Genomic DNA, 72,089 nt, shown 5'->3' with positions numbered 1-72,089 from the left:
CCCCACATCCTCCCCGCCCACCCCCACACCCCATCCTCCCGCCCAACCCCCCACCCCCATCCTCCCCGCCCCACCCCCACCCCCCCCATCCTCCCCGACGTCCTCCCCGCCCCCCCCACCCCTCCTCCTCCCTCACCCCCCACCCCCCTACTCCCCCCAACCCCACCGCCCCGATCCCCCCGCCTCCACCCCCCCCCCCATCCTCCCCGCCTCCACCGGGCCACCCCCCCCCCATCCTTCCCCGCCCCACCCCACCCCATCCTGGCCGCCCCACCACCACCCCCCTCCTCCGCCGCCCCCCCCTACCCCCCCTCCTCCCCGCCCCACACCCCATCCCCGCAAAGGAGGGAGGGAGCGGGGCAGACACAGGCAAAGCCTAAGCAAGTACAACGCGGCCGCTGCCCAGGGCCTGCACCGCTGCCCTCTGGCTCTGAGGGCAGCCCATAGCAAAACTTCACATGTTACATCCCAGGCTATGATTCTCTGCTAAAACTTTAGTAAAATGTAAGAAATTGAAAAACCTCTTTTCTAATAATGGCTACTGTTATCTCTCTCTTACCCCTGACCTAGCTTTCCAAATTCAATTTAAGTAAAACAGTAACCTCTGAAGGGAGAGAGGTTACAGAGGGCCTATGAATTTAAGAGTAATTAAAAGCTAGGGATGTAAAACCACACATTACCCTTTAAAGGAGAACTTTAAACCTAATTAAATGATATTTGTTAAATTAGAAGGTAAAAATGTCGTGTCCTTCTCAGAAAGTGAAGAAAAGTTGTAAGTGTCGTGAAAACTCATGCATGAATGACTGTCTTAACCCACTGATTACAGATAGTCTTTGATTTGTACTTGTTAAAAGAGTCCTAAATTGAGTTCCCCAGCTAGTGAGTCACTGTTTTCAAGACTGTTTGCCAGATTAAAGTCCATAAAGTTGGTCAGCTTGAAAACTCAATTACAAGATTTAATCTATTCTGCCTGTGGCTTTAGGCACATGGTTAAAGTATATTATTTAAGTCTCTGCTTCTAGAGATGCTTTCAGATTTTCTTTTTAAACTTCTTGTTACTTATTTCAGCTTGCCATCTTAATAATTAATGCAGTCAATTGCTAAGTTATGACCCTGATATCATCAGGATTCCTTTAAGTAAAAGGCAATTCGAAGCGGTATTGCACTCCCCCTTACTTAATGCTTTAACACTGTTTACTGATGGGTCTGGTAAATATGGAAAAGCGGCAGTCTAGTAGAGCCCACATAATTCAATCACTTGATATGAGTTTACTAGCACTCAGAGAGCTAAGGTTACTCTGTTTATTTATTAAAGAACTTTTACAACCTTAAGCTCGCTCTGGACTTTCCAGCCTTATGTTGCAAATATAACCATCAATTAATGGGGTCAAGACTTACAGCATGGGATATGAGACGTACAAATGAAAACTGATAATCCAGGATTTAAAATATTGAAGAACATGAGATATCATGGTGGAAAAGGTTTGGGGAGGTTTCTACAATGAAATCCTAACCCAATATCAGTAACTGGAAAAACAGATAGAAAAGCGCTAGGAGGTCAGGATTTCTGATGTGGGTCATTGATATTTCTCCTCCGCCCACTGCCTTACCATTAGAATGGCTCAGTGACAAACCCTTATGGGTGGATCAATGGCCCCTAACACAGGAGAAGCTAGATCAACTTCATCTGTTGGTAAAAGAGCAATTGAATGCAGGACATATAGAAAAGTCAGTTAGCCCCTGGAATTCACCAGTATTTGTTATCCCAAAAAGGTCCAAAAACAATAATGATCTCTGGGGTTTCAGCTCAACGCTCAGAGCTAATTGCAGTCATTCAGGTTTTACAGCTCACAGCTTAAGATCCTATCAACATTGTCTGTGATTCAGCTTATGTTGTAAATGTAGCCAGTCACATAGAAATTGCTACAGTTAAAAGTACACTAGACCCAGAACTGCTTCATTTGTTTCACTTATTCTCATATGCTGCATGCTACATGTCAAACAGGTGAGGCAGCTGGTCATGTACAGTGACATTGTCTGTCATCATTTGCTCATATGGGGATACCTAACCAATTAAAAACTGACAATGGACCTACTTATACTAGACATGCTTTTCAAAATTTCTCACGCTTTGGGCTATAACCCATAAAACAGGAATTCCTTATAATCCTAGAGGACAAGGCATTATAGAACAGGCACATCAAACATTACAACGCATGTTGAAAGGACAAAAAGGGGGTATAGAAGGCCAACTACCACCTCAATCAAAACTACATTTAGCCTTATTTACTTTAAATTTTTTGACTCCTGGTACGGATCTTGGTAAGACTCCAGCAGAAAGACATTGGCAAGTGTTAGAGGAAAAGAGGAAAGTTTATTAGAAAGTGTTATGGAAATCCCTGGAAGAAGGACAATGGAAAGGTCCAGTGGATTTACTGACGTGGGGAAGAGGGTATGCTTGTGTTTTTACAGGAGATGAACAAGCTGTGTGGGTGCCCTCAAGGTGCATGCGACCATGGAATGGGAAACTGGAGGAACCCAGGGTGGCCAACCATGGGCCAGGTCCCTCCGGTACAAGCCATGAGTCAGCTGAGCCTGAGTGCAGAGATGGAGAGAAGGCCGACCGGAGTCATGACACAGTTCTAATATTACATTTGTAAAGAATATCACCACTTAATTTACAATTTGTGTTTTTAATTCTTATGTCTTTTTAGCAGCTAAGAAGGACCAGCTCCAGTTAAACAATACCCAATTGACCTGTAAATCTTGTCAGTTATATCACTGCATTAATCATAGCACATTGTAAACACATAATATCTCTACTTTGATGATTTTGGGTCTCATCCCTGGGCTATGGATTCCTGTTAATCTGGCTGCCACACCTGCTTTGCATTTTATGAAACTTCTTCTAACTCAGCTTACTTATCATGTCCGTAGAGCCTTAGGCATGATAATTTTTGCTATTGTTTTCTTGGTCACACTAATAACTTCTGTTGTGATATCTTCTGTAGCTTTGCATAGTTCTGTTCAAACAGCTCAGTACGTGGAGAACTGGACACGTACAGCTAACCAAGCATGGCTACTTCAGAATAAAATTAACCCTGAGTCACAAACTGAAGTGCCAACGTTGAAATCCACAGTTCTATGGTTAGGGGAACAAGTACAAAGCTTGCAAATGCAGCAGCAATTGCGTTGTCATTTTAATCACACTCATATTTGTGTAACCACCTTAGAATATAAGCAAAGTGAGTATCTGCGGGACCTTGTGAAAGCCCATTTGCAGGGAGCTTTCACATCCAACATCACCTTTGATATTGGTGAATTACAAAACAAAATTCTTGATTTAAATAGGCAAACTCAAGAGTTTCAGCCTTCTTTAGAAGACTGGACCGAATTCCAGCAAGGCCTGGAGAGCCTCAACCCTTGGACCTATCTAAAGCACCACATTAACATCTTATATGTAGTTCTTGGTATAATGTTGTTTTGTCTCTGTCTTCTTTTCACAGTCTGTAAAATCAGATAGACCACCAATCAGACAATGAGAGCTGCCCAGCCTGGCCTTACATTCTTCCAGTTAATTCATAAACAGAAAGGGGGATATTTAGGGAGCCAAAGGCCTGTGGGACTTGACCAACTCAGCATTCCACTGGAGGCTATATGATCAAACAGCAAACTGTTTATCATGAATGCAGGATGTGAGCAAACTCACCACTGCTCCTGCTGACAGAAGGTTTGCTGGAGGCAATCACTCCCTGGCGCCAAGTTTATCTACATCTAGAGCCTGTTGATCCAGGAATGCAGTCTTGCAAGCCTACTCTGGACTGAGCAGCTGACCCCTTCTTCCACCCCCTTTCTCACTATCTCTTTTGCCTAATAAATACAGAGGGCTGTGTAAAGCTCAGGGTCCTTATCCACTAGAGGCAAGATGCCCCCAACCCCTCCTTCCAAATATACTCTTTCGTCTCCTGTCTTTTATTCCCACATTTGCCCCCCTTTGTTCAGTCCCCCTAGGTCCATGTGGGTTACATAGTGGCACCCCGAGCAGCCACAGAATCGGGTGCTCAACATTATTTAACTAGACTTGTTAAGGATATCTGTTTTCCATTCAGAAAACTAGAGTTTTGATTTGTTTATCAATTGTGATTTTGTTTTAAAATATGTTACTTTCTCGTTTTAGACTTATTATTTTGTTTTCTCTAGAATTTTTCCCCTAACTCTTTGAGACTGATGCTTACTTTTTGTTTGTATATAAAGGAATGCATTGAAGGATTTTGAACTATCTCTTAAGTTCAAATATGTTCAAATCCCATCCATTTTGATGTGTGGCAGTCTTGTTTTCTAAGGAGTTTACCTTTGTGTTTTAAATTTCTGGTTCAATAATTAAGAGTCTTTAAAAAAAAACCACAATAAGATACCATCTCACATCAGTCAGAATGGTGATTATTAAAAAGTCAAGAAAAAACAGATGCTGGTGAGGCTGCGGAGAAACGGGAACTCTTTTACACTGTTGGTGGAAATGTAAATTAGTTCATCCATTGTGGTAGACAGTGTGGTGATTCCTCAAAGACCAGAACCAGAAATACCGTTTGACCCAGCAATCCCATTACTGGGTATATACCCAAAGGAATATAAATAATTCTATTATAAAGATACATACATGTATATGATCATTGCAGCACTATTTACAATAGCAAATACATGAAATCAACCAAAATGCCCATCAATGATAGACTGGATAAAGAAAATGTAGCACATATATACCATGGAATACTATGCAGCCATAAAAAAAAAGAACAAGATCATGTCCTTTGCAGGGACATGGATGGAGCTGGATGCCATTATTCTCAGCAAACTAATGTAGGAACAGGAAACCAAACACTGCATATTCTCACTTATAAGTGGGAGCTGAACAATGTGAATACATAGACACAGGGTAGGGAAAAACACACACTGGGACCTGTTTGTGGGGGTCGGGGGAGGGAGAGCATCAGGAAAAATAGCTAATGCATGCTGAGCTTAATACCTAGGTGATGGGTTGATAGGTGCAGTAAATCACCATGGGACACATTTACCTATGTAACAAACCTGCACATCGAGACATTGGTCAATGGGTACAAAGGTACAATTAGACAGGAGAAAAATTCTGGTGTTACATTGCACAGCAAAGTGACTACAAATATTGTAATGTATACTTCAAAATATCTAAAAGAGAGGATTTTAAATGTTCTCACCACAAAGAAATGATATTTAAGATTATAGATATGCTAATTACCTGATTTGATCATTTCACAATGTGTCCAAGTATTGAAACATCACCTTGTACCCCACAAATATATATAATTACTATTTGTCAATTAAAAATAAAATGTAAAAAAAAATTAACATCAATAGCAATAAAACACATCAACATCATATATTTTCTGATATGATGCATTGAGAAGATACAACATGTCCTCTGTAGTATTATCATCAAAAATGCATAACCTTAATCTAATCATAAGATTCAACCAATCCAAACTGAGGAACACTCAACAATAAAAGTAGTAAGTGGAATTCAAATTTGGCTCCCAAGTTTCCCTTTCCCCAGTGTTAACCCCTCTTTTTTAGTGTGGTTGTAACCTTTAAATATGACGGGATAATCAATGTCTTGATTAGGTAACATTTTATGGCAAAGGTGATGAAATAGTAACTGTTATAATAATGTTACATTATATAAGAATCTCCCATAGCAGACTAGAGATTTATCTGCTGGCTTCCAAGAAGTAAGCTGCTATATTGTGAGAGGTACACATGACTAGGACCTGAGGGAAGCATCTAAAAACAGAGCAAACCCTTGACAATAGCAAAAAAAAAAAAAAAAAAAAAAAAAAAATTGGAAGATTGCAATCCTCAAACTGTTAGAACTATATTCTGCCAACAACCAGCGAATTTGGAAGGGGATCGCAAGCCTCAGATAAGATCACAGCCTCAGGTGACATTTTGATTTCAGCCCACTGATACCTTGAGCAGAGAACTCAGCTAATGCATACCTGGACTTTTGAGCCATGAAAGTTGTGAGGCAATAAATTTGTGTTGTTTTCAGCCTCTAAATTTTTGGTAGTTTTATGCAGCAATAGAAAATAATACAATAACTGACATGCACTCTCCAAAACTTTCAAGGTCATGAAAGACAAGAAAAGATTGAAGGCCTGTCGCAGATTAAAAGAGAACAAAGAGAAGTGACAACTAAAGGCAATGTGAGATCCTGAGTTACACATTGGGACAGAAAAATACATTCGTTGTATAACTGGTGAAATGTAAATAAAGTGTGTAGTTTAATTTAACATATTGTACCATGCTAATTTCCAATTTCTTCTAATTACAGTATGGTTATGTAAGTTAACATTAGGGAAAAAAGGGTGAGGGGAAATGAAAATTTTTATCTCCTTTTTAAAATTTCTCTGGACTATAACATTATTTTAGTAATAAAGAGTTTAAAAATAAAACCTGGATAGTGGAAAGCCAAGGAGGGTGGATCATCTGAGGTCAGGAGTTCAAGACCAGCCTGGCCAACATAGTGAAACCCCGTCTCTACTAAAAGTATAAAAATTAGCTCGGTGTGGTGGCAGTCACCTGTAATCCCAGCTACTAGGGAGGCTGAGGCAGGCAAATGGCTTGCACCCGAAAAACAGAGGTTGCAGTGAGCTCGGATCACACCACTGCACTCCAGCCTGGGCAACAGAGCGAGACTCCATCTCAAAAAAAACAAAAAAAAGCAAAACCTAAATGGACGATCAGGAGGCTGAGGGCAACGGCCTCAATAAAAAGACATAGTTTCCTGGTCCAGTTTCTCGACCTGAACCAATGTTCAGATGCAGGGGCCATTGAAAATAATATGCTAAGAATAGATAAGGCTCAAGGACAGTATCTCTAGCTAGTTGCACTTTCAATGAACTCCAGTAGTCAAGGACAGTATCTCTAGTTGAACTTTTAATGAACTCTAGTAGGCGCCAAGAAGGCAGACAAAATAAGAAAGAACTTAGAGACAAGGAACTAAGCAGAAGGTTATATCTGGGTGCAGAAAGTTTGTTTTGCATTGTGTTATTTTTGCTGACGTGGGATTTATGGAGTATAAATAAAGTGAGGCGGAGGCTCTAGGCGCGGCCGCCATGTTCTCTGTTTGTCTTTGTCTCCTGTGTCTGTTCATTCTCCACCACCCCCAGCACGGTCCCCAATATTCAGAGCCACTGCAAACTGAAATGGGACTGGGTCCCCAGGAGGAAAGATTTGTAACATCATGGCAAGTATACATGGTAATGATTTTTTCAGTCCTTCTCCAAAGGGTCCTACATCCATTTACTTGAGTAATTGTGCACTGAGGAAAGAAGAATACTTAAACAAGTCAAGGACTTTTAGTCACAGTGTCTGTGTTAATATTGATACTCAGATACCCAATTGGCATCCTAGCTTTCCTATCTGGTATGATTGCCCCTTCTCCTAAGAGCAGTGAAGAGGAAGAGCAAGAGGATGAAGAAGTTCTTCAGGGAGAACAAGGAGATTTTAATGATGATGATACTGAACCAGAAAATCTGGGTCACAGGCCTCTCCTCATGGATTCTGAAGATGAGGAAGAAGAGGAGAAACGTAGCTCTGATTCTGATTATGAGCAGGCTAAAGCAAAGTACAGTGACATGAGCCCTGTCTACAGAGACAAATCTGGCAGTGGACCAACCCAAGATCTTAATACAATACTCCTCACCTCAGCCCAATTATCCTCTGATGTTGGAGTGCAGACTCCTAAACAGGAGTTTGATATATTTGGCGCCATCTCCTTCTTTGCAGTGTGTGCTCAACAGCCCCAGCAAGAAAAGAATGAAAAGAACCTCCCTCAACACAGGTTTCCTGCTGCGGGGACTCCAGCAGGAGGAATTCGATGTATTCACAAAGGAGCCTTTTAGCAAGAAGGTGAAAGTACAAGAATGCCATGCGGTGGGGCCTGAGACATATCCCAAAAGCATAGATATATTTGGCTCCTCCCCACTTCAGCCCTTCCTCACATCAACAAGTAAAAGTGAAAGCAACGAGGACCTTTTTGGCCTTGCGCCCTTTAAGGAAATAACGGGGAGCCAGCAGCAAAAAGTCAAACAGCGCGGCTTACAGAAACTGTCCTCTCGCCAAAGGCGCACAAAGCAGGATATGTCCAAAAGTAGTGGGAAGGGGCATCGTGGCACGCCAACTAGCACAAAGACTTTGAAGCCTACCTACCGCACTCCAGAGAGGGCTCGCGGGCACAAAAAAGTGGGTCGCCGAGACTCTCAAAGCAGCAATGAATTTTTAACCATCTCAGACTCCAAGGAGAACACTAGTGTTGCAGTGACTGATGGAAAAGATAGGGGGAATGTCTTATAACTCAAGGAGAGCCTGTTGGACCCCTTCGGTGCCAAGCCCTTCCATCCTCCAGACCTGTCATGGCACCCTCCACATCAGGGCCTGAGTGACATCCGTGCTGATCACAATACTGCCCTGCCAGGGCGGCCAAGACAAAATTCACTACATGGGTCATTCCATAGTGCAGATGTATTGAAAATGCATGATTTTGGTGCCATGCCCTTTACAGAACTTGTGGTGCAAAGCATCACTCCACATCAGTCCCAACAGTCCTAACCAATCGAATTATACCCACTTGGTGCTGCCCCATTTCCTTCTAAACAGTAGATACTTCCGATGGATTATTGGCATTAACTCCTGTTTCAAAAAAGTATGAATAGTTTTATGAATTTGAAAAAAAAATTAATAGCTGTTTATATCATTCGTTCTTAAAGATCAATCAGAATAGGTGATTTTTAAATAAGCCAAATAGAAAAATGAAGTATCTCTACAGGGTAGTAACTTGATGTCTCTTCCAAGCAGGAGAAAAGGAAGCTAAATTGCCAGCTCTAAGGGTTTCTGCTACTGACATCACAACACAGAAATGCAAGTGTGGTACTTCCAGTGAAAGCACATGGCACCTTTCCAGATGTGTAACCACTGAGAAGGGACAGTAAAACTGTTATTTTTAAAGTCAGAATGTCATTTTCGTGTGCATATCCCTAAAATTAGGGTTATTTGTACATACACTAGTTACGTTTGTGAATTTTTTAAGGTCTCTTCTAATTTCCACACAGTTAAAAACAATCTAGTTATCTTAAAGCATTGAAAAGTTATTATCTGGAGAGTGCAGAGATTTCACTCCATACACATTTCTCCACAAAGCAGAACCAGAAATAACTGACTATTGTGCCTAAAACTCTGTTTCATGTTAAAAACAAGTGCCATTAATATGGAATATCTAATAATAAATATATGAAATAATGTGTATGTTAATTAGCTCAATTTAGCTGTTCCACAATTCACATATTTCAAAACAATGTTATACATGATAAACATGTAAATAATTTTTGTTAATTAAAACATAAATTTTAAAAATGGACTATTGCTTAGAAGCCTAGAACAAAATATAAAGAGAAATATCTGACATTCGAAAAGAAATAAGCAGAAAAAATGATATAGAAGAAAAAATTCACTACTTTAGAAACACTTTTTATTGTTTATGAATGGCTTCTTGACCCAAATTTTTATTAACATGGCCCTAATAAAGCAGATTACTGGAAAAAATTGGGAGTGAGGACAAGGGTTATGTAAACATTTTATTTTAGGAAGAAAATATGTAGCAGAAACTGAATTTTCAAGACATTTACAGTGTGAAATCATTTTGCATTTAATAATGTACTTTATATTTTTATTAGGTTTGGGGGGTGGAGTAGTTTTAATAAAGTGCACAGAACGGTGACACCCACAAAGTCTTATAGGCAGGATTTGTGCATCTTGCTGCAAGTAACTCTGCACTAATACATTAGATCCTAAAATGCATATAAGGTGGACTAGCATCTTAACTCTGCTAGTTGATCGTGTCTTCACTGAAAAGAACCCAGCTACCAATTTGCCTTATTTTTTTTTTTTTTTTTTTTTTTTTGAGACGGAGTCTCGCTCTGTCGCCCAGGCTGGAGTGCAGTGGCCGGATCTCAGCTCACTGCAAGCTCCGCCTCCCGGGTTCACGCCATTCTCCTGCCTCAGCCTCCCGAGTAGCTGGGACTACAGGCGCCCGCCAGGTCGCCCAGCTAGTTTTTTGTATTTTTAGTAGAGACGGGGTTTCACCATGTTAGCCAGGATGGTCTCGATCTCCTGACCTCGTGATCCGCCCGTCTCGGCCTCCCAAAGTGCTGGGATTACAGGCTTGAGCCACCGCGCCCGGCCTAATTTGCCTTCTTTTTAACACCACAAATGTTAATTAGAAACTTGAGATTTTATAGAAATTATTTAATGATAGAGACTACATATGTGAATTAATGTGCATATAGTATCTGTGCTTCCTGTGTCTATAAATATTTTGAGTTATAATTAACTGTCCTGTACTATCAGATTAACATTAGGAAGTTTCTAAAACAGTTAATGCTATTTACAAAAAGGAGTGGAAACTCATCAACTGGCACTCGCTTTGATTTTTGTATTTTAAATTAACTCTTCTTTGAACCCAATTAAAGTATATTTTATGAGTCATTTTATTAGGCATCTCTTAATTATAGTGCCTCAGTGGGATAAGATATTTGCCTATTTTCACAGTTCTGAGCTTGGAAAGAAGCAAAGTATGTGTAACTAAACCACTTATTTGTCTTTTTATTGCTTTTTTCCCTGTTTTATATGCTAAATCAAATACAAATTTGTGGATAGGGAAGCAATATGTCAATCACTATGTAGCAGAGGCAGACCAAGCATTACATTATTAGAGTTGTACTTTTAGAGCTGGACTGCACCAATTACTTGTTCTCATGCCAAAGGCAAACATATTTGCAACTTTTTTTTTTTCTGATTCTCAGGTTGATTAATACTGGTAATGCAAATGCTCAAGTAGATGTTTAAAACTTTACAAAATAGATTCAAGTGATACTTTCTTTTAAAAGTGAAGACTTGATGATTACACATAGTAAATTCACGAACTACAGTAGGTTTGTATCAAACAGAATAACTTTTCATATGAAAATCTGTTGAGGTGTGCACAATATACTTCTTATTTTAGTCCTTGGTCTTTGCTAGACCTCATAAGTTTCATCATTTAGAAAAGGAGTAGGGGATGAACTAATGTGGTCTCCTTCAGATGTAAACATGAAATACCTAGCGTTTTACTTGCTTCTCAATACACTGAATAATTTTAAATGATTCAGACACTGATGTAGACCCTTTGGTTTATAATGTTGGATAAATTCTGAGGAAACAACTCTGACAGCTTAAATTATTTACATTCTTATGTTATAACACAGCACAGTAACTTTCTTCTTTCAAGATTGTAGCTCAGAGAAAAGATACAGGATTCCATTTGGGGTTCAAAGGGATAGAAATGGAGCGATTCCTTTGTGTTGAAGTAGAGGCATTTTCCTAAAAAGTATATATTTATACTTTGCATTTTCATTCATCATTCCCCAGAATCATGGTCAAGGTGTAGGTCACTCCACACAGCTGATGTTCAGGTCATTGTATTATGAGAATTATGAGAATAAAGCTCCCAAGGTATGTGAAAGTGCTTAACACAATACCTGGCATACAGCACTCAATAAAAGTTTGGCTCTATTATGGGATGTTCCAATTCTGGTTTAAGAATGTAAGAAAGGTTATATATATATATACCACTAAGCAAATACATATATGGGGTTTTTTCCTAATATTATTTGGGTGTCCCCTGTGCTTCTTTAGGATGTAGTTATAACTCTCAATGAAAACACATGGACTCAGGGAGGGAACATTACACACTGGCACCTGTCGGAAGGTGGGGGGCAAGGGGAGGGATAGCATTAGGAGAAACACCTAATGTAGATGACGGGTTGATGGGTGCAGCAAACCACCATGGCACGTGTATATCTGTGTAACAAACCTGCACATTCTGCACATGTATCCCAGAACTTAAACTATAACAATAAAAAAAAGATAAAAATAAACAAAACAAACAAACAAACAAACAAAATGTCTGCTGGGTTTGATAAGAATTGAATCTGCAGATGAGTTTAAGGGGTATTGCCATTTTAACAATATAAAGTCTTTACGGAATGTCATTCTATTTAAGACTTCTTTAATGTTTTAACAATGTTTGTTGTTTTCAGAGTATATGTCTTGCACTTGTTTTGTTACATTTATTCCTAAGGATTTTGTTCTTTTTCAGGATATTGCAAATTAAATCATTCTTTTCATTTCATTTTTGTTTTGCTCATTGCTGCTGTAGAGAAATACAACTGATTTTGTATATTGATCTGGTCTCCTTCCACTGTGTTGAAATTGTTTATTATTTCTAATAGTTTGTAGTAGATTACTTAGGATATTCATGCATACATTTATGCCATCTACAAATACAGATTGTCTTACTTCCTTTCAAATCGGGTTGATTTTTATTTCTTTTTCTTACCTAATTGCCCTGACTGGAATCTTCAGTACAACGTGGAATAAAAGTGGTGAAGGCAAACATACGTGTCTTGCTCTGGACCTTAGAGAGAAAGCTTTTATCATTAATTTTGTTATGTTATATTATATTATCATAATTACGTTAGCTGTGGGTTTTCCATAGATGCCCTTTATCAGCTTTGAGGAAGCTTCCTTCTGTTCCTAGTTTGTTGAGTGTTTTTATCATGAAAGAGTGCTAGATTTTGTCAAACAGTTTTTACTTCTATTGAGGTGATAATTTGATTTTTGTTTTCATTCTTTTGACATGGTGTATTACATTAACTGATTTTCAAATGTAAAACCTTGCATTCCTAGGATAAATCTTACTAGGTCATGCTGTACAATTCTTTTTATATGTTGTTGAATTTGGTTTGTTAATACTTTGCTGAGGATATTTGTGTCTATACTCATAAGCAATATCGGTATGTAGTTTTCTTTCCTTGTGATATTGTCTGGTTTTGGTATCTTGACAGTAATGCATTCACAGGATCTGTAGGGAAGTGTGCCCTCTTCTTCTAATTTTTGGAAGAGTTTTAGAAATTTGATACAAATTATTAAGTATTGGATAGAATTAACCAGTGAAGTCTATTGTTTCTGGCCTTTTCTTTCTATGAAATTGAACGATGGCTTATTTACATCTCCTTACTCTCTATAGGTCCATTCAGATTTTACGTTTTTTCTTGAGTTAGTTTCAGTAGTTTGCGTTCTTCTATGAACTTATCCATTTCACATGTTATCTATTTTGTTGTCATATAATTGTAGATAGTATTTCCTTACACTTCTCTTGTTTTTGTAATGTTGGTAGTAATGGCAACTCTTTCTTTTTATTTTAGTAAATTGAGTATTCTCCTTTTTTCTTGATTTGTGTAGCTCAAGTTTAATCAATTTTGTTAATCTTTTAAAAGAACCAAGTTTTTGATTACTTCATTTTCTTTGTTGTTTTTCTCTTTTATGTAATATTAATTTCTGACCTAATCTTCATGATTCCATTCTTCTGCTTAATTTGTGTTTATTATTATTGAATTACAAATAAAAATTATATGTATATTATGGTGTACATGATTTCTTAAAGTATGTATGCATTATATATTAATGATATATACAAAATATATCATTAATGCATTGTTGTAAGTATAGTCACCATGTCAGATAATATTCTTGAACTTATTCCTCTTGTCTAACTAAAATTTTCTATCCTTTAACCAATATCTCCTCTATCTCCCATTTCCTCAACAGGGCTCCTGTCTACACTCTGCTTTTGTGAATCTATCATTTTTAGATTCCACATATAAGTAAGATCATGGAGTTTTTGTCTTTCTGTGCTTGGCTTATTTCACATAACACATTATCCTCTAGGTTAATCCATGTTGTCCCAGATGACAGAACATCCTTTTTGAAGACTAAAGAGTAATCCATTGTGTATATATAGCACAGTTTCTTTATCCATTCATTTGTCAATGGACATTTAGGTTGAATCCATATTTTAGCTGTTGTGAATAATGTAAATAATGTGGGAGTGCAGATATCTCTTGAAATACTGATTACATTTTCTTTGGATATTTACCTAGAAGTCGAATTGCTGGACCATATGGTAATTTTTTTGAGGAACCTCTGTATTGTTTTTGATAATAGTGGTACTGATTTACTTTCCCACCAACAGTGTACAATGGTTCCCTTTTCTTTTCATTCTGCCCAACACTGACCATCTCTTCCCTTTTTGATACTAGCTCACTCTACAGGTGTGATGTGATATTGTGGTTTTTAATTTGCATTTCCTTGATGATTAGTAATGTTGAGCATTTTTTTTTTTCATATATCTAATGGCCATCTGTATGTCTTCTTTTGAAAATAACCAGTTAGGTCTTTTTTGTCCATTGTTTAATTGGGTTATTTGTTTTCTTGCTATTGAGTTCTTTGAGTTCCTTATATATTTTGTATATTAACTTTTTGTCAGATGTGTGGATTACAAATATTTTCTCCCATTTTATGGGTTGTCTCTTCACTTTGTTTCCTTTGCTGTGCGTAAGCTTTTTAATTTGTTGTAATAGCATTTGTCCATTTTTAATTTTGTTACCTGTGCTTTTGGAGTTATAGCCAAGAAATCATTGCCCACACCAGTGACAAAGAACTTTTCCCCTATGTTTTCTTCTGGTAATTTTACAGTTTCAGGTTTTACATTTAAGTCTTTTATCCATTTTGAGTTGATATTTTGTATATAGTGTGAAATAAGGATCTGATTTTATTCTTCTTTATTCTTCTGTGTATGTATATCCGGTTGTCCCAACACCATTTATCAAAGAGACTGTCCTTTCCCCATTGTCTGTCCTTGGCACCTTTGTCAAACATCAGTTGACTGTAAATGTGTGGATTTATTTCTGGGCTCTCTGTTCTGTTCCATTAGTCTATTTGTCTGTTTTTATGTTAGTATCAAGTTGTTTTGACTACTATAACTTTATAGATTTTAAAATCAGGAAATGTGATACCTCCAGCTTTATTCTTTTTGCTCAAGATTACTTTGGTTATTCAGAATCTTCTATAGTTCCATACAAATTGTCGGGTTGTTCTATTTCTGTGAAAAATGTCATTGAAGTTTTGATATGGATGGCATAAAATCTGTAGATTGCTTTGATTAGTATGGGCATTTTAACAATATTAATTCTTCCAACTTATAAACACAAGATACATTTCTAGTTATTTGCATTTTCTTTAGTTTCTTTCATCAATGTTTTATACTTTTTACTGTACAGATCTCTCACCTTCATGGTTAAATTTATTCCTAAGAGTTTTAGTTTTATAGCATTGTAAACTATATTGTTTTGTTGATTTCTTTTTCAGAAATTTGTTGTTAGTGTGTAGAAACACTTCAGATTTTGTATCTTTTGTATCCTGTAAATTTTCAGAAGATGTTTATTAGGTCCAATTGTTCTTTCGTGGAGCCTTTATAGTTTTCTAAATAAGATCTTGCTATCAGCAAACAGAAATAATTTCACTTGTTCCTTTCTGAAATAGAAGCCTTTCATTTCATCTTCACTAACTGCTCTTGCTAGGAATTCCACTATTGAATAGAGGTGATAAGAGTGGGCATCTTTGTCTAGTTCCTGATCACAGAGAAAAAGATTTTAGCTTTATCCCATAGAGTATGATGTCAGCTGTGGGCTGTTATATACAAATGGCTTTTATTGTGTTGACATACATTCCTTCTACACATAATTTGTTGAGGCTTTTTTTGTCTTTTTTTTTTTTTTTTTTTTCCTTTTTGTGGAGAACCGGGTCTCGCTGTATTACCCAGGCAGGTCTCGAACTCCTGGGCTCAAGCTATCCTCCCGCCTCTGCCTCCCTGAGAGCTGGGATTACAGGCGTGAGCCACCGCGCCCGGCTTGTTGAGGCTTTTTATTTATTTATTTATTTATTTTGAGACGGAGTCTTGCTCTGTCGCCCGGGCTGGAGTGCAGTGGCCTGATCTCAGCTCATTGCAAGCTCCGCCTCCCGGGTTCACGCCATTCTCCTGCCTCAGCCTCCCAAGTAGCTGGGACTACAGGCGCCCGCCACCTCGCCTGGCTAGTTTTTTTTGTATTTTTAGTAGAGACAGGGTTTCACCGTGTTAGCCAGGATGGTCTCGATCTCCTGACCTCGTGACCCGCCTGTCTCGGCCTCCCAAAGTGCTGGGATTACAGGCTTGAGCCACCGCGCCCGGCCGAGGCTTTTTATTATAAAAGTATGTTTTGTCAAGTGTTTCTGCACCTATTAAGATGATCAATTGGCTTTTGACTTTTATCCTACTAATGTGATATACCATATTTATTAATCTGCATATGTTGAACCATTCTTTCCTCCCTGGGATAAATACCATTTGGTCACCGTGAATAATCCAATAATGCGTTGTTGAATTGAGTTTGCTAGCATTTTGTTCAGGATTTTGTGTCTATGTTCATCGGGAATATTGGCCTGTAGTTTTCTTTTCTTGTAGTGTCTTGTCTGGGTTTGGTATCCGTGTAATGCCTACCTCAAAATGAGTTTGAATGTATTCCCTCCTCCTCAATTTTGTGGAATAGTTTGAAAAGGATTGGTATTAGTTCTTTCTTAAATGTTTGGTATAATTCAGCAGTGAGGTCATCAGGTCCTGGGCTTTTCTATGTTGGGAGGTTTTGGATTACTCATTTAATATAACTTATTTGTTACTGGTCTATACAGATTTTCTGTTTCTTCATGATTCAGTCTCGGTAGGCTGTATGTTTTTAGGAATGTATCCATTTTTCTATGTTATCAATTTTTTTTGGACTATAATTGCTCACAGTAGTTTCTTATGACTCTTCATATTTCTGTAGTATCAGTTGTAATGTCTTCTCTTTCATTTACGATTTTCTTCATTTCAGTCTTCTCTCTTTCTTAGTCCAGCTAAAAGTTTGTCAATTTTGCTTATCTTTTCAAAATACTTTTAGTCCAGCTAAAAGTTTGTCAATTTTGCTTATCTTTTCAAAATTCTTTCCTTATATTTTCAAAATACATCCTTTCTGTTGTTTTTCTAGTCTCTATTCATTTTTGTTCCTGCTCTGACCTTTATTCCCTTTCTGCCAGCTTTCAATTCAGGCTGGTCTTTTTTAGAGTTCCCTGAGGTATAAAGCTAGTTTGGATTTTTAAGTCTTTTTTCTTTTTTGATGTAGGCATTTATTGCTATAAAGTCCCCTCTTAGACCTGCTTTTGCCACATCCCATAAATTTGGCGTGTTGTTTCCACTTTCTTTTGTCTGAAGATATTTTTCGATTCCTTTTAATTTCTTCTTGACTCTCTTCAGGAGCATGTTGTTTAATTTCCACATACTTGTGAATTCTCCAATTTTTCTTCTGTTATTGATTTCCAGATTCATACCATTATAGTTACTGGGATTCCTGGGGCAGGCCTGGATCCTGATTCTGCTGGACTGTCAGGGGTGGCCTCAAGCTTGGGTCTATGCATGCCAACCTGGTGCTGGAGTGGGGCTGGAGGCTAGGTCCACAAGTGTTGGCCTGGAGTCTGGGGCTGAAGAGGCTGACCAGGCATTGGTATGGGGGATGCCTGAAGTTTGGGCCCATGTCGGCCAGTCTGGTACTGGGCCAATCTGGAGTCTGGGTTGGGCCTGAAACTTGAGTCTCCAGGGGCTAGCCTGGACCCTGAGGCTGCAGGAGTAGGCATGGTGCTTGTACCTTTTGGTTCCACGCTAGCACTGCAGTAAGCCTAAAGCCTGGGGCTTCAGGGGCCAGCCTAGTGTTAGAGCAGGCCTGGAGCCTGGGTCTGCAGATGCTGGCTTGGAGTCTGGAGATGTGGTGGCTAGCCTGGCACTGTGGCGGACTGCTTCCTAGGTTACTAAAGGCTAGCCTGGAGCTAGGGTCTAGAAGTGTTGGTCTGGTGCAGAGGAGGGCCTGGAAACTAGGTCCATGGGTATCTGTCTGGAGTCTGGGGCTTTGGGCCTGGCCTGGCAGTGGAGCAGGCCTAGAAACTGGGTACTTAAGGTCATGGCTGGGTCCTAGGGCTGTGGGTGCTGGCCTGGTGCCTGGGACTGCCAAGGTTATCCTGGAGCTGGGGCCTGGGTGTACTGGCCTGGAGGTTCCATCCATAGGTGCTGGCTTGAAGCCTGGGGGCATGACTCTTGGCTACACTCACCAGGAATTTAGTCAATTCAAGTTAGAATTGGAGGGGACAAGAAATGCTGGCAGCCTGACACTCCAGGTGAGATATAATAAGCCTTTACTGGGAGCTAGACACAGACCTTATACTCTTCATTAAAATGTTCTTAAAATGGATCATAGACCTAAGTGTAAAATGAAAAACTATAAAACTCCTGCAAAATAGCATAGGAGAAAATCTGGTTGACCTAGGGTTTAGCAATGACTTTTTAGATGCAATACCAAAAGTACAACCAATGCAAGAAAGAATAAATTGAACTTCATTAAAATTAAAAACTTCTACCCTGTGACACTGTAAAAAGAATGAGAAGATAAGCCACAGACTGAGATAAAATATTTGCAAAGGACATTCTGATAGAGAACTTTTATCCAAAATATACAAAGAACTCTTTAAACTCAACAAGAAAATAAACCTGATTTTTTTTATGTTTTAAATAAATTTTATTATCTATATTTAAGGTATACAACACAATGTAAATGAAACATATATATAGTAAAACTATAGTGGAACAATGAACATATCCATCATCTCACATAGTTACTGATTATTCCCCCATTGGAAAGAGCAGGTATAATCTACTCATTTAGCAAAAATTCCTGAACACAATATACAATATGTATTAACTATAGTCCTCATGTTGTACATTTGAACTTTGATCTTTTCACTTGTTCATCCTGTATATTTACTACTTTGCATCCTGTGACCTACATCTCATTTCCTCCACCTTATCCTGACCTTGGTAATTACTGTTTTATTCTCTATCTCTATATATTTAACCTTTTTTTTCTTGATTCCACATACAAGTGAGATCGCGCAGTATTTTCCTTTCTGTGTCTGGCTTATTTCATTTAGCATAATGTCTTCTAGGTCTATCCATGTTTTGGCAAATGACAGGACTGCCTTCTTTTTAAAGGCTAAATAATATTCGAATTATCAATCTATTTATCTATCTATATCACAGTTTCTTTATCCATTTGCCCATTGATGAACACCTAGGTTGTGTCTGTATCTTGACTATTGTGAACTGTGCTGCAATAAATTTGAGAGTGCAGAGATAGTCTCATTTCCTTTGGGGATATACCAGAAGAGGGATTACTGGGTCATATGGTAGTTCTATTCTTAATTTACTTTGGAACCTACATACTGTCTTCCATAATGGCTGCACCAATCTATAATACATTCCCACCAACAGTGTACAAGTGCTCCCTCCTCTCCACACCGTCACCAACACTTGTTAGCTCTTGTCTTGTTGATAATAGCTATCCTAACAGGTATGAGGTGGTATCTCAAAGTAGTTTTGATTTGAATTTTCCTGATGATTGGTGATATTGAGCACCATTTCATATATCTGTTGGTCATTTTCTGTCATCTTTGAAGAAATGTCTATTCAAGTCCTTTCCCCACTTTTTTTTTTACCAGGTTATATGTTGTCTTGCTATTGAGTTGTATGAGTTCTTCCTAAATCCTGAATATTAAACCCTTGTCTGATATATGGTTTGCAAATATTTTCTCCTTATCTGCACATTGCCTTTTCATTTTGTTGATTGTTTTTGTTCTGTGTAGAAGTTTTTTAGATTGATATAATTTCATTTATTTATTGTTGCTTTTGTAGCCTGAGGTTTTGGTGTGATATCCAAGAAAGCATTGCCAAAGCCAGTGTCAAGGAGCTTTTCCCTTATGTTTTCTTCTAGGAGATTTATGGCTTCAGGTCTTACATTCAGGTCTTTTATCCATTTTGGATTGATTTTTGTGTATGGTGTAACATAAGAGTCTAATTTCACTCTTTTGCATGTGGAAATTCCAGCACCTATGTATTGAAGAGACTACCCTTTTCTCACTTTGTCTTTTTGGTACTCTTGTCAAAAATTCATTGACCATATATGTTTGGATTTATTTCTGGCTCTCTATTCTATTTAACTGTTATGTGTATCTCTCATGCCAATACTATATTGTTTTGATTACTCTTCTTTTGTAATATAAATTTAAATCAGGAAGTTTGATGCCTCCAGGATTTTTTTTTCTCAGAATTGCTTTGGTTATTTGGGATCTTTTGTGAATCCACAGAAATTGTATGATTTTTTTTTTTCTATTTCTGTGAAGAATGCTCATGAGATTTTGATAGGGATTGCATTGAATCTACATATTGCTTTAGGTAGTATAGACACTTTAACAACATTAATTCTTCCAATCTATGAGCATGGAATATCTTTTTATTTATATGTGTCCTCTTCAATGTATTTCATCAATGTTTTGTGGTTTTCAGTGTGCAGGTTATACTGATGCACTTTCATCTTCTTGGTCAAATTTATTCTTAAGTGTTTTATGTTATCATAAATGGGATTGTTTTCTTGATTTCTCAGCTAGGTTATTTGTGAATAAAATGGCCACGGATTTTTGTATATTAATTTTATATCCTGCAACTTTACTGAATTCATTTACTAGATCTAATAGTTTTTTTTTTTGGTGGAGTCTTTGGAGTTTTCTACATATAGGATCATATCATGTGCAAAGAGAGGTCATTTTACTTCTTCCTTTCCAATTTGGGTATCTTTAATTTCTTTTTCTTGTCTAATTGCTCTTGATAGTATTTCCAGTACTATGTTGAATAGAAGTGGGGGGAGTGGGTAATAACTGATTTTTAAATGTACAAACATCTGAAAAGGACACCTCACCAAAGAAGATATACATATGGAAAATAGGCATATGAAAAGAAGCTCAAGGTGATATGAGTTGTCTTCCAAAAGGTAATGAAAAATGCATATTATGAAAAAATTATGGAGTCCAAATTTTTTATACCAAAATAAGCTCATACTAACTTGCTATAACATGCCTGAACAGGATCTAGTTTGAGACACTAAAAAGATAAGACGTAAGTTTGAAAAGAGCACCTGTCAGAGCAACATAAATTCTACTAAAATTGAAGCAAAAACAAACATCAAATTTAGTGTGAAGCTTGGATGGAAGAATGGTAAAATCATTGATGCTTTATGAGAAGTTTATGGGGATGATTTCCCAAAAGAAATCAGCAGTTTGCAAATGGATAACTCATTTTAAGAAGGGATGAGATGATACTGAAGATGAAGCACATAGCAGCAAGCCTTCCACATCATTTTTTGAAAAAAATTTTGAAAAACATTATGTCCATGCCCTAATTGAAAAAGACCAAGAATTAACAGCACAAACAATAGTCTACACCATAGATATCTAAATTGGCTTAGCTTACACTATTCTGACTGAAAAATTAAAGTTGAGCAAACTTCCCACTCAATGGGTACCAAAACTGTTGTGCCCAGATCAGCTGCAGACAAGAGCTGAGCTTTCAATGGAAATTTTAACAAGGAGGATCAAGATCCTGTAGCAATTTCTTGAAGAATTATAACAGGAGGCAAAACATGGCTTTACCAGTATGATCCTAAAGATAAAGCACAATCAAAGCAATGGTTACCAAGAAGCAGAAGTGGTCCGGTCAAAGCAAAAGTGGACTGGTCAAGAACAAAGGTCAAGGCAATAGTTTTTTGGAATGTTTAAGGAATTTTTCTTGTTGGTTTTCTGGAGGGCCAAAGAACAATAACATCTGCTTATTATGAAAGTGTTTCGAGAAAGCCAAAGCTTTAGCAGAAAAACACCTGGGAAAGCTTCACTAGAGAGTCCTTCCCCATCACAATGCTCCTGCTCATTCCCCTCATCAAACAAGGGCAATTTTGTGAGAGCTTTGATGGGAAATCATTAGGCATTCATCCAACTTACAGTCCTGATTTGGCTCCTTCTGACTTCTTTTTGTTTCAAAATCTTAACAAATCTTTAAATTGCACATATTTTTCTTCAGTTCATAACGTAAAAAAGACTGCATTGACCTGATTAAATTCTCAGAACCCTCAGTTCCTTAGGGATGAATCAAATGGCTGGTATCATTGCTTACAAAATATCTTGAACTTGATGGAGCTTATGTTAAGAAGTTTATATTTTTTACTTTTACCTTTTAGTTCAATTTTTCCATGAATTTTTGAAGTCCCCTCATACATCCTCAGGGAATTACAAATTAAAACAACAATAAGATGCTACTATGCACCTGAAAGAATAGCCAAAATCTAGAACACTGACCACACCAAATGCTGTAGAGGTTGTGAAGCATAAGGAACTCCCATTCACTGTTCGTGGAAATGCAAAATGATACGGTCACTTTGGAAGACAGTTTGCAGTTCCCTACAAACCTAAACATAGAATTGCTATGCTATCTGGCAATTATATTCCTAGGTATTTAACCAAATGAGTGGAAATTCATGATAACACAAAAACCTGCAAATGAATGTTTATAACAGCTTTATTAATATTGGCCAAAACGTGGAAGCAACCAAGATGTCCCTCAATAGGTGCACAGACAAACATTTTATGGCCCATGCATAAAATGAAACATTATTCAGCAATAAAAGGAAATGAGGTATAAAGCCATGAAGAGACATGGGAGAAATTTAAATTCATATTGCTAAATGAGAGAAGCCAGTTTGTTAGTTTATTTTATAAATCAGGATATGGTTTATTTTGGTGAACATTCCATGTGTACTTGCAAAAACTGTGAATTCTATCACTTTTGGTTATAGTGTTCTATAAGTGTCCATTAGGACAAGTTTATTCTAGTGTTGTTCAGATCTATCCTTATTAACTTTTTAGCTAATTTATTTAGCTAAAATTAATTTTTAGCTAATTTTGTATTAATTATTAAGAGTAAAGCATTGAAATCCCAAATATAATTGTGGATTTGTCAATTTCCCCTTGCAGTTCTGTCAATTTTTACTTCCGGTATTGTTGTCTTTATCAGAGGGCAATTCGCCAAGCAGTGCCCTCTTTCTCTCTGATAATATTCCTTCTTCTGAAGTCCACTTTTGTTTATATTAATATTATCATAACAACTTTTTTTGACTAGCGTTTGCACAATATATTATCCCTTTTTATTTACAGTGAGTTACTGGTAGAAAGCATATATTTGGGTCTCTAGGAAGAATTTAATACTTTAATATCTTGTGACTATATAAGATTTCTATATTTTCTTGAGTAGGTTTTGATAATTTATATTTTGCTAGGAATTTGTCTATTTCCTCTAAACTTTCAAACCCTATTGGCATAAATTGTTAACACTGTCCCTTAATCTTTTTAATCTTTATGGTGTTTTTCAATATGTTCCCCCTTTTCTTTCATAATATTATTTCTTTCTTTTTTTTTTTTTTTTTTTGAGACGGAGTCTCGCTCTGTTGCCCGGGCTGGAGTGCAGTGGCCAGATCTCAGCTCACTGCAAGCTCCGCCTCCCGGGTTCACGCCATTCTCCTGCCTCAGCCTCCCGAGTAGCTGGGACTACAGGCGCCCGCCACCTCGCCCGGCTGTTTTTTTTGTATTTTTTAGTAGAGACGGGGTTTCACCGTGTTACCCAGGATGGTCTCGATCTCCTGACCTCGTGATCCGCCCGTCTCGGCCTCCCAAAGTGCTGGGATTACAGGCTTGAGCCACCGCGCCCGGCCCATAATATTATTTCTATATACTTTTCTTTTGTCTTGATGTATCTGCCAAATGTTTGTCTATTTTATTACAAAACTAAAATAATCAAAACAATCTGATACTGGCATAAAGATAAACATTTAGACCAATAGAATAGAATTAAGACTGCAGAAATAAACTCATACATATATCTTCAATTGAATTTCTACAAGGGTGTTGGGACCTTATACCATCAGAAAATAATATTTTTCACCAAATCACTTTGAGTCAATTGCATAGACACATGCAAAACAATGAAGCTGAACTCCTAGCACACACCATATTGAAAATTAACTTCAACTGATTACAGACCTGAACACAAGAGCTAAAACTAAAAATTATAGAAGAAAAAATAAGAGTAACTCTTCATGATCTTTAATTTAACAATGAATTCTCAATAATGATACCAAAACACAAGCAATAAAAAATAAAGTAAAAAGACAAAAGACAACCCACAAAATGGTAGAAAATATGTGCAAATTACATATCTAATAAGGATCTGTTATCCAGATTATAACTCTTACAACCTAACAACAAAAAGACAATAACTCATTTAGAAACTGCCAAAGACTTGAATAGACATTTCTTTAAAGAAGATATACTAATGGCCAAGAAGCACATGAAAAGATGCTCAACATCACTAATCATTTAGGGAAATGCAAAATAAAATCACAATGAGATACCACTTTACACCTACTAGGATGGCTATAATCAAAAAGAAAAACAGAAAATAATAAAGGGTTCTCAGGATGTGGAGAAATTTGTAACTTCATACATTGCTAGTAGGAATATACAATGGCACAGCCACGATGGAGAACAGTTGGGAAGTTCCTCAAAAAGTTGAACAGAATTACAATATGACCCAGCAATTCCATTCCTGGATATATACTAAAGAAAAATAAAAACTTGTGTCCACTAAAACCTTGTACACAAATATTCACAGCAATATTATTCATAATAGCTAAAATAAGTAGAAACAACCAATAGATAAATGGATAAACAAAATATGGTATAAATGAAATATTTTTCTCCATGAAAATGAATGAAGGCTGGGCGTGGTGGCTCACACCTGTAATCCCAGCACTTTGGGAGGCTGAGGCGGGTGGATCACCTGAGGTCAGGAGTTTGAGACCAGCCTGGCCAACATGGTGAAACTCTGTCTCTAATAAAAATACAAAAAAATTAGCCGGACATGGTGCCGGGCACCTGTAATCCTGGCTACTTGGGAAGCCAAGGCAGAAGAATCGCTTGAACCCAGGAGGCAGAGGTTGCAGTGAGCCGAGACTGCACCACTGCACTCCAGCCTGGGCAACAAGAATGGAACTGCATCTCAAAAAAAAAAAAAAAAAAAAAAAAAAAAAAAAAATGAAGTCCTGATACATGCTGTAAGAATTACCCTACAAAACATCCTAAGTGAAAGAAACCCATGATAAAAGGCATCTATTGTATTATTCCATTTACATGAATTATCCAGAACAGGGGAATCCATAGAGAGAACACATATCGGTGGTTGACAGGGATGGGGGAAAGTAGGGGTGACTGCTTAAAGAATGCAGGATTTATTTGGGGGGCGATAGCAATGTTCTGGAACTAGGTAGTGGTAATGCCTGCACAACATTATGAATTTTCTGTTGGTAGGACAGCTGTAGAGGCCATGGGTCGTGGCAATCTTCTCACGTCAATCAGCTGAGGCATCATCATCCTGTCCTTAATGGCCTTAGCAGGTCCAGGGGCTATGTGGTTTCCAATCCACGTGCAGGTGACAGTGTTGCGGGCATAGGGCCAGGGGCCAAAAGTCAAGGGCTTGAAGGTACAAGCAACATGTACTCGTTGATTCAGGTGGGTAAGTAGAAGTATGCCACCTCAGTGTCAGAGGAGGAGGCCACCTTTGAGCTGCTGCTGCTACTGTACTTGGGCTTCGCCGAAGTGTACCTGCAGAAGTTGCACCCAGACTAGGGGAGCAGGAAGATGCAGTGGTATATCTTGAAATCCAAACCAGGAGAGAAGGATAAAGAGGAGAAATTGAGGTTGACATCCAGTTTATGAGAAACAACATGACTGCCAGCATGTTTTGCCTTTTCATCAAAGACAAGCCTTGGAATGCATCTGGAAAACTTAAAGACAAGATCAAGGGGAATAATACAGCATCATATGCTGCCTCCACCATAGTCTCCAGCACTACACCTTCAGTTGAAAGTGATGATTAGTCTTCGTCCAAAGACAAGAAGGATCAAGACCTTGTTTTCCAAGTCTAATTTGCAGAAAACACTGTTTTCCTGATCCATGATTGCCCTGACGGCTTCAAAGCTAAAGTGCTGCTTCAACTGGGAGACTTTCAGTCCCGGTGCGACAATGACAACAATGAGAGGGACTCCTCTTCAGCTTCAGATGTCATGTCTCACAAGACAATAGCAGGTACATATCTTAAGCAGCTAAACGAAATCAACATCACCCTTCCCAAAATGGAAAGACTTTCCTTTCTTGGGGGTCTTCGGTCTACCAATGAAGTCCTTTCCCACTCTAATGTCTGTATCAATGGGAACCATGTTTAATTGGAGCAGTCAGAAGCCAAGGGTGAGAACAAATATAGCAGTCCTTCTTCCTACCTGAAGCCCCAGGGCTTCAGGAAGAAGCATTTGTTCTTATCTACCAAAAACCTGGCTGCTCAGTCTTGAAAGTAACCTGGGGAAGGAAGTGGGATGTCTCATGACAGGTGGCTCTTTGAGTCTTCCACCAAGAACTCTCTGAAGTCCATGTCTCTACCATCCTACTGACCACTGTTCTGTGGGGACATTAGAGAAAACACGGCTCCAGCAAACTTGGAAGCTGCAAAAGAAACCAAAGAGGGCAAGAAGCAGAATAACAACAGTCTTTTTGCTTTCTTGGGTGATGGGGAAGAAGGATATGGCTAAGAACAGTGAAGGTGAAAACCCTCTTACCATCCTGGGGAAGAAGGAAGGCATGCTTACGGAGGTCAAGCCGGGTAGGATGATTCAGGGCCTGTTGAAGACCTTACGAGAAGACTGGAGAAAGATACTGCAGCTATTGTCTCCAGAAGGGGTAACTCTCTGAACCCCTTTGAAGATGCACAGATCACAGAACTGAAAGCTGACCAAGAATCCAAGTCTGAACAGAATCACCAATTCTGCGATGGCTCCAAAAACCAGAGCTGTCAAACCTTGACTTCATCCTGAAGTCAATGAACACAATGGCCACCAAGATCGCTATCTCTAGCTTGGGAACTGCCACCATCATCAGGGAGAACTTGATCAACAAGACCATGATGAAGAAAAACAACCCCTTGGATTCTGCTTTTGCGTATGCACAGCTAACCCAGAATGAGCTGATCCAGCTGCTCCTCAAACAGAAGAAAACAATAATAAGCAAGGATTTCCAGGATCCTAAGCTGGAAGACTACACTGACAATCTGCCAATCAGTCATGGAAGAAACCCCCATGCTCCACATCCGGGCTCACGTTAGCAAAAAAAGCAGAAAAGATGTAAATCACCAGAATAAAACATGGGCATGTTTCCGTGAGTTTGTTTCCACCTGTTCTTGAGGTTAAGGACTCGCTATGCCTCATAACCAGCTAGCAGGTTCCGAATCATCATCTCCCTCGCATGTTATCTGGCAAGAGTCAATTTTACCAATTGAAGCCAGGTTAATAATTACAGTGAATCTTTTACTATGGGTCCCCAAGACTTTATTTTTAAATGTCACTGTGCCTTTAACTAGATTGTAAATATTTTATGGCCACCAGAGACGTGATCGTAAGTTCTGATCCTGAGCCAGAGATTCAGATGGCACAGGAGGTATTAATGTGTTTCAACACTGGGGTTTTCTTTCATGTTGAGATTTTTTCAATAAATATCCTCCAGCTATTAAAGCTTACCTGAGAAAGCTTTAAATAAGAAAAGGACCACACAATTGCTGCTGTTACATACATGTACTTTCTCATGAGTAGCACAGGTGTGGCTTTTGGCTGCAGATGCTAAATTTTTGATACCATGTAAATGTACCCAGCTTCTCAGACTTGGTTCCTGTTTTTACTTTTTTTTTATGGGAGCCAGAATGTTTAGAGAAAGCCTCTGGGTGTGCCTTTCAGGTTTTGAACAAGCTGCCTTGTCTAAACATCAACTTCTACTACTCTCTAGCCTTAAAATGTGCTCTATTTAGATCCACAGGGCCCTTCTACTGAAGATATGAAAAATAGAATACAGAAATTAAGAGAATCACTTTTTACTCAACTAGGGGAAGTTGGTCAAAGCCCTCCTCTTGCGACAGCAGGTTTCCTGCTGGCCACCTGTTCAGCGCCTTGATAGGGGATTGGGTGATGAAAGCACTCATGAAAACAGTTCACTCAGGTATGGAATGTCAGAATTCCTTTGGCCATTTTCTCCTGAGTCTTTGCTAGATCCCCTGGTTTCTTTGGCAGCACTTCCTGGATGGAGGACAGGGTCCACCAACTTCTCAAGACATTGAGTCTTGAGACACAAGAAACCACAGACTTTGACCCTGAAGGGCCTGTGTCCATGTCTGTCCTTTGAATACTTCCTGTTCCTCCCTAAAAGGAAACCCAAATTGTTTCTAGGATACTGGGGAAGTTGTAGTGAGGGGCTTAATGCAGTTAATAGAATCTAAAGCCAGTAGAAAACCAAAATGCCTCAGTCTCAAATGGTTGTTTCTTTTTGATTTTCCATAATGAATAGACTCATAGGCATTTACCCCCTTGTTATAAAATTGTGAAGAGAAAGAAGATGACACATTTTTGGACTGCTGTATTTTATGTATTTATTTTTGAGAGAGAATCTTGCTCTCCTCGTCCAGGCTGGAGTGCAGTGGCACGATCACAGCTCACTGTAGCTTTGGCCTGCCGGGCTCAGGCGATCCTCCTACCTCAGCCCTCCAGGTACCTGGAACCACAGGTATATGCCACCATGCCCAGTTTTTAAAATTTATTTTTGTAGAGATGGGGGTCTCTCTATTTTGCTCAGGCTGGTCTTGAACTCCTGGGTTCAAGCAGTCCTCTCACCTCAGCCTCTCAAAATGCTGAGATTATAGGCATGAGCCACCACACGCAGCCAATTGCTATGTTTTTAAAACTAGATTTATAGACATATTTTTTAAAAACTAGGGCACTTTCCCCCTTAACTAAAAGCACTAGTTCAGTTCTTCAGGTAATTTCATTGGAACTCACCTAAGATTGGAATTGGAATGTTTCCGTGTTGCTCATTTTTTCTACAGGTTATGATAGAATCTCATTAAATCTTGACATCTCTCCCAGGGGAAGAATATCACAGGCCAGTGGTGTGAATGGGTTATGAGATGATAGCATTTACTAAATCAGTAATCTCTTTTATGTATGTTCTTGTTATATTGCGGTTAAGAGGCAAGATGATTGGCAGAATTCTTCAGGATTTTGTTTGCTGTGGTATGGATTATATTGGAGCACTTTAATCTGGAGGACGAAACTGTAACTTGATTTATCTAATTAGCTTTTAATTACCTATAGCTATTTTACTTTATTCTCTCCTACAGTTTTGGGGACCACTGTAAACTTCTCAGATGACTTGCATTTTTGTAGTGCTACTGAATTTATTTACACACTTGAAAACTGTATATTCACTTGAACTCTAACAATGTACATATGTATATATTTGCTCCACATTATGTTTTTTACTTTATATAAATGTACTTTTATTGTGATAACCCAAGTGCGCCATGGGGGTCATGTGTACTCTTTTTTTTTTTTTTGAGACGGAGTCTTGCTCTGCCGCCCAGGCTGGAGTGCAGTGGCCGGCTCTCACCTCACTGCAAGCTCCGCCTCCCGGGTTTACGCCATTCTCCTGTCTCAGCCTCCCGAGTAGCTGGGACTACAGGCGCCAGCCTCGTCGCCCGGCTAGTTTTTTGTATTTTTTAGTAGAGACGGGGTTTCACCGTATTAGCCAGGATGGTCTCGATCTCCTGACCTCATGATCCGCCCGTCTCGGCCTCCCAAAGTGCTGGGATTACAGGCTTGAGCCACCGCGCCCGGCCTCATGTGTACTCTTAATGGTTGGAGAGCTGGTGTGGAAAACTGGTGTGGAAACCTACATTTTTCATTAGGGTGGTTGGCTTGGAGATATCTGCTACTAGAACCTGGGGTGTGTGACTCAGTGTAAGAGGAACATCTGGGTGGAAGAGTGAATTCCTGTGCTCTGAAATGCCACTTGGGAACTCTGGAGAATGAAGAACAATTGACTTCAGGGTGTCTGGCTTCTGCGACTGCTGGAAAAAATTTCAGTTTATAGCATTCCTGCATTTCCCAAAGTAGATAACCTGGAGGTTATTCAATGAATAACTGTCCCCGAGGACTCAATTTTGGGGGAGCGATTATCTAGGAGAAGCTTTACCCTGCTCTGAACCATCAGCAGAATTTGGTGAATTGGAGCACAGGAGAATCCTACAAATGGAGTATGTCTCAGGGCATACATCAGCTATACAAGAGCTGGGACTTGCCTCTAGCTTCTGCAGGCACTCACCTGATGGGCCCTGGGGGAGAGGGGGAGGGGTGGTCTGGAGGAGCCAGAACAACTCTTGGCCTGGTCTCTCTGCTTCCAGAAAGAGTATTCAGGACTTGAAGGAAGCATCAGATTAAATACCAGTGAACAGTTCGAGGTCAACTTTCTGAAGTGTCAATCCTTTTCCCAGTTGTTTCATATACTCTTATTCCTTCCTTGCACTTTGGCAGATGTCCTGCCCTCCTCTTTCATTCCAGTGTGTTAACCTCATCAAAGCAGCAAAGTGGAAGAGAAAACAAGTCTGCCCTTTGCCATACTGAACAGCTATGGACCCTGAGAGGTGGTACACAGGCCTGTAAGAATGAGATACAAGTGTGTGCTTTCCAGCTTTGCTAACAGTGGGAGTTCAAAGGGGCAGAGAGGGAGGAAAGTCCATGACCCTCAGCCACATAGTGTAGGGAGGCAATTTAATATTAAGTGATGCACCATCCGCCCTCCCTAGGTTCCTTCTCCCAATCAATTTTTTTTCTTTTTTCTAGAATGACTAATTATCCCTCAAGAACAATTAATTATCCAATTCCCTTAGGTGGAGAACTTAACTCCTAAAAGCCACACCAACCAACCTCAACTCTGGTTTTTCCATATCTACTGTGTGAGCTACTTAACTGACTCTTCCTACCTCCAACTGAAGGATCACCCAGTGTTTTTTGGATTATAGAATTATTATTTCCTGCTTTGTTATTCTGGGAATTTTTTATTTCTTTTGTTTTTATTTGTGTGTGTTTTCTTCATTTTTTCTTTTTGGAGACAGGGTCTGCCTCTGTCATCCAGGCTGGAGTGCAGTGGTGCAATCATGGCTCAATACAGCCTCAATCTCCCAGGCTCAAACAATCTACCCACCTCAGTCACCCCAATAGCTGGAGCCTCGCTATGTTAGCCAGGCTGGTCTTGAACTCCCGAGCTCAAGCAATCCTTCTGCCTCAGCCTCCCAAAGTGCTGGGATTATGGGTGCGAGCCACCGCACCTGGCCAGGTTTTAAGAAGTAACCTGGGCGCAGTGCAGTGGCTTGCGCCCGTAGACCCAACACTTCGGGAGGCCTAGGTGGGTGGATCTCTTGCGCCCAGGAGTTTGAGACCAGCTTGGGCAACATGGCAAAACGCCGTCTCTACAAAAAGTAAAAAATTAGCCAGGCAAGGAAGGTAGTGCGTGCCTATAGTCCCAACTACTCAGGAGGATCACTTGAGCCAAGGAAGTTAAGGTTGCAGTGGGCCATGATCACACCACTGCACTCCACTCCCATCCAGCTTGGGTGACAGAGTGAGAAAAAGGAAAAAAAAAAAAAAAAAAAAAAAAAAAGGAAAGGAAAAAGGGGAAAGAACCTACAACCTCACAGGTTTTTTTTGGTTGTTGTTGTTTTTGAGACAGAGTCTCACTCTATCGCCCAGATGAGAGTGCAGTGGTGCGATCTTGGCTCACTGCTACCTCCGCCACCCCAGTTCAAGTGATTCTCCTGCCTCAGCCTCCCAAGTAGCTGGGATTACAGGCATGCACCACCACACCTGGCTAGTTGTCATAATTTTTTGTGAAGATGGGGTTTCACCATGTTGACCAGGCTGCCCAGGTTTTGTTTTTAAGAAGTAACCTGAAATTTCCTACAACACTGAATAAGGTGGTACTACTTCCTCCCCCACCCCCCCACAAAAAACAAACAACAACAACAAAAAAACATGAATTTTCTATGGGAATGAATATACCTTAATAAAGAAAATCAAGCAATACAATGGGCTATAATGACAGACTAAGAAAAACACATGATTATTTTAATGGATACAGAAAAAGTATTTAACAAAATTGAATTATCAACTCATGATCTTAAAACAATTCTGAGCAATCTAGTAATCGTAGGAAATTTTCTTAAACAGATAAAGAATATCTACAAAAAACCTATAGCTAACATCATACTTAATGAAATACTGAACGCTTCCCCCTAGCCACACTAACATCAGAGACTTGGCAATGTGTGCTCCAAACACTCCCCTTTAACTTCTTACTGCAAGTCTTAGCCAATGCAGTATTTCAAGAAGACATAAAAGGCAAGCAGATTGGAAAGGAAGAAATTAAACTATCAGTATTCACATGTAAATAGTAAACTATACAGACACCACTGTATATAGAAAATGCCAAGAAATATGCATAAAAGTTCCTATAATTAATGAGTTTAGCAAAGTTGCAGGACACAAGATCAACATACCAAAAGTGACTTTCAGATGCATATACACCTATTTGCTGTTCACATCAGTGTGTTCTCTCTATAAAAGATGAAGCTATTAATATTCCCACTCTGCCCTTCCTACTCACTTCCTCTTTTGTCCCCATACACCGTCTACTACATTTTTACCTTTATATTATCAAGGTAAAAATTGTTACCTTTACCTTTACATTTACATTGTCCCAATTGTCACCATTTTCAATCACTGTGTTGTCCAGATGTGGTTTATTAAATTGAAAAACAATAAATGCCATTACATTTTTTAAAAATGATTTTATTTCTATATACTAGTAATGAATGAAAATTTAAAAACCACTACCATTTACAACAGTAGAAAATGTATAAAATATTTGGTATAAATATAAAATATATCCAGGATCTATATGCTGAAAGTAGAAAAAAATCAAGACCAAAATAAATATACAGCTATATCATGTTTGTGGCCTAAAGACAAAATATTGTGAGGATGTAAATTTTCTTCAAATTCATCTATAGATCTAATTCAATCTCAATAGATATACTAGCAGAATTTTTGATAGAAAGCAACAATTCTGAAATTTATGGAAAAGCAAAGTAGTAATCAACACGATTTTTGAGATGGATGAAGTTGTACACACTATCTAATTTTAAGACTTCCTATAAAGTAATTAGGAAAGTGTAGTATTTGTGAATGGATAACAATGGAACAGAATAGGCAGCCCAGATTTAGACCCAAACAAATATAATCAATTGATTTTTTGACAAAAGTGCAAAAGCAATGCAATAAAAAAGAAACTCTTTTCAACAAATGGTACTAGAACAATTAGATAACCATATTTTAAAAATTGAACCTTGACCCATAGCTAAACTTTATACAAACCTTTATTCAAAAAGGATAATAGATAGAAATGTAAAACTTAAAACTATAAAATTTCTGGATGAAAATATGATATAATCTTCATGACACTGGGTTAGACAAGTGTTCTTACATTGCACATCAAAAGTAAAAAAATTGATAAAGTGAATCGTATCAAAATTAAAATTTTTGCTCTAAAAAAGGCAGCGTTCAAAGAATGAAAAGACAAGTCACAGACTAGGAAAATCTATTTCCAAATAATGTATCTGACAAAGGACTTGTATCAATATATTTAAAAAAATATAAAAACAGTAAGAAAAGGAACAATCCAATAAAAAGAGGAGCAAAAGATCTGAACAGACACTTTGCAAGAACATACCATCTTTAACTATAAGATCATCATAAGGTTTGAGGTGATATCCTGATTTGATCATTATACAATGTACACATGTACTGAAACATCACATTGTATCCCATAAACAATTATGTGTCAATTATAAACAAATAAAAGATAATACCATGTATCATTAGGGAATTACAAATTCTAACAACGATTAAAATTTAAATGAATATATATATACACATATATATGTATAATACAAAATTACTAAATACTGGTAAAGATACAAAGCTACTGGAACTCTCACATATTTGTAATTGGAATGTAAAATGCTAGGGAAACTTTAGAAAACAGTCTGGCACTCATTCCCACTCCAAAGCATTTACCCTATAAAAATGAGCATTTATGTCATACAAAACTTATACCTGAAAGTTTATAGCAAATTTATTCATATTCACCAAAACTAGAAACATCTTACAAGTTCATCAGTTAGTGAATGGATAATAAAACTGTGGTACATCCACACAATGAAGTACTACTCAGTGATAAAAAGGAATGAAATAAGTATCCACAAAACATGGGAGAATCTTGACTGCATTTTACTAAGTGAAAGAAGCCAGACCAAAAGGGCTACATATTGCATGATTCCACTTATATGACCTTCTGGAAAAGGCAAAACCATAGAGATGAAGAACAAATTGATCGTTTCCAGAGACTGAGTATGGGGCAAAGGGTTGAATACAAAAAGAGCCACCAAGAGAAATTATTAAAGTGACAGAACTTCTGTGTATGGTACTAGTGTAGAAGATACATGACTGTGCATTTGTCAAAACCCATAGAACCATACACTAAAAAGAATGAATTTTACTGTGTGTAAATTATAAATAAAAATTTTAAAGAAATAAAGGTATATTTTTACCTATTAAATTAGCAGAGATTTACAAAAATAGAAAGGCCATGTTTTGATGAATGTATGGAGGGATATTCACATTTATACACTACTGGTGGGAATGTAATTTGCACAACTGTATTGAGGAAAACTCAGCACCACCTGTCAGATGCTCTACTAAATGCTCTCATCATCCAAACCAAATAATTTTAATTCTGGAACCTTATTCTAAATAAATAATTACAGATGTGCATAAAGGTTAATGTACAATGATGTTCTTCATTACATTTAAATTTTATAAGCAAACTTGATAATAATCAAAATGTCCAATAACATGATATCATCTAAATAAACTTTGTTAAATCCATAAGATACTCTGTAGCACTTAATATTGTATTTTTCAAAGAATGATAACATGGAAATATGCTTGTGAATTTTCAAATGAAAAAATTAGATAATAAAATGGTATATACAATATGATGTCAATTTTGTTATAAAACTGTGTTATATACATAATTTTTTAAAAGACTGAAAGGACATACACCTGAATATTACAAATTATTGTTTTCTGGCTTATAAAATTATACATATTATTTAGTTTTTAATGCATACTTTGCACTTTATTTTTTAACAATGATCACCTGTTACTTTTATCATGAAGGAAAACATTTTTTTTTTACTTTCAAAAAATAAGCCCAGCCCAATCTAGCCAAGCCCATGATCTTTTCAGTTGCTGTCTTCACTCAAAATGCCACACTGTTGTCCACTGGGTGCTTATTGTCCTCTTGCTCCTTTAGGTACTGCACTCACTGGTGATAAACATCTGCCAAAATGAGAGTGCAAGTGGCAGCATCCCTCCAAGCACATTAAATCTTTCAGTTAAACTGGCCTAGTAAGCCATAGGCTGATACTGGGATCAATCTCCATGACCCATATAGGGAACCAATGTTTTGAAAAGCTATAATGCCCACCTAATGTAACTGGGAGTTTCCCCTCTTCTAAATCTCTTCTATGAAATAATATTTTGCAACCCTTCTCCAAAGCAACTCTAGATATTCCATCATGCCCTGGGGAATGACAAATAGTAGGTCCAAGGATAGACTTTCCATTGTACTATTTCCTGATGCCAGATGTGGTGTCTGGGGATGCCTGGAGCCATTCTGTCCACTGTCCCTGTCTCATCTCACCTATCCAATTTTTTAAGCTGGCTATTTAGTACTACTTGTACTATCTCCTGTGTACTTGATCCCTTTAAGGGGAGTCACAGATCCCTTGTCACAGAATCAAAGAATTCCTCTAAGTTACAAATCTTGTTTTGGGTTGTTTCTAAATTGGGTCAAGAGAAACCGCCACAAGGGCAGCTTGACATGAGAATAGTGGCTGGCAATGACTCTCACAGTAGCAACAGAGGTATTACAGTGCAACACCTTCTCTCTAATCCACATTAAAAAGGTATGGATTTATGAAGTAAGTCTCATTGCCTGCTTCAAAGGATTACTTCAAATCCACTGAAGTAACAGATTTATGGCATCTCTCATTTTCTCCTTCCTTCCCTCCCTCCATTCCTAAGGGCAGTAAATTCACTCCTAACTTCATTTACAAACATCAGAGATCTCAGGTTTGCCTCATTCATGTAAGCTTCTAAGTCCAATCTCCACTAAATTATGTCAAGCATTTGTAACTCCATTGTGGAATTTCATAGCCTCCTTCTCTTTCCTCTCTATTTTTAAAATCTTTAAAAATACTTATTTCAGTAATTTTTGGGGTACAAGTGGTTTTTGGTTGCAAGGATGAATTGTATAGTGGTGAAGTCTGAGATTTTAGTGTACCCATGGTACTGGTATAAAAGTAGACACATAGACCAATGGAACAGAATAGAGAACCCAGAAATACAGCCAACTACTTACAACCAACTGATCGTTAACAAAGCACACAAAAATATAAACTGGGGAAACGACATCCTACTTAATAAATGGTGCTGGGAAAAGTAGATAGCCCACATGTAGAAGAATGAAACTGAATCCATCTCTCTTACCTTACACAAAAATCAACTCAAGATAGAATAATGACTTAAATCTCAGACCTGAAACTATAACATTTCTACAGTATAACCATGAAAAACTTTTCTGGACATTGGCCTAGGCAAAGAATTCACGACTAAGACCCCAAAAGCAAATGCATCTGCCTCTCTTTTTATATCCAAGGGCAACATGAATGTAACTCGCAACACTCTCTAAGGTTTCATTCACTCATTCACAATAAAACTTCCAGATGGGGACTTGTTGGAGACAAATGTCTTAGGATGACAGAAAGCAAAAAAGACCTATTGAAACTCATCAAAGTGGGGAAAGAAATGGAGGAAGGTCAGTGAGAGCAAGAAATTCCCTAGGATGACTCCAGAAAAGAAAAATGAGGCAAGAGCCAGGATAAGGTGACAGAAGGTGTGAGCAAAGGTCTCCTGAGGATTCATTAGGAATGTATTTGATTCAGGCATGGTGGCTAACGCCTGTAATCCCAGCACTTTGAGAGGCCGAGGCAGGCAGATCACTTGAGGTCAGAAGTTCAAGACCAGCCTGGCCAACATGGTGAAACCCCGTCTCTACTAAAAATACAAAAATTAGCTTGGTGTGGTGGCACGTGCTTGTAGTCCCAGCTATTCAAAAGGTGAGGCAGTAGAATCGCTTTAACTCAGGAGGCAGAGGTTGCAGTGAGCCAAGATGCCAAGATGGCACAACTGCACTCCAGCTTGGGCGACAGAGAAAGACTCCATCTCCCCCCTGCAAAAAAGGAAGGTATTTGAAATGCACAAGAATTTCCACTTTCCCTATACACTATCCTGCCCATCCTCAAGAGAGACAAAAACTAACCAGGCCTCCTGATACTGTTTCTGTTCATATCTGTATATCCTAAAACAAGGACATGTCTGATGACCAAATCAAAAGGGGGACCTGGGATGGGAAAGCCCTCCTACTGGTATTTAATGACCAGTTGAGATATCAGGCACAAATCCTGGGGCTGGAGTTCGCAGAGTTGCTGGCCTTGGCTACATCTCCAATGGCTGACATGAGATCAGGTAAGGTATGGGCATCAGAGTAATCAATTTGAGTATTTTTCAACTCCAGCCATAACTATGACAAATTCAACCTCAATCTTAGCATTCATGCCTCTCTGGGTCTTAAGTGATGGGAAGAAAGTGCAAATGAAAGAGGGTGACTCCCAAAGGCATATATGTGGGAAAGAAAAGTGCCAGTGGAAGGAGAAAGTTATGGCATTTGTTTGATCTCATCAGTGATATGACTTACTTATAAGGCTTAAGGAAAAAGTAAACAAATATAAGCACAAGGATTGAGGTTACTTTCAAATCAGCTGACTACTCTCCTTCTATGAAGCTGGGTCATTTATTGCTGAAATCCAAACCCATCTCTGGTGGCCTATATTCCAGCAGTGGGGGGTCCACAACATTACTGAAGGCCTAACAGAGCAAGTACTCTATCATGTTTCAAGAATTTTTTTTCCGTAAACATGGGGAGCTGTATGGGAAGTAACTGTTCATATATACATATCCGTGAGTATAATAACTTCTGAAATGCGACAAGAGAAAAGAGAAATCTAAGCATGCATTTGAAAATAGCAACCTGTGGTCTGGAGAGGATCTTAATAGTGATCCCTTTGTTGAATGATGCTTTGTGAAGCTGAGATGAAGAGAGGTTGTAGTCGTCCCCTGCTACTTCTTTCCTTTTCTTCTCCCTCACATGAAGTCTTCTACCAGCTCCTCCTGAGTAATAAATATAAAGCAGCCCCTACAAGAGGGGATGGGTTGTCTAAGGGCCTGATCACTTTAACACAGTGGTTCTTAAACTTCTTTTGGAATATTGAGTCATTTGGAGAATATAAAAGACACGAATCCTCTCCCCAGTAAAATGTACTCAAAAGAAAAATGTCTGCATGCCATGTCAGAGGTTTTATAGACTTTCTTCTCCTAAGCTTTACCTTCCAAGTCCTTAAGGCCATCTCTCTGCCTCAATTGTCAGCCGTCTTCCATAATAGCACAGGGAAATTCTACAATATGGTCCACTAAACTGGATGTATTCTGACCCCACAATGGCTTTTAGGAAGTAGTTGTTACTTACCTATTGATGTGAACTTTCTTTTGTCTACCCTTTATCCTAAAAAGCTGAATTATAGGACTGTGTCTTGCTCTGGTTAATCAATGTGTGTACTATGACTGGCTTTTTGTTGTTGTTGTTGTTGCTTTTTAAGAGCAGCACTAGCTCACTTTTCAACTCAGAGGCTCTGAAGCCAAAGTACATTATGGAACATGGCCAACAAATGCTTGTAACATGTAACTAACTTAGGTCAAGATCAAGGAAAAATTTAGATCCTAAATAAATCTTTTTATGCTACTTCAAGCTGACTAGCCTGCAGCCCTTTGAAAGAGTTAGGAGACGGCCACAAGAGTCCAGCAGTGCTAAGGGCTAACAGCTCCCCTAGCTGTTCTCACCAGGAATTGTTGCTCATTCTCGCACTCCTGAAGCGTGACAGACCCAAAAGAGGTGAATAGATAGTATATAGCGAGGTATCAGTCATACAGCAAATACTCAATAAAAGAAGGAATCACCTGGATCCCACCACTCTTCTAAGGCTCATCTACTATCCCACTACAGCCTTTCTTCTCTAGTATTTACACAGTTATCATGTGCCAACCTCCAAGTCATTCCTCACAGTCACTGAAGACTTTTGTACCTGGTCCAGTGTTCATTCTAAGCCTAGCTTCTACTGTAATCCTGGGTTACAATAACAGTCATGTAAATTATCATCTGACATCCTAGCTTCACAGGTATCTTCACTACTCCCGTTTTGAAATCTAACACTCCAAAGTATACTCTGATTACAGGTCCTATCACTCCAGTTTTCCAATTACTCAGTATTCACCTTGTTCACATTAAAGCCTCTTTTTGGCCCAGACTGAGGCCACTCCTGTTCTTACTTCCTTCCATGTCCAGGTTGGATTTTTTTTTTTTTTTTTTTTTTTTGAAACAAAGTCTTGCTCTGTTACCCAGGCTGGAGTACAGTGGATGGGATCTTGGCTCACTGCAACCTCCGCCTCCCGGGTTCAAGCGATTCTCCTGTCTCAGCCTCTCGAGTAGCTGGGATTACAGGCATGTGCCACCACGCCTAGCTAATTTTTGCATTTTTAGTAGAGACAGGGTTTCACCATGTTGGTCAGGCTGGTCTCGAACTCCTGACCTCAGGTTATCTGCCCACCTTGGCCTTCCAAAGTGCTGGGATTACAGGCGTGGGCCACCATGCCTGGCCTTAGTTTGGATTCTTAAATCCATTTCTGTGTAACTCCTCTCTTGCTAGCTGTCCACCCCTCAATCAATCAAGGCAACCAAATACTGCTTAAGTGTATTTAAGTGACAATGCCCCAAAACCACTTCATATTTTCCTGAGCTTCTCACCCAGTTTCAAACTCGTTTCTTACTTTGATATACCATAAGCTCTCCTGTTAATGGTCTCACTCCAGTGTTTTGGCCTGAATATTCCTTAAAGACTCTGGTTCATATTTAGTCTTTCTGTTCCAGCAGGTTTTGTCGCCATATTCCTGTTCCTGGTCAGCTTCCTCCCCATCACCCACCTCTACAATTACAAATCTTCACCACCCTTGCCAAGTCCTCTTCCTTACTCCTATCCCTATCTCTGTGCTCCAGCAAAAAGGTAGTTCCACTTACCTAAGGCTAACCCTCCACCTGCACGTGTTCTAGAGCCATAGATTTCACCCTTCCAGCTTCACCTGCATCATCTTTCAAGATCATCTTCCATCCATTATCATCTCTCTCTTTCTCACATCTACAGTGACGCCCTTCTCAATTCCTTCTGCCCCATGATCTGCAAACACACTCAATTTTTTTCTCATGTTAAATGATTCACTGTAAGGCCCTGGATAAGTGGTTTTAACTTGTACTCTGGTTGTTACATCTATAACCAGAAAAGCTTCTCACAAAATAATGATTAAGTACAATAAATAAGATAAAGAAAATATGAACCTGGTGAGAGGTGAACAGAAGAGTGGAGGCTTACCTGTCAGTGCAGGTAAGGGGATAGCTGGGGTAAGGTTGAAAGGGGAAAACTTTAAATATCAGCCACAGGAGCAAACCTCAGACTGTGAGGATGAGGTTTCTGTTCAGACAATGAGCACTCTGGTCCAACCCAGGGAGCAACTAGCAGCAATTACAGTAGCAGCAGCAGCTATGTAACATCAGCAAGTAGCTAAGACTAAAATGCAGGCATAGAAATGAAGTATTTCATAGAAAACAGAATAGCAAATATGACATATGAGGCACTTGTGCTGCTATCCCCCCTTCTCCCACCCTCAGCAGACTTCACTAAATAGTTATAAATGTCTTTCACACTGAGATAAGACCTGGTTTCAGAATCTTTTTATAAAACAATCAGGGCAGGCATTATCAATCAATTAGAGATGGTACTTGAGATGAAGTGTATTTGCTATCATTGCACTACACAGAAAAGTCCTCAACAAAAGAATTAGAAGACAGGAATAAGCTTCAGGAGTAAGCATTCTGAAGAGAGCTTGGACGTTGTTGGCAACTGGCGGGGACAAGCTGAGCCCATGGAGATCACAGAGCAGGCGCCCAATTAATGTCTGTTGATGATTCATTTTTTCATTCAACAAACATTTAATGAGGCCTACAATGTGCACCGGATTAGGCACTGCGAATACAAAGATGAGTAAGGCACTGTCCTTGCCCTTAAGGAATTTAGGTCTGGTAGACGACAGCCATAGACACGGACAATGATAATACAACCTGCTAAGTGCTAGGACACTTAGCAGGTTGTATTATATCCATCCGAGTAGGATTTCTTCAGAGGAGCACCATTCCAGGTTGCTGCTGGATCCATGAAGTCCTCCCAGGCACCAGGATCTGCTGTTGTTTTTGTCACAGTTGGGCGTCCCAAGATCTAACAATAATAGTTGTAATTACTGTATAGAGTGCCTATGACAAACACTTTACAAATATCTTCATGGAAACTCTGAAAATTAATAGTTACATTAGAGGAAGAAACTGAAGGTCAATGAGTTTAAGTCACACAGCCAGCAAGCAGTTGAATCAGTTTTCAAATCCAGTTTTGACAAAGTCTAATGCATTTTTGTGTTCAGGATAACCTTTATGCAGGTGTAATACAACAACTTTTCAACAGTTTTCTATTTGGAACTAAGAGCAAAGGGAATAGATTAGTGACTAGTGCATGGAGTGATTAATCTGGTTTCCCACTCTACCTGGCAGAGAAATAAAAGGTGAAATAACCTCACACTTACATACCATTGAAAACTTTGAAGTCAGTTACTGTTCTACTTTCTCAACCCTAACATCATCACTGATCATTCAAAATATAAGTACCTCTAGTCAAATCTCTTCTTTTAATACTTGTCATAGTCAACACCATTATTAGCAGCAACAGTTGATACAGCATTTAGCATATTCCAGGCCTGTTCTAAGCAATGTACATAATTAGTCCCTTTAAGTACTTTTTACCCCCATCATTGAAAATAATGTTTCCTATTTTACGTAAGAGAAAACAGAGTCCTAGGGAAGTGAAGGATCACACTCAAGACCACATTGGTAAGTTTGACAGCAGATTTGAGCCCAGGCTACATAGTCCCAAGACCCAAACTCTCACTTTACATAGCTCTGCTGCACTGCTCAGGTCCTCCTTTCCCAACTCCTGATGGCAAGTTATACAAGGCCTCCTGAAAAACCCAGTCCTACTTACATAAAATCTCCTCTGGTCTAACCATATGACCAGAATCTAACCATTCTGGTCACAGAAAGCCATTCTCCAAATCCCAAATATCAATACTCGGAGCCTTAATTGGAAAATTTCCCAAAGAACATTGAGTTTAGAATATACCTTTGAAAAAAGAGAAAATAAACACTGGATATGTTTAGGTTTTTAATTATTGAATTTTTTTTTTACTTGCAGATATAGCCATAAATGTTTTAAGATCCATAAGCAAACTAAAGCAATTATGCCAATAATGACTAAGGCCACTGCTTCCTCAATTGAGTCTTTGATATAAAAGCCTTCACTTTTGGTTAATTACAAAAACAAAAACAAAAACAAAAAAACTTTGGGACGTATGTGTCAGTGAGAGTAGGCCTGCTACTGATGAGAAGGACCAGCAACTTAGCAACACCATAAAATGTCTGCTGCAATTCAGGTGTCTAGGTGTCTCCCTGAGAATCAACATTTCATATACAGCTGTTCCCAGAAAACAATCTTGCACAACATGTACAGTCAAGTTATGATCTAAAAGGAGTTAATTGCAACATTCATACAAAGAATATGACAGTATTTTTCATCAAGGTCTTTTTCTATAAGTTTTTCTATAACTTTTCCTATAAGTTCTATTATATCTATAGTCATGTGCTGCCTAACAATGTTTAGGTCAATGATGAACCTCATATATGACAGTTGTCCCACAAAATCATATTTTTACTGTACCTTTTCTATGTTTATATATATTTAGGTACACAAATACTTACCATTCTGTTATAATTGCCTACAGTATTCAGTACAGTCATATGCTGTACAGGTTTGTAGCCTAGGAGCAATAGGCTATGCCATATAGCCTAGGTGTGTAATAGGTTATACCATTTAGAGAGGTTTGTGTTAATATACTCTATGATGTTCACAGGACAAAATCACCTAAAAATACATTTCTCAAAACATATCCCCGTTGCTAAGCAATGCATGACTAAATTTGTATAACTTCCTAAGAGATTATCCCCTCTTTGACACTCCCACTCCTTTCAGCCCTACATCATTTCTCATCTTAGCCACTGTAGTATCCTTCTAACTCATCTCCCTGTCCAGATTTGAAAACATTCCTGAACACACCCCACACTACTGCCAGTGATCATCTAAAAGCACCCCTTTCTGAAAACACTTATAATGAAATCCAAATCCCATGGCATACCATACAAAGTCCTATTCCTGGCCTACATATTCAACCTAATTTAGAGAACTATTTGTAGTTCCCCAAACTCATACTACTTCCAATGTCCATGCTTTTGCTCGGAAAGCCTTTCTCTGTTTTTCACCTAGTCAAAAGGTGACTTTACTTCTTTAAAGACTCAATTCACATACCAGGTGCTCTGAGCTCTATCATCTCCAGACTCTGTAAAATGATTTCTCTTTGAACCCCAGAGTATCTTGTACATACCTCCATTGTAGAGCATACCATACTGTTGCAATTCCATGTGTACATAGACGTTGATCTCTCTCACTAGACTGAGAACTCCTTGAGGACGGGGACGGTGTCTAATTCATCTCCATATCCCCATTACCCAGCACAGTGCCTGGCAGCTCAGATGACATTAGAGAGGAGAGATGCTGAATATGCAGGAGAATAAAGCAATGTTCTTGAATAGTGGTACAATACAAATATGCTGAATGAATTGAAGCTATAGAAAAACATTTTGGCTCAATATTGTAAAGAGGTCTCAAAAGAAGGGACAAGCTAACTCAAGGAGGAGTCCCCAGTTACCAAGTAAACTTACTCAGAAGTTAAAAGACCATTTGTTGGGTATGTTATCCAGGGACTTGAACTGGGGTTAGTTTAAAATAATCTATTTGGGATAGGAGACTTTTAAGGTCCTCCCATCCTGGAGCTTCTAAATCTATGATCTGTGCCATAGTCAAGAGAGCCATCATTCTGAGAGTCTATGTCACAGAGTGAACGGTGACTCCCACAGTTGTGGACAAAAGCTAAAAGCAGACCACAAACTTATAACTCATTTGGTCGGGTGTGGTAGTCGACACCTGTAATCCCAGTACTTTGGGTGGCTGAGGTGGGCAGATCACTTGAGCCCAGGAGTTTAAGACCAGCCTGGACAACATGGGAAAACCCCATCTCTATGAAAAATACAAAAATTAGCCAGGCATGGTGACATGTACCTGTAGTCCCAGCTACCCAGGAGGCGGAGGTGGAAGGATCATCTGAGCACAGGGAGGCGGAGGCTGTAGTGAGCTGGGATTGTACCATGGCACTCCAGCCTGAGCAACAGAGTGAGACCTTGTCTTAAAACGATACAAAAACAAACAAAAAACTCCTTGTCCTCTGTTGACCCTGTTCCCAATTGACTTTTGAAGCTGGTGCAGGAAGTGTTTTTAAGGCCAACAAGAAGGACCTCATGACCCTAACTATATCCTCTACAAGCTGCTACCTAATGTTTTAAATTCCCCCTTAAAACCTTTGGTGCCTTTCATTCACGTTTGCTAAAATGCCACTTAATCTAATATGTTGAGCTAGTATCAATTAACTTTACACTACATAGTAGATACAAGGAACACACCATCCGTTCCCATACCCTGTGAGATCTAATCCAACCCTCTTCCCTTAACACAAATCTAAGAACACCCACCAAATGTCCAGATTTTTAACTCGGGTACTCAGTTTCTTGAAGTGCAAAATACAGAAGTTGTATTGAATAATTCCCCACATCCCTTCTTCTCATGATATTCTAAAGAGCTTCTGAGCCTGTTTTCCACCTATAAATTAGACACATTGGTGAATCTGTTCTTATTCCTAACCAAACTGTTACAAGGGTCTAATAAAACCATGTTTGTAAAAAGCTTCTAGAAACAATAAAGTACAAAAATAAAATAATTACCTAAAAATAAAAATAAAAAGGTTGGGCTCGGTGGCTCACCCCTACAATCCCAGGACTTTGGGAGGCTTAGGTGGAATGACTGCTCGAGCCCAGGAGTTCAAGACCAACCTGGCCAACACAGACAGATGGAAAGGAAAGGAAAAAGGAAAGGAAAGGAAAGGACGGGACAGGACAGGACAGGGGGAGGAAGGGAGGGAGGAAGGGAGAGAGGAAGGGAGGGAGGAAGGAAGAAAGGAAGAAAGAAGGAATTGCTATACAAATTTAGGAGAATTAAGCTATGTGTTGGGGAGTGTGGCCTGCTTAGAAAACCCACTCTACCTCTCTAACATGCCTCAGAGGGTTGGTGTGATGATTAAATGGGAACATGTAAAGCAGCACACTCATTTGCTAATCGAGATCTTCACAAAATCTCAGGAATAAAAGTGACCTTCAAGTGCATGTAATCCAACTCATTCCACCCCAAAGAGATTCTGAAGTTCAATTCCCAGTGTTCATATAAGCCTCTAAGTGTCACTTCCAAGGATCATCTTTGGAGAGTCCATAAAACTGCTTCTCTATTAATTAGAACTGCCTTCAAAAGCAGCAAGACAACTGTCCCTGACCCAATAAGAGATCTGAAAACAGACAGAAGACAACAAAGCAAAGACAAATTCTTCTTTTTGGAGTTCTCTTACAATATAAACAGCTCTACTGCCTATGATGCTTCTCATAAGATCTACATTCATCTCTCTCTCCATATCTTGGATGTTCTCCTCCAGCTTCCTCTCAAAGAGTTGCTCTTAGAATTAAAACAAAACTACCAAATGAGACAGAATTCTTAACTTCTTTGGTTCCAAATACTTTTTATTTTCTTTTTTCTTTCCTTTTCTTTTTTTGTGAAATGGAGTCTCACTCTGCCACCCAGGCTGGAGTGGCACGATCTTGGCCCACTGCAATCTCCGCCTCCCAGGTTCCAGCCTCCCGAGTAGCTGGGATTACAGGTGGCACTACCATGCCCAGCTAATTTTTGTATTTTTAGTAGTGACGGGGTTTCGCCATGTTGGCCAGGCTGGTCTCAAACTCCTGACCTCAAGTGATTCAACCACCTCAGCCTCCAACTGCTGGGATTACAGGCCAGCTGGCCCCAAATACCTACCTACATACCTACCTAATTTCCTTCCTTCTTTCTCTTCTTTTTTTTTCTTTTTGACAGAATCTCTCCGTCTCCCAGGCTGGAGTGCTGTGGCCTAATCTCAGCTCACCACAACCTCCACATCCCGGGTTCAAGTGATCAAGTGATTCTCTTGCCTCAGTCTCCTGAGTAGCTGGGATTACAGGCACGCACCACCCCAACTGGCTAATTTTTGTATTTTTGGTAGAGACAGTGTTTCACCATGTTGGCCAGGCTGGTCTCAAACTCCTGACCTCAAGTGATCCGCTTGCCTCAGCTTCCCAAGGTGCTAGGATTGCAGGCTGAGCCACTGCGCCTGGCCCCAAATACTTTTCCAGTAAGAACATCACCAGTTACACTGAAGGCTTTGGAAGTCTTCAACTGGTACAAATCCTAAAAAGAATGAGCACCAAGTCTACAGGAGCTTTCAGGATGGAGAAAGTCCTTCCAAGTGGGAAAGGAGGTCAAAGGCCATTACTGAAAACAAATGCCTTACTATGTCATTTTCCTAATACCAGCTCTCACCTCTGGACTTAACTAAACCAGGAATACAGAACATGATAAATAATGTGGGCTGCTAGGAACATTTGGAAGAAATGGTAAGATCAAACACAAAACACATTTTGAATGACATTCCCTACTGACTGGCCCTAGTCTATGCAGATGACATCTATGCTTTTCCCACCAGAACTTCAGTTCCAAAGACATCTTATTTTTCCAGAAAATGGGAGAGATTAAAAGTAGTAAGTAGAATATACATACACAGATACTGAAGACCTGAATAAAAGGAGAAAAATATTACATTAATGTATGGGAAGATTGTAAAAATGACAGCTCTCCCAAAATTAATCTACAAATTGAATGCCATTCCAATTTAAATTCCAATGGTATTTGTGAACACTTGACAAGCTGTTTCTATAGTTCACATAAAATAACTACATGATAATGAGATAAAATTTTGGAAAAAAGAAGAATGAGGGATGTGCCCTGCAACATAAGGTTGTTATTAAAAACTAGGCATGTAGGAAATGACAGTACCCACATTGTCTCATTACAATGAAATAAAAACATGATTTTTTTTGAGGAAAAAGCCAGAAATCCTCAACATGAAGCATCACACTAAATAACTATTGAGTCAAAGAATAAATATTAGTTATAATCAAGCATATTTAGCAAACAACAAAACAAGAATATCACTTAGGAAATTCAGCCAATACTATCATAAGTTCTCTTATTATAAAATAATGAAAAAGAATTACTCTTAGTAAACATAACAAACATAACGAGAGGAGAGAAAAGGGGCAGAAAAAATATGTGAATGAATAATGGCTCCCAAATCCCAAATTTGATTTGATTAATAAATCAATTTATTAATCAAAATGTTAAGCAATATGTGCAAGAAGACCAAGGCTGAGGTGGGCAGATTACTTGAGCCCAAGAGTTTAAGACCAGCCTGTGGCCAGGTACGGTGGCTCATGCCTGTAATCCCAGCACTTTGGGAGGCCGAGGCGGGTGGATCACGAGGTCAGGAGATGGAGACCATCCCGGCTAACATGGTGAAACCCTGTCTCTACTAAAAATACAGAAAGACTAGCCGGGCGTGGTGGCAGGTGCCTGTGGTCCCAGCTACTCAGGAGGCTGAGGCGGGAGAATGGCCTGAACCTGGGAGGTAGAGCTTGCAGTGAGCCGAGATCGCGCCACTGCACTCCAGCCTGGGCAACAGAGCGAGACTCTGTCTCAAAAAAAAAAAAAAAAAAAAAAAAGACCAGCCTGGGCAACATGGCAAAACCTATCTATACCAAAAAAAAAAAAACCCCAAAAATTAGCTGGGTGTGGTGACATACACCGATAGTCCCAGCTACTCGGGAGGCTGATGTGGGAGGATTGCTTGAGCCTGGAAGGTGGATGATGCAGTGAGCTACAATTGTGCCACTGCACTCCAGCCTGGGCAACAGAGCCAAACCCTGTCTTAAAAATAAACTCAAAGACATTCAAATTTACACATAGTAGTAAAATTATCAAAGCCAGACGTCAGAAAGAGGATCTTGAAAGCAGCAAGAGAAAACAAATAACTCATCACAATTTAACTGATTTTCAATAAGATAATCAGCTGACTTCTTATCATAAATCAGAGACCAGAAACAACGGGAAATATTTTCTTTTTCTCTCTTTTTTTTTTTTTTTTTTTTTGGAGATGGAGTCTCGCTCAGCTGCCCAGGCTGGAGTGCAGTGGCACTATCTCGGCTCACCACAACCATCATCTCCTGGGTTCAAGCAATTCTCCCATCTCAGCCTCTCAAGTAGCTGGGATTAGAGGCACCCACCATCATGCCCGGCTAATTTTTGTATTTTAGTAGAAACAGGGTTTCACCATATTGGCCAGGCTAGTCTTGAACTCCTGACCTCAGGTGATCCACCTGCCTCGGCCTCCCAAAATGCTAGGATTACAGGTGTGAGCCACTGTGCCTGGCCAACAATGGGAAATATTTTCAAACTGCTAAAGTAAAAAGAATGTCAACAGCAAATTCTGTATCTAGCAAAATTATCCTTCACAAACAGCAAATTCTATATCTAGCAAAATTATCCTTCACAAACAAAAGAGAAATTATGGCATTCGCAGATTCACAAAAATTAAAAGAATTCAATGCTAGCAGACCTGCCCTAAAAGCAATACTAAAGGGAGTGATTCCGAGAGAAATGAATGAATACTAGACAGTAACTCAAGTGCATGAAAAATAAACAGCACCACCAAAGGTAATTAAATAATTATAAAGAACAGAATAGATCTATTTGTATAACACTTTTCTTCACAGATCTATATTAAAAGACAACTGGATAACGAAATAATTACAAAATGTGTTGGCATGCCTATATTGTATACAGATGTAATTGGTATAGTAATAATAGCACAAAGGATGGGGAGCAAATGGAAATATAGTGAAGCAAATTTCCTATGCTATTGAAACTAAGTTGATATGAATCTGAAGTCAACTATTTCAAGGTAAAATGTTAACTTTAATATCAGGGCAAACTATAAAAACAAAAGTAAACACAAAAAAATACATTGAAAAATGAGTGGGAGAGGGAATTAAAATGGTACCCAAGAAAACAGTTGTTTAATAAAAAAGTCAGTAATGAAGACGTAAGACATGGGGAAACAAATAGCAAAACAGCAGATATTAGTCCCCCCTTATCAGTAATTACAAACATAAATAAAAGAATACTCCAATCAAAAGGCAGAGCGTGGCAGAATAAATGTTTTTAAAATATGATCCAGCTACATACTATCTACAAAACACATACTTTAGATTAACAGGCACAAAAAAGGCTGACAATTAAAAAATGGAAAAAAGATATACCAGGCAAGCAGAAATCAAGGGAAAGCTGGAGTAGCTTTAATTATGTGACAAAATAAAAGGAAAAAAAAAATTTTGCCAGGCATGGTGGCTCACGCCTGCAATCCCAGCACCTTGGGAGGCAGAGGCCTAGAATCGAGATTACTTGAGTCCAGGAATTTGAGACCACCTTGGGCAACACAGTGAAACTCTATCTCTACAGAAAAATACAAAAAAATTGCTGGGTGTAGTGGCATATGCCTGTAGTCCCAACTACTCAGGAGGCTAAGGCATTGAGTTGGAGACCTCAATACACTTTCAAAAATACAACTGAGCAGAAAAATAAGAAAATAGAAGACTTAAACAACACTATAAAACCATATCACCTAAACATACATAGAAAACCCATCCAACAACCACAGTATACACATTATTCTCAAGCGTACATGGAATCTTCTTCAACATAGACCATGAGCTAAGTCATAAAACAAGTGTCAATTAATTTAAAAAAATTGAAACCATACAAAGTATATTCCCTACAACAATGAAATGAAATTAGAAATCAATTTTAAAAAAGCAATTTGGGGAATTCACAAATATGCAAGTCAGGTGCTATGGTTCATGCCTATATTCCCAACACTTTGGGAGGCCAAAGTAGAATTCCTGGAGCCCAGGAGTCCAAGATCAGTGTGGGAAACATGGCCAGACCCCGTCAACCAAAAAAAAAAAAAAAAAAAGGATAGATCTAAGTGTGGTGGCACATGTCTGTAGTCCCAGCTACTCAGGAGGCTGAGGCAGGAGGATCACTTGAGCCCAGGAGGTCAAGGCTGCAATGAGCCATGATTGCACCACTGCACTCCAGCCTGGGCAACAGAGTGGGACTGTCTCAAAACAAACAAACAAACAAATATGTGTAAATTAAATAAGAAACTTCTAAACAACCAATGGGTTAAAGATGAAATCACAAAAATGATTAGAAAATACTCTGAGTTGAGTGAAAATGTAACAAAACATAAAATTTATGGAATGCAGCAAAAACAATGCTTATAGGGAAAAGTAAAATTGTGATCACCTACATTAAAAATGAAGATCTCAAATAAATAAGCTAACCTTCCAATTTGAGAAATTAGGAAAAGATCAAACTAAAATTGATTAGGGGCCGGGCACGGTGGCTGACACCTGTAATCCTAGCACTTTGGGAAGCTGAGGCAGGTGAACTGACTGAGCTCAGGAGTTCGAGACCAGCCTGGGCAACATAGTAAAACCCCATCTCTACTAAAATACAAAACATTGGCCAGGAATGGCAGCGTGTGCCTGTAGTCCCAGCTACTCGGGAGGCTGAGGCAGGAGAATTGCTTGAACCCAGAGGCAGTGGTCGTCGCAGTGAGCCAAGATAACGCCACTGCGCTCCAGCCTGTGTGACAGAGTGAGACTTTGTCTCAAAAAAAAAAAAAAAAAAAAAAAAAAAAAGATTAGGACAAAGAAAAAAAAAAAAACTAGAGTAAAAATAAATTTAAAAAACAGAGAAACAGAAAATTAAGGAAAGCAAATATGGTTCTTTGAAATAATTTTAAAAATGAACAAATCTGTAGCTAGACCAAAGATGAAAAACAGAAAACACATATATAATCAGAATAAAAAAGACATTATCATCAATGTTATACAAAAATAAAAGAATTAGAAAGGAATATCATCAAAAATAGTATGCCAATTAGATATCTTATACAAAATGTTTATGTTGATAGGAAGACACAAACAACCACATCTGACACAAGAAAAAAAACCTGAATACTTACAAAAACAGATTGAAGGCTGAGCACAGTGCCTCAAGCCTGTAATCCCAGCACTTTGGGAGGCCGAGATGGGCAGATCACCTGAGGTCGGGAGGTCAAGACTAGCCTGACCAACATGGAGAAACCCTGTCTCTACTAAAAAATACAAAATTAGCCGGAAGTGATGGCACATGCCTGTAATCCCAGCTACTTGGGAGGCAGAGGCAGGAGAATCTTTTGAAACCGGGAAGCGGAGGTTGCGGTGAGCCGAGATCTCACCACTGCACTCCAGCATGGGTAACAAGAGCGAAACTCTGTCTCAAAAAAACAACAACAAAAAAACCAGATTGAATGGTTAATCTACAAAATTCCCATAAAGAAACATTCATGAACAGATGACTTCACTGATGAGTCTGCAAACATTTAAATAATAAATATCAGTTATTTACATAATTTTTCAAAAAATATTACAGGAGGAAACACTTCCCCAATTAATTTAATACATGATATTTACATATGCATGGTATTTACAGAACAAAGATAAAACCTCATGATTAGGCCGGGCGCGGTGGCTCAAGCCTGTAATCCCAGCACTTTGGGAGGCCGAGACGGGCGGATCACGAGGTCAGGAGATCGAGACCATCCTGGCTAACACAGTGAAACCCCGTCTCTACTAAAAAATACAAAAAACTAGCCGGGCGAGGTGGCGGGCGCCTGTAGTCCCAGCTACTCAGGAGGCTGAGGCGGGAGAATGGCGTGAACCCGGGAGGCGGAGCTTGCAGTGAGCTGAGATCCGGCCACTGCACTCCAGCCTGGCACTCCAGCCTGGGTGGCAGAGCGAGACTCTGTCTCAAAAAAAAAAAAAAAAAAAAACCTCATGATTGTGTCAATAGACATAAAAAAGCCATTTGACAAAATTTATTTATAATTTTAAAATCCTCAACAAACTAAGAACAAAAGGATCTAGCTACATTTGACAAAGTGTATCTACAAATACTGTATAGCTAGCTCTGTGAACTTGGGGAAGAAAAAGAAAAAAAACCCCATACAGCTAACATCATTTAATAGTCAAAATCATTTAATAGTCAGAAACAAGTGAAGAATGACTGCTCTTGCTACTTCTGTGCCGATTTTCACCATGGTGATTAGGCAGGAAAAAGAAATTAAAAAAAAAAAATCAATGCAATTGGAAAGAAAGTACAACTATCTATATTTATAGGTGACATAAACGTAAAAACCCAAAGGAATCCACAAAAAAAGTTAATAGTGAAACGATTAGAAAAGCTTTTCCAATAAGTTCAGAAACATTGGAAGATACAAGATCAACAGAAAACTAACTGTATTTTAATACACTAGCAATGAACAATCCAAAATTAAAGAAAATAATTCCATTTTCAATATTATGAAAAATAAAATGAATGGAAAGGTATATATTGTTAATGGATTGGAAAGATTAATATTGCTAACATGGCAATATTCCACAAATTGATCTATAGATTAAATGCTTTCCTTAGCAAAATTCTGGTATTTTATAGAAATTTACAAGCTGTTCCTAAAATTCATATGAAAATTCAAAACCTTCAAAATAATCATGAAAGGCCAAAGCAAAGAACAAAGCTGGAGAACTCATACTTCCAGATTTTGAAATTTACTCCAAAGCTACAATAATCAATACTGTGTGGTACAGGCATAAGGATAGATATAGAGATAAATGAAATAAAATTCAGAGTCCAAAATAAACTCTTATATTTAGAATCAACTGATGTTCAACAAGGGTACAATTCAATGATGAAGTAGTCTTTTCAACAAATGGTGCTAAGAAAACTGGATATTCATATGCAAAAGGACTAAGTTGGACTTCTTCCTTAAACTATATTCAAAAGTAAATTCCAAATGAATCACACACCTAAATGTAAGAGATACAATTTAGGTCAGGTTATGGTTTCTTTGTTACGACACTAAAATCACAACTAACAAAAAAAAAATAGATAAGTTAGGTTTCATCAATATTAAAAACTTGTGTGCTGTAAACAATGTCATCAAAAAGGTGGAAAGGCAACACAAAGAATAGAAGAAAATAATTGCAAATCATATATCCAGTAAGAGTCTGTTATCCAGATTTTTTTTTTTTTTTTTTTTTTGAGACAGAGTCTCGCTCTGTCGTCCAGGCTGGAGTGCAGTGGCCAGACCTCAGCTGATCTCAGCTCACTGCAAGCCTGATCTCAGCTCACTGCAAGCTCCCCCTCCCAGGTTCACGCCATTCTCCTGCCTCAGCCTCCCGGGTAGCTGGGACTACAGGCGCCCGCCACCTCGCCCGGCTAGTTTTTTGTATTTTTAGTAGAGACGGGGTTTCACCGTGTTAGCCAGGATGGTCTCGATCTCCTGACCTCGTGATCCACCCATCTCGGCCTCCCAAAGTGCTGGGATTACAAGCTTGAGCCACCGCGCCCGGCCTGTTATCCAGATTATATAAAGAACTCTGATAACAACAAAACCACACATAACCCAATTCTAATGAGCAAAGGATTAGAACAGACATTCCTCCAAAGATACACAAATGACCACTAAGCACATGAAAAGTTGCTCAGTGCAGAAATACAAGTCAACAGCACAATAAGATATTTCATATCCATTAGGTGGCCATAACTTTAAAAGGCAGAAAATAACAAGTGAGAATATGAATAAATGTAATTCTTCATATTGCAGATGAAAATGTAAAATGGTGCAGGCACCTTATTAAAATTTGTTAATTACCCACATTAAACCTAGACATGCCATGACAAAGCAATTATACTCCTTAATGTATACTCAAGAAAAATGAAAACATGCCCACGTAAGTTGTACATGTTTTTAGCACCATTATTCACAAAAGACAACATCTGTAAATGCAAACATCCGTCAAATAATGGATAAACAAAATTAGATATATCCATACAGTGAAATATTATTCATCAATAAAGAACAGTAATATATACCATAATCTAGATGAATCTCAAAAAAACATGGTAATTAAAAGAAGCCAATAACAAGGGTCACAAATTGCATGATTTATATGACTGCCCAGAATAGACAAATCCATAGGGACAAAAAGCTAAATTAGTAGTTGTCAGGGTTGGCAAAAGGAAAATGGGGAATAAGTGCTAATGAGGTGGTGATGAAAATGTTGTAAACTATAATAGTGGCAATGGTCGCACAACTCTATGAATATACTAAAAGTCACTAAACTTTAAAATTGTGAACTTTATATTGTATGAATTAGATCACACATCTTTTTTTTTACAAAAGAAGGTAATTACCTTATCCAGGGTATAGTGCTTAGCAGGATTGCTGAGATAAGTATTCCTACTCCAAAGCATTTGCTCTTACTACAAATTTGAAATACCATTTGTTAACTGTAAAACCATTGGCAAGTTGGCCCCAGGTAATGTTTACAATTTATTGACCATGAGTGAAGGTAGAGGATTTGTACAAGCACCTAACTACTCAATACCTGTAGATACACAATAAAAACAAACCAGCAAATGTTAGGGAAAGTAAAGGAATACCACATGGCGATTAGTACTATAAGTGAAACACTTTCATCGAACAGAATATTGAAGTTTTCCAATGATGCCATGAACTCAAATGATCCCATAATACTGTTGGGCTAAATAATAATCTAATAGAGGAGTAGCAGAGGTAAGACTGCAAAAATGAGTCACTAAAGAAACTCAAAACTAGATAAAGGTACCCTACATTCAACCACCAGTGGTGAAAAACCTTAGCAGAACCACATCTACAATACATAGGGCTTGCTGACCTAACTAGATATTTTTCAGTGAAAGATTTGAAAATATAATAATATCTAACTACCAGTATAAAGCAGTGGAAAATAAATTTTCTTACTGGCAGATAAACCCCAAAGCCTACCAAAATATAGTCTTCTTGGTGACTATGGTGTAAATTAATACTATTTAATAAAGGACAGCAACATAGAAGCAATGACTGCACACCACGATAAAATTCTGGAATACGTTTCTTGTTAAAGTAGTTAAGTCAATCTTTGCAGTATGACAAATCATGGGCCTGTGCTTTCATAATATGGTAAGTGACAGTACCTCAAGAACCATTCAACCTATGGTTAACAACTCATAATAGCTAACACTTTACCAACAGACAAAATTTCAGACAGCCAATTGGAGTGGCAACAGGTTAAGTGGTTAATACTATTAGAATGCACCCATTCTAAATAGCAACGTTGAATTAAAGGTAAACAATGAGGTTACACGTGTAAAGCACCATAATGTGTTGAACCACCAGGTGACAACACTAAAGCGCACTACCTAAACAAATTTTGCCATGAAAAAAAAATTATTTTTGAAACCCAAAGTGAGATGAGAATGAAAATACTGTGAAGTATATAATAGAGGTTGCTAGAGAACACCAGCAAAACTAAACTATCACTCATTACTGCATCATATTTATGGACACTAGATGACCGTTTAAAAAAAAAAAAAAACTCTGGGAAGACAGAGGACAACTATAGGAAAAGTACATTGATACATACCATGTTTTTCATTACATAACAGGACTTAACCACAGGGCATGTGCTCACTGGGGTACATTTAACAAAAGTCAACTGAACTTACTACAACAAAAGTACAACACATAGGCCAGGTGTGGTAATTCCAGCACTTTGGGAGGCCAAGGTGGGAGGACCACTTGAGCCTAGGACTTTGAGACCACCCTGGGTCACATCCTGAGACGCTGTCTCGGATAAAATAATAAGATAAAATAAAATAGTTGGGCTGGTGGTGCACACCTGTAGTCCTAGCTACTCAGGAGGCTGAGGCGGGAGGATGGCTTGAGCCCAGGAGTTCAAGGCTACCATCAGCTATAATTGCTCTGCCGTGTTCCAGTCTGGGTGACAGAGAGACCTTGTCTTAAAAAAAAAAAAAAAAAAAAGTACAACAGTACTTTTAGAAGCATGTGAAATACCAATACTTGTAAGTTTTGAAACAGTAGTACATTAAGCCTTTAACACTAAAATATAATCCACAGACATGATGAACTCCCATGAAGTCAACTCACTTAGGAGAAACACACTAACACTGGTGCCTGATGAAGATAATCAGTATATATTTAGTTTAATGGTAACGATAAAGCAGAACGATGTAGCTAATAATAGTACTGAATTAAACAAGAAACTGTACATCAACACACTTTACTAGACAATATTAAATACCTATGCAGTCCAAAAGTCAGGAACTGTAACTAGAAAAATGCAAAAAATACATCATGCACCCTTGGAAATCCTCAAACATAGCACAGTGATTAGGTTACCATATTAGTTTTCTCTCTAGAAACACCAAATTAGTTATGCAAGCCATGTGCAACTATTCAGAAGGATGTACTGTGGACTAAGGTGGTACTACAGAATTTCCACAAATTCTTTGAGTCCACAAGGTAGCAATACTGGGCACACTTCCAACAATGCAAAGGATGTTGAAACCTATAAACCAGAACTTGTAACAAGCCAAAAAAAAGACGCAAACATCCATGAACATTTTCAAACATATTTTTGGCTCACTAACACATCGACCAGGGTATTGTATTAATATCCCTATGAGAACCAAATCCATGATAACAAGTATCCAACATAATTTCAGGACATGGTATGGACTAATGGTAGTACTTTATCTTCCACCAAAAATTACTTTGTGTACACAAGGAGGCCATACTGAACATACTTCCTGACAATAAGAAAAACAAAATAAAACAGAAATGCGGGGAAAGAAGCCTAAAGTTACAGTATTCTCCCCTCATCTATGGTTTTCCTTTACAAAATTTCTATTACCTGGGGTTAAACGTGGTTCAAAAACATTATATGGAAAATTCCAGGAATAAACAATTCATAAATTCCAAATTGTCTGCTGTTCTGAGTAATGCAATGAAATCTCAAACTGTCCAGCAAAAAGAATTACCCCTTTTTCCAGTGTATACCCCACCTTATATGCTACCACCCGTTAGTCACTTAGTACCCTTCTCAGTTCAGGTTGACTGCTGCAGTAACACAGTGCTTAACAATGGCCCCAATATAAGAGTTGTGATGCCAACAATACAGATGTGCCAAAGAGAAGCCACAAAGTGCTTCCTTTAGTAAAAAGGCAAACATTTTCAACAGAATAAGGAAAAAAAAAATTGTATACTGAGGTTACCAAGAGCTATAGTAACAAATCTAAGTGCACTTTGGGAGGTTAAGGTGGGAGGACCATTTGAACCCAACTGATTCATTACCAAGTCCCTGAAGAAGCACGAAATTAAAAATTTTAAGATTACAAATGTGCTAGAAAAATACATGCTACCAATACAGGAGAGGGAGTTCTAAAATTACTTGCAAATGACAATGGTAAGAAATCAAATTTGGTTATGAAACATTCAGGCTAAAGAACCAAAGCATATATACCTCTACACTTAAAAATGTTGGTTGCTTCGTCAAATGTCTTTATTATTGAATAACTGATTTCCAATATTGCTGAAGTGCTATATTAAGAGGAATAATATTTTTTAGACAGTCTCACTGTGACACCCAGGCTGGAGTGCAGTGGCATGATCTCGGCTCACTGCAACCTCTGCCTCCCAGATTCAAGCAATTCTCCTGCCTCAGCCTCCCAAGTAGCTAGGAGTACAGGTGCCCGCCACCACGCCCGGGTAATTTTTTATGTTTTTAGTAGAGACGAGGTTTCACTATGCTGGCCAGGCTGGTCTTGAACTGCTGACCTGTGATCCGTCCACCTCGGCATCCCAAAGTGCTGGGATTACAGGCATGAGCCACTGTGCCCGGCCACAGATGGACGATTTAAAAAGGGTTATGGCATTAGCTCCTCTTCAAGAAGCCAAAGAACTACTAAGGCATTCATAAAAAGCTGCTAAGAGAACTTAGTTATACTACTAATGTTGGGATTCAGTCTGTTAAACCTTAATTTTGTGAAACGATGTCCTAGGCAGAATGCTTGAAAATAGTTAAGTGGCTACTAATATCATTAGGTCACTTAACCCAGTAGTGGTTAACTGGGAATATATAACCCAGTCTACCAGGTAAATGGTTCGGAACCATAGCAGAAGAACTCCAGTTGACCAAAAAAAAAAAAAAAGAAAAAGAAAAAAAAAGAAAAGAGAAAAAGAGTTTCATGCCCACTTGCAAGATGACTGTCCTTAGAGCTATCACATTGCCAGTGGGTGGGGATTCTATTGTAAAGATATGGTTCCCATCCGGCAGGGATACTATGGTAGTGGACAAAATTTTATCACCATCTTTCCAGAGAGCAAATAATTTGAAGATACGCACTAATAACCATCAAGAACTCCACCTTTTTAGGATTCAGGGACTGTTGTGTGTTTATTGCTTGTGATGGTAAACTCCCATCTAAAATTTTCTGCTTAATTCAATCTAGGCGATACTTTATTAATGCTGTAATTAAGCAATTCTGATTTCTTATTATCAGTTGATATAGGAGATATTTCACAATACACTGACAGGTTCTAGAAAGTCCCTTTCTATGGATAGAGAGTATGACAAGCTATGTAGAGACCTAAGTGTTGCTAGATTAAATGCTTTAGTCCAGTGTAGGAAGGAATCAATGAAGGTGAACTAACCTTAACTTCCAACGATGAAAAATCTTCTGTGCTGCAACCTGAGGTTCCTTTGCGTCACTGAAATGGCAAACCAGAGAAACGTATCCACTAATCCCACCCATACTCCAAGGACACAGAAAAAAGTATTTATTCCCTCCCTTGTGGAAAGTGTGCAGTTTGTAGTTCCCTTATGCATAAAATCCGAAGTATTTCGCTTTAAAATGCTATTTTGTGTGCTGGATCTAAATTTTAAGATGTGTAAGGTAGTTATATATTTATATTATATAAATTTTATTGTATATATATTCATAAGCTCTATCAGTATGTTACTCTTAAAGTTTAAAATAAGCCAAATCATTCTTTTCCTGACTGCATTTAACATGTAGTTGATGCTGGGATTTGAACCAGTAAGTGCAAAGAAAGCTTTCAGGGCCCTAAAAACTAAGTACAATAAGCACCGCATACAGTCAAAGGACAGATACTTCAATATAGAGTACTGAATACAAGGTGCACTGGCCAATCCAGCTGGCAGTGACCAAAGATTACCTTTCTCAATGTTTGTTGATATTACAGAGCTCTTTTGGCTACATGTACCACAAGCAAAAGGCACTACTATTATCAGGCTCATTCCTTCTCCTGATGAAAGCACAGGTATTCTTTGTTGTCTTCATTGAAAACCTTTTGCAGATATTCTTGAGGTTGATACCCAAAACTATCCTTCTGGGTCAAAACCATATCACAACATACTTTACTACAAGCTCTAGTCCTAATGTAAGGTATGGAATTTCCTAAATCATTTATTTTGGAGTCCCATCCAAGATCTCCTAACTCTGAGTAGCACATGCAGTTAAAAAATAGCATGCAGTGAGTCCCTGAGATGAACATGAAGAATGCAGCATAGCAGTATCTGTCTCGGCAGTCTTCTGATCTTGTCAAGCAGAAGCTAGTGAAAAGTACAGCTAACCCAAAGCTAACCCTTTTAGCTCCCATCCTAAGGGGCTCACAGAATTTCACAAATACATACATTAGGTGACCAAGGGCCTTGTCTGCATGTTGCAGCATTCCCTGGGGAACAAATGTGCAGTGCTGGTCCCTATCATCTTGTCAAGGCATTCTCATCATCTTTGAAGAAAGCTGGTTTCCTGTATCAGGTGAATATAGTTTCAGGATCAAAGAAACTTCTCAGTAAGTTAACTTTTCTTAACTACACCCTCAAGTGTAAAACATGGAATATAGGAAGTGCTTAAAGTCTTGATGAAGCAGATGACTTCTAGTGTCTGTAGTTGTGTTTGTTGCTTAAATATCTTGTACTTACCAAACACTAAGATTATTTGGAACATTTGAAATCCACAGCCCAATCCCCATTTTAGTCCCTCTGCCCTTCTCCCATCAATCAAAAAATTGAACACAATAATAAGTAATCAGAAAACACTGACAGGACGCAGGCTGGCCCATCAACCGCAACATGGCACTAGAAGCCAAGGAAGGGGCAGGGAGGAAGCCTGCATATAATAATGGAGGCACTACAAGTTGGGACTTTTATATAAAGACAGTTCATAAACTTCATTTTCAACATACTGAGCAGGATGAAAGTGAAATAGTAAAGTTGCAAAGGAGAAATTTTTCAAAGTCACTGCTAATAACTAAAATGGCTGCTTGTCAGGGCTTGGTAATAGAACTGCAGCCATTCCTGACTTTCAGGGCACGTGACAGGTTACAAAACCATGTCCCCTAATTCTTAGAGGATATGCACCCTTCCCTCCCTGCTGCCCCAAACACCTTCTCTGATGCTCCCCATCACACAGACACCACAGCCCCATATCACAAGAAACTATCCCTTCCACATAGTTCCCACGTCTTAAACCAAGTGGTCCCTCACAGTGTTTGAACTCATCCAGAGCATGGACAATTGCTCACCCTCAAAATACATAAAACCAGCAAAAGGGGGTAAAAGTAGGGCTATGACTTGTCAGCAAGATAGGGGGACAGGCTTGGGGATGATATGAAGATGGTTGCTGAGATCACATTTCTTCTTGGACTGATGCTCAATTTCTTCAAAGCACTATGCAGTTTTTCCTTCTTTGAAACAGATTCCAGATAGATCCTCCATTCCTTCCACTCTTTCCCTCCTGTCCCAAACCCTCAGGGCCCTACACTTAGCTATTTCCCCTTCCCAAAAACTTTCAAATAAAATTCCCAGTAACATCAACACTTGTATTACAGGAGAGGTTTACCAGCTATACACTATCCCACACTCCTACTTTTTATTTCCCTTTTGTTGTATAATAAATGAGAAGCCAAGACTCTAAAACTCCTTAAACTCCAAAAACAAAAGTAATAGGGGCACATGCAGTTTGTTTGAGTTTTCAATCTAGCCTGGGGAAGCCCACACAAGCCACCCTACACCCAACCCGAGATCTCAATGTTCACACCTAAAAATTGATGGGTATAATCAAGGTAATGAAGTAATCATCTATTAAGCTCTAGAATTCTATAGATTATGGACTTGTATTCCACTTCTCAAACCACACATCCCTTACCTTGAGGCTTTGGAGAGGTACTGCCAAACTCAAAACAACTCTGACAGTAGCAGCGGCCCCAAAGGACTTGGATCAATATTCTGAAGATGAAGAAGGTCTTCCAAATAAGCAGCAGGTTGTCCACCATGAAAAAGTCTAATGCCAAATGAGTTTTTCTTCTATTGTCCTGCCCTCAGGACAAAAGGGCACCTCCAGATTCTGCCTAAAAGCTACCTTTAAGGTTTGATATAAGGGAACATGAGGCATCCAATGCCCGGGTAAAAGTAAGGGAATATAATCCCTGATATTTGGGAATGCACTGGGACCAGGGTAAAACAAAGTGACTTCTTGGACAGACTAACTTAATTCTATAGGCAGTATGAAAATAAGATGTCATTGGTGATGTGGTAAAAGGCTAAAGGTAAATAGGTGAAACCTACAAAGGGCTCCCTAAATCACTCGTGATCACTCTCTTAGTAAGTCATATACTAAGTATATACTTCTGGTAGGCAACTATCGGGAAATTTATCCATACTTCTCTTCCTGTAATATATGTGAGTTTGTATATCCTAAACAATTCAAAGTTTTCTTTGAACTATAAAATGCCATGAATTAAGCCCTCGAATTCAAATTGAACTGGAAGGCATTCTGATCTTGTTAAAATTATTTTCTCTCCAATTCACACTTATCTGTACAATGTACATTAATAACTAATTTGTTAGAGGATTAATACCAATAATTAACTTGTTAGAGGAGCCAGGAAACAGAATATCTGCAAGGCCCAGAGTAGATCATAATAAATAGAAATGCAGACATAAGATGTTCAGTTTTGGAACAGTAAAGCTGTAATGAGTTTTCTTTAAAATCAAACAATTGTACAATGCATTATAGTCTTACTCTGTAGTTCAAATAAATAAAACATTCCCCTGTTAACAGAAAGACAGCCCTCCTCCCAGCAACATTTCAGACTGGATGGATTGATTCCTCACCTGACGTAACTCCAAAATCCTCACGGAACAAGCCAGGAAGTCAAATTGAGGCTGAAGACCTGAAAGTACAGGGGACTAAACCTGGAAAGTAGTATCTGTAGCAAAATAGATGACCCGATGGCTAGTTGGCTCCCAAGAATTTCTCTGTCCTGGTAGCCAGATAAAGTAATCAAAGGGTAATCCTATACTTGGAAAGCCAGTGGAATACTTATGAACAAGTCTCATGTTAAAGGGCTTCTTCCATGGAGTGTTGTTAATGTGCAAAAACGTGTCTATAACAAGGTTGTTAGGACAGACTCACCATAACAGGAAATACCAGAGAAGTCAAGGGTATCCAGGAAAGTCCAAAGATGACAATGTAGTACAAATAGAGCAATTAAGAGGTTATATTCTTGCATTATAAGACATGGGGGTTCAAAGAGAAAGTCTAGAATTTACTGGCTGGCCATTCTTGCCAAGTTCTGAACTTTTATGGATTTGATGACCTCTTTGAAATGTAATAAAAACAATAGTAACATTAGTGTTGGTGAGATGAGTATATCAATTAGAACAACCTGTAAGTTTGGCTATCCTTAAAACAAGCCAACCTTAGGAAGAAATGTCCTTTAAAAAGAAAAAAAAAAAAAAAAAAAAAAAAAAAGGCATTTCTTCCCAAGGTTGGCTCTTTAAAAAAAAAAAAAGAGAGAGAGAGAGATTGATTCTTGCTATGTTGCCCAGGGTGAAGTATAATGGCTACTCACAGGCATGATCTCACTACTGATCACCATGGGAGTTTTGACCAGCGCCATTTCCAACCTGGGCTGGTTCACCCCCCCTCAGGCAACCTGGTGATCCCCTGTGCCCGGGAGGTCACCATATTGATGCCGAATTTAGTTCAGGAATCCAATCGGCATAGCTCACTGCAGCTCAGAATTCCTGGGCTCAAACAATCCTCCCTCCTCAGTCTCCTGAGTAGCTAGGGCTACAAGCGCAAGCCTCCAAGCACAGTAAAAATAGCCTTTTTAGAAGTCATTTCTGAATGGGGTTATTGTTCCTGCCAGGTTTGAAAAACATGTGGACACAATGGTCACATCCAGGTGTGTACTAGAGAGGCACTGCACTTAATCCTACCTACCTAAGCTATAAACTTTTAAGACCGTATCCCCGACTGATCTTCCTAGGAGCACAGTCACCACTGGAAATTGAAAAGGACCTAATTTTTACCTCCAACTGACGCATCATTGATAAAGATAATGAGTCTTCACTATGTGCTATCGGGTTCAATGTTACTGAAAGTAGCTGCCCTCAATTACCCCATCAGAAAAAAATAAGGAATATTACTAGAATTTTGCTTCCTAAGTTAAAAACTGAGCTATGCATACATAGAACAGTGTGTGACACCTAACATTTAATGTGTGCTCAGTTAATGTTAACTCTTGGGAGGTTTTTGGTTTTGTCTTTTTGTTTTTGTTTTTTTTCTTTGAGATGGACTCTCTCACTGTCACCCACTCTGGAGTGTAGTGGTGCGATCTCGGCTCACTGCAACCTCTGCCTCCTGGGTTCAAGCAATTCTCATGCCTCAGCTTCCAGAGTAGCTGGGATTACATGCATGCACCACTATACCCAGTGAATTTTTTTTTTTTTTTTTTTTTTTTTTTTTTAGTAGAGACGGGGGTTTCACCATGTTGGCTCAGGCTGGTCTCAAACTCTCAACCTCAGGTGATCTGCCTGCCTCAGCCTCCCAAAGTGCTGGAATTACAGGCACGAGCCACCGTGACTGGACTCTTAACTATTGTTATCAAAAGACTACTATAAAAAAAGAATGCACTGCCTAGAATGGAACAAACAGGTAAGAGATGATTAAGAGATATTTAAATGAGGCCGGGCATAGTGGCTTATGCCTGTAATCCCCCAGCACTTTGGGAGGCTGAGGCAGGCAGATCACTTGAGGTCAGGAGTTGGAGACCAGCCTGGTCAACACGGTGAAACCCCGTCTCTACTAAAAATACAAAAATCAGCCAGGAGTGGTGGTGTCCATCTGTAGTCCCAGCTACTCGGGAAGCCGGGGCAGGAGAATTGCTTGAACACAAGAGACAAGAGGCTGCAGTGAGCCAAGATCACGACAATGCACTCCAGCCTGGGTGACAGCGCGAAACCTTGTCTCAAAAATATACATACATACATACATACATACATACATACATACATACTTAAATGAGAAGTAACACAGTTGTTTTCGATGGAAAAGTACTGGAAAAGCAGATTAAAAGCGTAGAATAACCTTACAGTCATTAAAACCATCCAGTGAAAGAGAAATGAATAGAGCCATGTCCTAGCATTGGGATGAAACTAGAAAACAAAGAATAGAAATGCAAAACACGCACGCATACACACACACGTACACACACACACACAATCAGGTCTCTAACAAGTTCGGTTTGTAATAAGATAAATTGTCAGAGAAATATGCCCACAAAAATGTATCCATAAGTATGTTAAATGTATTATGTTCAGATTTAATAAAAAACTAAGTCCTAATGTTTAAAAGGAAAAAAATTTAATGAAAAAATAAAGGAAATGTTTTAAAATGATCATGGTCCAAATGAAAGATTTCTATGTATTCCCATCTAAAAAGAGGAAAATGTTCTTGTTAAGAGCCACCTAAAAATGTCATCAATATCCGTACACACTAGAAAGAAACATAGCAATAATCCAAGTGGTTCTGCATATGCTTTCATTGTGCCATGCTTTTTTTCTTTCAAATATTTGAAAATGAATACCTATGGCCTTTTATAATTTTTTTAATACAAAGTATATTGGAGGAAAAGAAAATGATTCTCTTTGTAATCCTAAGTCATAGACATATATGTTTGAACTTATTACTTCCTTTAAAATATTGACTGAAGGCCCTCAGAGAATATGGAGGAAATACCAAGGAATAAAAGAGAAAGCATCAGACGTTCAGGTAGTGGACATCAATTTTACATAACACACTGACCTACATTAAAAACAACAGCTTTAAAAAAGAATAATTTTTAAATCATAAAACTATTTTAATGTAATTGTTTCACTTTAATCAAGGAGGAAAAGAATGAACAGTGATGCCAAAGATATCACATCTAGAATAGAAAATATTTGTGTTAATTTTTGGATAGCCTGTGGTAATATCACTATGGCTGCCTCATAATCCCAGTAAACTGAAGTTGTATCTTAATACTTCAGAGTCAACGTCAAGATTTTTATTGCAAAATTAAACGATTCTTGATTTTATGTTACCATGACCAAGTTCATTAGCTTAATAAAATGTGTAAGCAATTAACAAAAGCATCACATGAATGTTCCAGAGCAGCATAATCCATTAGATAGCAGAAAAACAAAATGCGGTATATAAGCAAATTGTGACTCTAAACAAATACATACTAATAGATGTGGTATATATATAAACAAAACATGGTACATAAACAAAATGAATGATAAACAAAATGTGGCATATACATATAATAAAGTATTATTCAGCTATAAAAAAGAATAAAGTTCTGACATATGCTATAACATGGATGAACCTTGAAGGCATTGTGCTAAGTGAAATATGCCAGATGCAAAAGGACAAATATTGTATGATTCCACTTATACAAAATATTTGGAATAGGCAAATTCAGAGACTGAAAGTAGATTAGAGGTTATCAAGGGCAAAAAGAAAGAGACAAATGTACTATACTAATACAAGATATTAACAATAGGGGAAACGGTGTGGAGCATATGGGAATCCTCTGTACTATGATTGTAACTTTTTGGTAAATAAAAAACATTCTGAAACAAAACAATTATTTAAAAAAAAAAACAAAACAGGATGACATCCACCCTCATAAAAATTTACCCTATAAACAATTAACACATATTTTGAATTTTCTTTTTTTTTTTTTTTTGAGACGAGTCTCGCTCTGTCGCCCGGGCTGGAGTGCAGTGGCCAGATCTCAGCTCACTGCAAGCTCCGCCTCCCGGGTTTATGCCATTCTCCTGCCTCAGCCTCCAGAGTAGCTGGGACTACGGCGCCCGCCACCTCGCCCGGCTAGTTTTTTGTATTTTTTAGTAGAGACGGGGTTTCACCGTGTTAGCCAGGATGGTCTCGATCTCCTGACCTCGTGATCCGCCTGTCTCGGCCTCCCAAAGTGCTGGGATTACAGGCTTGAGCCACTGCACCCGGCCCATATTTTGAATTTTCTATGTGCTAAAACATACTTACTACAAATTCAGTAAGTCAAACTGAATCAAGTTTCTAATATCCTTGTAAAATCCCTGGTGTGCAAGGACAATTTTGGAAAACCTGTTTTGTGCTATAGTGGTAAAATACAGGTTAAATAGCCTGGACTCGTGTGTATTTGAAGAAAATTACTTAAGCAAGTGTAAAATGGTTAACACTGCAGTATAAACTAAAATGTTTTGGAAGAGCAATTTGAGAAGAACTTTAATAAATAAGAACTGTTCTTATTTTTACCAACTTTTTCAAGGATGCCATTATATAGAAATCATAGAACTACTCACAAAAAGACACAAGAATTAAGTTTTCACCACACCATTTTTTGTGAAAGGGGCAATCTAAAGTCTTATTAATAAAGAAATGCTAAATTATGTTACATAAATTATGATATCCATGAAATTTCATTTCACACTAACAATCAAGTATTCTGATACATAGTCCAGAGTCACATGTTAAACACTAAAATTGATGCTATTAAAAACATAAAATTGAATGACTTGTGTATGAAAAGGGGTCCTGTTAAGCCATGCAAAGACCATGGCAAGGCAGACAACTCTCTATGAATATGACAGTCATGACACACCCCATAAAAATTACTTATGACTCAACCAAGAACACAAGCAGTATAAAGCAATGGGCATGCAACAAACTACAGATCATGAAATATTATCAGAACTGTTTCTGATATAGCTCTGCTACTGTTACTATTACATGCACTCTTATTAAAAAGCCCCCTACATTAATTCTAGTAAGTAAATTTTCTGTTACAAAAGTCCATATAGGTATTTATACCATGTGACATCTGGCAGAAATACATATAATAGTAGCAAAGAAAAACAAAAAACCTGGGTAGAATTAACACAAAATAGACTAATAAAAACATTCGAGATGGAGACTAGTGAACTGTTGAAGTAGGGAAGTCAAGAGTCAGGAAAAGTCATTGACTCAAACATTATTAAAATAGAACCAAGAAATTTAGAGTATGCGGAATGGCATCACATAAATGAGTCTAAATAAAGATAGGCAGCAAGAGGCACAATAAATAACAACATTATAAATGTACTTCCATAATCAAAATAATTCTATGCTATCACAGGAAAAGACAGTCAATAACAACAACCAGTGAGTCCAGAGGTCAAATAGATGAGAATTTAGTATTTGATATATAGAACTTTAAATGAGTGAGCAGGCACAGGGGTACTTGCCTACAGTCTCAGATACTCAGGAGGCTGGGTCGAGAGGATCACTTGAGCCCAGGAGTTCAAATCTAGCCTGGGCAACATGGCAAAACCCTGTCTCTTAAAAAAAAAAAAAACAAAAAACAAAAAAAGAGTGAACAAAATGTAGATTTTTCAATAAATAGTATTGGGACAAGAGCTATCCATTTAAAATAAAATGTGAAATCATTATATGGCTACCAACCTCAAAGTAAAATCCAAATTGATCAATAACTTAAAAATAACTAAATCATGAAAGTACTAAAAAGTACTCATGTGATATTGATTTCCTCTGACCTACTAAAAGCTATATTCAAAGATTTCCTAAAATTGAACCATTTTTGCATGGTGGGTATGAACACCACTTGCCCAATTGTGTATTGATCATAAATTTGCTCCTGGATTCTTGTTGCCAAATTTTTATTTACATTATTTGCTTATATATCACTATTAAAAATAGATCTACAGATTTTTCAGTTTTTATCAAGCTATAAATATGCCGACTTCATAATAAGACTATTGTCTTTCATATGCAGAAACCATCTCTGGAAGGTTGCTTGTATCTGGTAAGGAGGAAGGAAGACTGAGAACTGGGAATCTAAAAGCAGAAAAGAAGACTTTTAACTAGAACAACTTTAGTACAAATTGAATTTTGTAGTATTTACCATTTGCACATATTACTGTTTTAAAAACAACTTATAATCTCATCTCTACAAAAAAAAATTTAAAAATTAGTGGAGTATTGTGGCCTGTGCCTATAGTCCCAGCTACTCAGTAGGCTGAGGTGGGAGGATCACTTGAGGCCAGGAGGTGGAGGTTGCAGCCAGCCAAGATGGTGCCACTGCACTCCAACCTGGGTGACAAAAGGAAACCCTGTCTCAAAAAAAAAAAAAAAAAATTAGCCAGGCATGGTGGCACGCGCTACTCAGGAGGCTGAGATGGAAGGAGTGGAAGGATTGCTTGAGTCCGGAAGGTCAAGGTTGCAGTGAGCCATGATCTCGCCACTGCACTCCAACATGCGCAACACAGTGAGGCTGTCTCAAAAAAAAAGAAAAGAAAAGAAAAAGAAACAAAAAGAAATGCCCTACCAGACTTCAACTTATAAATGATTAAAATGGTAAATTTTATGCTATATGTATCTCACCACACACAAAAGGAAAAACAAATCACCTGGATCTTCCAAACACTATATATAGAAAATTTTTGTCCTCACTCTGGATACACCTGCCCCATTCTCCTAGCACCTACAGGTAACTGCTTTTATATCTCAGTGCTGTATGTTTAAAAAATATAAGTAAACATGTATGTTTCATCCATTTTCTTCCACAGAAGAAAACTCATTATATGTATTATCTTTATATGCCTTTGTTCACTTAATATAGCCTTCAAATTTTCTATTACTGCATAGATTGCCACCTCATTCATTTCTATAGCATTCTAGTATTCCATTATGAGAATCTACCAGTTTATCCAGTCCCTTATTGATGAGCCCCTGGATAGTTTCCAACATTTTGCTATTATAAAATATTCTTCAATGTTACATATGCAACTTGTTTCACTTTTTCAGAAATGTAGGAGAATTCTTAGAAGAGGATTCACTAGATCAAATAAAGGCGACTGTAATTTTTTTTTCTCCCTTCCCCCCAGGAAGGCCGCCTCTACTCAGCCAGCGGCAGGAAACAGCCTGCTTTGGAGGTCAAATGGAGGGCTGGTGGGGCCGGCTCAAATCTTCTATCCCCAGCTCTTTTGAAATTCCAGATCCCTGGCTTTGTCTTAAGCAAAAGTACTGTGGAAGCTGCAGCATTTCCTCCTCCTTTTCAGAAACTGAGCGAGAAAAGCCACCCTGGAAGGTGTACGAACGCTGCCTCATGCCCAACAAACCACAGGACCCGGACGCGCTAACTGCAGCCCCACAGCCACCACCCACCAAAGCCTGGGGAGATTCCCCAGGGCAACTATTACTTTGATAAATATCTCCAAAGTATCCTTCATAAGTATTATATTATTTTGCATTCCAGCATTCTGTAAGTGCCAGTTTTCCCATAGTCCTACCAACAAGGTTCTCAAATATTAACTTTCTGTAGCTTTTCACATATCTCCTATAAATGACTTAAGCATGCTTTCATATATTAAAGTGTCATTGGTTTTCCTGGGAACTATCTGTTCATGACCATTGCTCATTTTTAACTCGGGTCTTTTGATTTTCCTTATTTTTTTAGAAGCTTTTTATATATTAATGGAGATTAGCACTTAATATGCATTGCAAATATTTTTTACAGTTTCTCGTTTCTCTTTTGACTTCATTTAGAGTGTTTTGACACAAAATATTTTATTTTTTAAAAAATTAATATTAATATTTAAATATTTAAAAATATTTTTTATGCAGCTGCATTTATGAATCTTATTTTATGGCTTCTATGTTTGAAGACAGAAAGATTAAGATGTGTTTACAATTCAGTGAGCAAAGGATGGTTTCATTAACAAATGGAATATGTAATTAACTAATTAGGACAGAGAAAAGAGTAAACCCTTTTCACTTAAGTATCAGGTTAATTAAGAATTAAAAGACTTTGGAAGAACATGAAAAAATATACACAAATATACTGATTTGGTCTCAGAGTTCAGAATTCCTTTCTGAAAATAAATCTGTTAGGGGCAAACTGCCCCAAGAAGCTTCTTGGTGCTGCCCGCCCCTCCCCACTCTGCAACTCCTCTCCATGCTGTCCCAAGCCTTTTTACATTTCTAAGCCCTTATCTAGGTGCTGCAGTGAAGCCAGCAGACTTTACCTATCAGGCCTTGCTACTATAAAGCAAACCCCAATTACAAACCATCCGGACCACACAGGGGGAGGTCGTGGAAAGCATAAACAAACTTTACCTACAACCTCCGGTACTATAATGTGGCAGAATTAACCAGCACAACCCCAGGATGCGGCTATACCAAAGAACTCCCTCAAACTCCCTCCCCAGTATAAACCCTTCATTCTGTAAGCTAGCTGCTGCTGCCTCCTCTGTCTGTGATAAAGCAGCCAGCAGGTTTAATAAAAGCTTGCCCGAACTTGGGTCTTGCTGTCTTGTCCTTTCTCTCAGCTGAGCTTACAAAATCAAAAGTCAAATTTATTTACTTTACAATATTACAAATAACACAAATATGTTAAACTCAATTAAATTTTATGTCATGATACTTATCAATCTTTTATTTTAGGAATTCTTCTTTTGGTATTAGGAATAAGAAAAGGATTGACATGCTTAATATCCTTAATATTTTAAGCACTCTTTTCCATTTTTTTTTTCTTTTTCCGGTTCAGGTTTGAGCATTGATAAGCACTCTTTAAAGAGAAACATTTTAATGTTTTGGAAGTGCTTTCCATAGTAATAAGCCTGTCCTCCCTTGACTCCTCAGCCCAGCTGACTAGACTAGCTAGGAAAGAGCCAGTCAGGCTGACAGTTAATAAGAACTCAAGCTCATGCCTGTATTTATAGTGCTTTAGGAGGCTGAGGTGGGAGGATCACTTGAGGCCCTTAGATCAAGACCAACCTGGGCAACATAGCCAGACTCCATTCTCTAACAACAACAACAACAACAACAAAAATTAGCAGGGGGTGGTGGGAGGCTGAGGCAGGAGGATCACTTGAACCCAGGAGTTCAAGGTTGCAGTGAGCTATGATCACACCACCGCAATACAGCCTGTGCAACAGCTTGTACAACCCTGTCTCCAAAAAAAACCCCATGTTTTCAATATGATAGCCACATATAAACTAGAACTTAAGACCTAAGGATTCATGTGAAAGCAGAAACTGAGCAAAAGTAGAAGCCCTAGGGTAGAGAAGGGCATAGAAAGTCAAACAAGAGAGCAAACCAACCTGAGGCAAGATGATGACAAAGCAAAAATGCAGAGCAAACATGAACGCACACATGTACACACACATAGTTTCTCCAGATGCCTCGATTTCCTAATAGCTTTCTAGTTCCCCTTACTGAGAGGCATAGCTACATGCCGGGTCCTTTAGTGGGTTTCCAGTAAAATCCCTGTCTC

General features: G+C 38.5%; 1 long non-coding RNA gene and 2 pseudogenes across 1 annotated transcript; 2 read left to right on the top strand and 1 right to left on the bottom strand.

Moving 5' to 3' along the window:
* Positions 1–7,460: 7,460 nt before the first annotated feature.
* LOC104666097 lies at positions 7,461–8,694 on the top strand (annotated as a pseudogene).
* Positions 8,695–25,396: 16,702 nt separating this feature from the next.
* On the top strand, positions 25,397–27,248 carry LOC104666089 (annotated as a pseudogene).
* A 5,487-nt stretch (positions 27,249–32,735) lies between these two features.
* Positions 32,736–64,112, bottom strand: LOC115898654. Its single transcript, XR_004058315.1, has 5 exons — positions 62,599–64,112; positions 61,631–61,765; positions 60,115–60,232; positions 59,112–59,168; positions 32,736–38,322 (listed from the first exon to the last, which is right to left on the bottom strand). It is a non-coding gene; the product is annotated as an uncharacterized LOC115898654 (long non-coding RNA).
* Positions 64,113–72,089: the final 7,977 nt, after the last annotated feature.

Source organism: Rhinopithecus roxellana, chromosome 7, assembly GCF_007565055.1.
Source record: "Rhinopithecus roxellana isolate Shanxi Qingling chromosome 7, ASM756505v1, whole genome shotgun sequence".
Classification (NCBI taxonomy): Eukaryota; Metazoa; Chordata; class Mammalia; order Primates; family Cercopithecidae; genus Rhinopithecus; species Rhinopithecus roxellana.
The sequence above is the reverse complement of the archived record's forward strand: the minus strand, read 5'-3'. Positions and strand labels throughout refer to the sequence as shown.